The 72,089-nt window shown below is 43.9% G+C and overlaps 1 protein-coding gene and 1 pseudogene across 1 annotated transcript; one reads left to right on the forward strand and one right to left on the reverse strand.

The window, feature by feature from the left end:
- The first annotated feature begins 38,290 nt into the window (after window positions 1–38,290).
- Window positions 38,291–40,027, forward strand: LOC126988289 (putative nuclease HARBI1; annotated as a pseudogene).
- A 452-nt stretch (window positions 40,028–40,479) lies between these two features.
- LOC126988290 (uncharacterized) lies at window positions 40,480–48,414 on the reverse strand. Its single transcript, XM_050846350.1, has 5 exons — window positions 48,126–48,414; window positions 46,930–47,046; window positions 41,975–42,089; window positions 41,592–41,791; window positions 40,480–41,397 (listed from the first exon to the last, which is right to left on the reverse strand). Exons 1-5 carry the CDS (start codon window positions 48,412–48,414, stop codon window positions 41,144–41,146), a joined length of 975 nt encoding a protein of 324 aa, XP_050702307.1. The 3' UTR covers window positions 40,480–41,143.
- Between the last annotated feature and the right edge of the window lie 23,675 nt (window positions 48,415–72,089).

The following is a 72,089-nucleotide window of genomic DNA, read 5'->3' on the forward strand; positions in this document are numbered from 1 at the left end:
ATCTATATATATCTATATATATATATCTATCTATATATATATATATATTTTTTTCCCTCAGATTTACCAAAATATTAGGGTAAAGTTCTACTTTCCTACACTTCTCATCGGTTAGATCTCATTATTCTACGTATTTTGAGCCCCATTTATGTGTGCCGCAAAATGCTAGAAAAGCCGCTATCAATTTCTGAAAAGTTGCGAGTTTTTTGCGGCCGCCTGGGATAACAATGGAGGGGAGCAGATTTAAACAACTACAACCGAACTTGACGATCTGACAGCTAACATGGGGGAGGAGGGGGGCCTCGCTCCCCTCGACCCGACCCCCATATGTGTGACTTGTTTCTGTGAGGAGGCATTTCTCCCAACACCGGCTGGACCCCCGCCGCATATGGGTGTACTTCTTCGTGGTTTACATGAAGCTTTTGTCAATATTATCCAACTTTTCAAAAATCGCTATCTCCGTTTCTGGCAGTCTGCGGTGCACATATATGGGGTTCAAAATGCATAGAATGACGACATCTAACTGATGAGAAGTGTGAAAAGAGACGGGGAACAAAGTATCCCAGTCTCCCAGTGATACCCCGGGGCGGCTGCAAAAAACTCACTAACTTTTTAAAAATCGCTAGCGGCGATTCTAGCAGTTTGCGGTGCACATAAATGGGGTTCAAGATGCGTAGAATAATGAGATCTAACCGATGAGAAGTGTGAAAAGTACCGCTGTGAGACAGGGAAGAAAGTAGAATAATACCAATAGAAGTAGGGCTTATTATTTGCTATCTTAGAAGAGGTACTTACGTAAAGGCTGGCCCTCACTGTCAGGATAGGGTGCCCCTGTTGCCGCAATGGGTGCCTGCATGCGCAGAAGCACTAGCTCAGCCTCGCTGTACTCCACAGTAGCAGGAGGCCCACCACCGATAGGGAAATGCCAAGTTGTTTCAAATTATTGTAATATGCTTTAGGAATTTTTTATTTGAACACTTTGCCAGAACACAACTAATCATCAGCAGGAATTTCTTGACGTGCTGAAAATCATTTTTTGCCATTAAATTCACTAACAAATCACTGCTGCCTCATTTAACCTAAACAAATATAACATAACATCCTGCTGAGGGAGGTACCCTCCTTGATAAGCACCTAGTACCACTCCTTGTGGCTTTACCCATAATCTTTGGGGTACAGCAAGTCTTTTTAGCACACTGTACCCTAATGATTACTGAGGAATGTGAGCACCAAAAATATATGACTAACCTGTGGCACCCATATCCTTCATTTCTGCTGCAGATTTACTCTTCACTTGAGCTTTCAAGTCTCTGAACTTTCTCTTAAGTTCTTCAACACTTCTTTTAACGTGGGACACAGCATTTACACAATCACACACTTCCTCCCACTTGGTTGACTCTGTCACCCCAGCCCTCATATCATGCTTGCCCAGTATGACGTGTTCCCTCCTCTCCACCTCCTCCACCAGGGCTAAGATTTCAGCCTCAGTGAAACGAGGCCGCCTTTGAATTTTTCTTGGGGGAGAGGACATTGCAGTGGCGACAAAATACAAGGTGATACTGAGTGTGGAGAGGGAAAACATCGTCCATCCCTATCACCCTTCCCCCTCGACCGCCGATAACATCGCCCCTTTTACTGATAATTCTTGTTTTCGTAGTTTGGATCTCTAACTTCCAGCCATGTGCTCACAACATTTATTTGACTAACCTGTGTCTTGAATAGGCCTCATTTACGCAGCCAGTTTTGTTTTTCGCCCTGCTGGGGCTTCAGGCAGCTTCAGGCTGAACTTTCGTTGAAGTTCATCCACGCTCCATTGGACACCGTTCCTCCCACGCCTGCCTCTTGCTTGCTGTCACCACACCCTTCACATCATCATGCTCCTCAGAAATGATGTTTTCCCTCCTCTCCACCTCTTCCACCAAGGCTAGTAGTTGCTGGTGAATGACGGAGTGTGAGGCGACAGTGAAGGACTGAGAGGGAGAGAGGGGTGGATAGCGACATATCATTCTACCCCCCTTGACCGTGTAATCTGAGCCTTGATAACTTTTCCCTTCTACTGTAACGCCTTGTTATGGTCATCTGGGTTTACTGTTGTAGTGTTCAGCAGCCTGTTTCTGCAATTTGACTTTATTAAGTATCTTCGGCACTTACCTATGTAAACACAGCTGATACCGTTGCGGGACCTGTGATTCGCCGTGAGTCAGATGACGTCATCGATGACGCTTATCCAATCAGCGGCCTCGCTGACTTAGCGCGCCTCTGACTACCATCTAAAGTTTGCTTTGTGAATCTGACGCTAACGTCGGTAGCTAAATCAATAGTGCGTAGTTATGTTAATTCGTAGTTATTGAGTATGTTTGTGAATTCGGGCCCTGGTGCCACATGTTCGCCAAGCATATTGTGCTGCTGATGTGCCATCCGAGTAGAAAGTCTTTTCACCACAAAAGACTACACGCTCCCAAAACTTTGCTGGCATGTCAGCATACTCGAGCGCATATTCCATGCGCTGCTCCATGTTACGCTTGCTTAGTTTCTGCTTTGTGGCTGGTCTGCGAACTCGGCAATCCCTGCTGTGAAGCCTGTCGCGTATGGTTTGCGTGCTGCATTGCAGACCCGGTCACGGCGAATGTCGACAGCAGGTGTGAATGGGTCATCATCGATGGCGTTATTTATGGCCTAGATATAAAACCACAAACACACAATTCTTATGGTATGGTATTTGGTGAACAGTAACACGGGATATCATTGTATTACAACATATATTACCGTATCCAGTTATAGTCCACCTGTTATTATCCACATTATCTAATATTACAGACTGTAGTATTATACTACAGACTGTAATATTCTATTTCAGACTGTATTATATCACCAAAAACAAGCAATTAACCTGGTCTTCGGCTGCGGTGGTGCAACGTGGGCGCCCGACTCGCGGCATGTCGTCTGTAGCACCTGTGTCTGCGTGCCGCCGAATCCACCGTGCTGCTGTGTTCCGGTGAATATGAAGCTGACGGGCAATATCATGCAGTAATGGTGACACCCCTAGCATGGAGGGCTACGACAGCCCCTCGTGTCGCCTGTGATGTTTCCATGTTGATTGGCATGACCATGATACGAAGATAACCACGTAAACTTCCTGTCAGTTTTTGAAATGTTTCTGGATCTAAGTTATGAAACACCGAAACACAGGTTTTTGAGGCTACGGACAGCAATCTTTACTCTGTTCCCTCCTACTATCTCTATCCTAATTTTCAATCCAAAGCTGGATTTTGCGCCTACGTGCGCAACGACATCACTTGCTCTCGTGCCCACGACCTTGACTCTTCTGAATTTTCCACCATCTGGCTAAGACTTCATTGTAATTCTATTACTAAATACATATGTGCTGTTTATCTCTCACCTAACTCTACTAATTATGTAAAATTCTTTCACTATTTGAACTCTAAAGTGGAGCGCATCTTGACCCACTCTCCCGTCGCTGAAATCTCCATCTTGGGAGATTTCAATGTTCACCACCAGCTTTGGCTTTCATCCTCTTTCACTGACCAGCCTGGTGAACAAGCCTAAAACTTTGCTCTCCTCAACGACCTAGAGCAGTTGGTTCAACACCCTACTCGTATTCCCGACCGTCTTGGAGACAGGCCCAACATTCTAGACCTCTTCCTTACCTCTAATCCTTCTGCTTACTCTGTCAAACTGTTATCTCCGTTGGGCTCCTCCGATCATAACCTTATTTCTGTATCCTGTCCTATCGCTCCTGTACATCCTCTGGACCCACCGAGGAGGCGATGCTTCTGGCATTTTGCTTCAGCTCGGTGGGACGACCTGAGGATGTACTTTTCCGATTTCCCGTGGAATGATTACTGCTTCCAGGAGACAGACCCCTCTGTGTGTGCTCTGCGCATCACAGAGGTGATTGTCTCTGAAATGGATGCATACATTCCACGTACTTTCTCTACTCCTCATGCTAAAAAGCCTTGGTTTAATCACGCTTGTTCTCGTGCTATTAAAGATAGAGAGGCAGCTCACAAAAGGTTCCAGAACCTTCGAACTCCCACTAACTTTGATCTATACACTTCAGCCCGGAATCGTGCCAAATCTATTCTCCGACTTACAAAAACTTCTTTCATAAATAGAAAATGTCAACACCTTGCTTCTTCTAATTCTTCCCGTGACTTCTGGCATCTAGCCAAAAATATCTCCTCCAATTTCACTTCTTCCTCTTTCCCTCCTCTCCTTAACCCTGACGGCAGCACTGCTGTCTCATCTGTCTCTTCGCTCAAACTTTCTGTAAGAACTCCACTTTGGACGATTCTGGGCATATTCCTCCTACTCATCCCCCCTCTGACTCCTTTATACCTGTTACTAAGATTCTTCCTAATGATGTTTTCTATGCCCTCTCTGGCCTCAACTCTCAGAAGGCTTATGGACCTGATGGAGTGCCTCCTATTGTCCTTAAAAACCGTATTTCTGTGCTGACACCCTGCCTGGTCAAACTCTTTCGTCTCTGCCTATCATCATCTATCTTTCCTTCCTGCTGGAAGTATGCCTTTGTACAGCCTGTGCCCAAGAAGGGTGACCGCTCCAGTCCCTCAAACTACCGCCCAATAGCTTTACTTTCATGTCTATCTAAAGCTTTTGAATCAATCCTTAACCGGAAGATTCAAAAGCACCTTTCCACTTCTAATCTTCTATCTGATCGCCAGTATGGGTTCCGTAAGGGGCGTTCTACTGGCGATCTTCTTGCTCTCTTAACTGACTCTTGGTCATCCTCTCTTAGCAGTTTCGGTGAAACTTTCTCTGTTGCGCTAGACATATCGAAAGCCTTCGATAGAGTCTGGCACCAGTCTTTGCTTTCTAAACTGCCACCTTTCGGATTCTATCCCTCTCTCTGTTCCTTTATCTCCAGTTTCCTTTCCGGCCGTTCTATCTCTGCGGTGGTAGACGGTCACTGTTCTTCCCCTAAACCTATCAACAGTGGTGTTCCACAGGGCTCTGTTCTATCACCCACTCTCTTCCTGTTATTCATCAATGATCTTCTTTCTACAACAAACTGTCCTGTCCACTCGTACGCCGACGACTCCACTCTGCATTATTCAACTTCTTTCAATAGAAGACCATCAAAACAGGAAGTACACGACTCCAGACTGGAGGCTGCAGAACGCTTAACCTCAGACCTTGCTATCATTTCCGATTGGGGCAGAAGGAACCTTGTGTCCTTCAATGCCTCAAAAACTCAATATCTCCACCTATCAACTCGACACAATCTTCCAAACACCTATCCCCTATTCTTCGACAACACTCAGCTGTCACCTTCTTCAACACTAAACATCCTCGGTCTATCCTTAACTCAAAATCTCAACTGGAAACTTCATATCTCCTCTCTCGCTAAATCAGCTTCCTCGAGGTTGGGCGTTCTGTATCGTCTCCGCCAGTTCTTCTTCCCCGCGCAGTTGCTATCCATATACAGGAGCCTTGTCCGCCCTCGTATGGAGTATGCATCTCACGTGTGGGGGGGCTCCACCCACACAGCTCTTCTGGACAGAGTGGAGGCTAAGGCTCTTCGTCTCATCAGCTCTCTTCCTCCTACTGATAGTCTTCTACCTCTTAAATTCCGCCGCGATGTTGCCTCTCTTTCTATCTTCTATCGATATTTCCACGCTGACTGCTCTTCTGAACTTGCTAACTGCATGCCTCCCCCCCTCCCACGGCCCCGCTGCACACGACTTTCTACTCATGCTCATCCCTATACTGTCCAAACCCCTTATGCAAGGGTTAACCAACATCTTCACTCTTTCATCCCTCACGCTGGTAAACTCTGGAAGAATCTTCCTTCATCTGTATTTCCTCCTGCCTACGACTTGAACTCTTTCAAGAGGAGGGTATCAGGACACCTCTCCTCCCGAATTTGACCTTGCTTTTGGCCACCTCTTCTGGTTCTTTTATGGGAGCAGCGATTAGCGGGCTTTTTTTATTATTGTTTTTTTTTCTGTGCCCTTGAGCTGCCTCCTTTGTTGTAAAAAAAAAAAAGAATCGCTGTGTGGTTCGAATCTTACGAATAAGCCACGGTCAGGCATGCCAACCCTCCCACAATATCAGCGGATGCTCGAATGTTTGCTGTAGGCATCGCACCCCCTGTGCACCGATACTTTTTTTGACGTCTATACATATAGGTTAACTATGTGCTTAGGTAAGAAAAATAAAATACTGTCCTTATTTCCACAGAGTAACATCTTCAACTATCATACATGTAGAATGGGTGTACATGTAAATCAATTTTGCCTGGTAAAAAAAAAATAGTGGCCTTATTTCCACTGAGTATCATCCTCAACTGTCATAGAACAGTCCTGCCTCAGCCTTGGTTGGGTACGGACGCTCCGCTCCTCCTGCATATCTGCAGTGTTCAGAGGCTTCAAGACTGCTTACTCGGCTAACGTCTGCTGGAGTCGGGGCCTGTACAAGCAAGCCCTTGTTGCTGTGCGTGTTTGCCTTCCTCGATGGAGTACTCTGGGTCGGGGTCTGGTTCTTTCCTGGAGGATGACCTGGTCATGTCTGACGACGACGACTCGCCTACGGTGAACCACTGGTCCGAGCTGCCGAAGCACGACTCCCCTCTGCCGTCGTCCGCTCGTCAACCTGGGAAACTTCCCGCCCCCAAACGGCCTGCTGATGATGATTCACTCGACCCAGCCACTGGGCTGCCTGCGTCCAGCGGCCAAAACTGCCAAGAGTGCTTCCCCGGCGGGTGACGAGACTGTTTCTGTGGCTCCTCTGCCGCCTCCCGGCCTTCCGCTAACCTCCCAGCTTTTGTCCCCAGACACACCTACGTCAAGCTCTCCTTCACCGGGAACCCGTCTATCGACACCCGTCTATCGACACGAAGCTGCGATGGTTGTCCGAAGTTAACAAGGCCTTCCAATTTCAGCGGGATATGGCCGAGGTCAAGATGGCTGCCGTCACCTCAAGGTTCGTCTACATCTCGAGGCAGCGAACGGACATCATCGAGCGAGCCAAGGCTGGTGAGTTTCTGTCTTTGCCACTCATTCCTCAGGACTCACCCGAGAGGCCTCGTAAATACCCGAGCTACATCCTCACCCGTGTTCCGGTTGACGTGGACCCGCGTCTTGCTGAAGGTTACCTTGGCGTGTACTCTGCCAGACGCTCCTTCCAGAATGGCTCACCCATTAACCGGATTGTAGTCGTGTGGAGCCTGCCTGACTCGCCTCCACCCACTATCGCCTTCGATTTCCTTCCATGCCTTCCTCCCTATGAAGTGCGTAAACTCCACAATGACCAGCCTTGGTGTTACAGGTGCTGGGGTGTTGGTCACATCTCCAGGTATTGCTCTGCCTCACCGAAGTGTGCCTGGTGTACTGCCGATCACGATTCAAGGACGTGCCCCGTCAGGAGTGAGTATTCTCTCCCAGCTGCTTCCACTTCCTCCGAGCTCCTACCTCCTAAGGACGTGTCTCGCTGGAAGTGCCCACGCTGCCTTCAGCCGGGGGTTAACGTGTGGCACGGCTGTGCTCGACGCCTGGTCCCGTCTCGTGCCTCCTCGACAGCGGCACCACCTCCTCCGCCGCCGCCATCTAACCAGTCTGTTCTTCCCACTGACTCTGCCTCTCCACAGAACCTGGCACTTGGTAAGACCGTTGCTTCCCTCCTGGCGCGATGCACTGTTCTTGAGGATCGTTTCACCGCCCTTGACGCCAGGATTGACGGATTGGTTACCGCCCATACAGCTACTGCCTCCCAGCTCTCGACCGTGGTTGAAGTGTAGTGCCCCCAAAACGAGCAAATAACGTCTAGACATTAATTTTCCTCTACAAACCTATAAAGGTTCGAACCGTCGTCGAAGGATATAGAAATAAAACCTTCCCTGCATAATTATTAGTTAGGGTAACTGGCGATCAGCGGCACGCACTCCCCCTCTCACTCTATCCGTTGCTCTCTCTTACCCCCTCCTTCACCCCTGCTCACAGGTAGGCGCTGTTCTCCCTGGATATAACTTCCCAGTTAAAATTACAGTGTTCAGATGATTTATGAGTGTTACAAGGGTAGTCATCTGATACCCTTCGCCCTGCTCACAGCTAACAGTGGGTGTCCACTGCACCTTCGCCGTCCCAGCGAATGGAGCAGCCAGCCCAGGAGCCATGAGACATCACCTCGCCGGCAGATAAGCCATCCCTCAATGCCTGTAACCACCTCCTCCTCAGTCATATTGGGAAGCACCTTTTAATTTCTTTCCCCAACACACACACTAGTTAGGATGAGTGTCAAATCGTTGTGTTTGTGAGGGCTTTAGCGATCTTCCCCCCGTTCGTGGCCTCTGTGACGCATCAAGATACGTATGGAAAAGTGCTGATGTGAGTGTCGCTAGGCGAGTTTCGTGACTGGTAGGAGGAAGGGGAGTGTTGCCGTCGCCTATATATTTATAAATGTTTTTTCCCCCCTTTTTTTGTATGTATTGCGTTATCTTGTAATATTGGTAATAACAGAATAATGACAGGGTTGTGACTATAGAGGCCTCCGTCGCCCTTGGTCCTTTTACGACTCGCTGTCCCGTCGCCGTTACAGGATAGGTTGAGAGTTAAATCGTCTTCCTTCCCCCACCCCCCCCCTTCAAGGGGTGGCAGATTATTTATAAATACCCAGCGTCCTAATAAACCGAGACCATATAATGCAACACTGCTTGTTTCCTCCCTTCCCTAAACCAAACTCCACGTTAATCACTTGTAGGAGTCACCCTTACTTCCTCCTCCTTCGTGTCATACTTAACACACTACCAAAATTCTTTTTTTTCTCTCTTCATTAACACAGACACGAGGATTTATCGAAAATAAATATTCACTTCATTCAGAGAGAGAGAGAGAGAGAGAGAGAGAGAGAGAGAGAGAGAGAGATCACCACTCAGTGAGTGGATATCTCGGTGATATGGGGATGGACCATGGGGTCTGTGTGGTCTGATTTTCTATGTAAATCTATGTAAATCTCTCTCTCTCTCTCTCTCTCTCTCTCTCTCTGAATGAAGTGAATATTTATTTTTTCGATAAAAAAATAGCATGTATAGTTATTATGGATGTACTCGATCATAGTCTATTAACAATAACAATATTTATTAGCAACCTAAAAAGAAAAAGAATCGGACATGAAGAATTATCCAGTAACTCCAATAAATAAATAAAATAATAAAATAATGGAAACGGGAGCTGTGATGGAAACGGAAAGCAGGACAAAATGGTGGGAACTTGGGGAGACGGTCAGCGGGGCAGTGACTCAGCGTCTACACACAGGGCCCATACCACATGGAGGCGGGCGAGCGCCGAGCGTCACTAAGATCCAAACGGTACCGGTACTAGCGGCAATGCGCAGTGCTGAGTGATCATTAAGCTTCCCGGAACCCAAGTGATCATGAGGCTTCGCGGTACCAGGTACCGATACCAGGTACCGGTACTTGAGTTTTCGGTACCGGTACTACCAGTACTATTAACGGGTCTTGCCCATCCCTACCTATCAGGCTAGTCGTCACTACAAATGTGCAAAACTTTGTTGCCTTGGCCCACAAAGGGATAACCACGCCCTCAGAGCTGTTATTTTCGCTGCAAGTCCTAATTTATGTTTTTTTGCATCTCGTATGTAATATTGTCATGGTGTATCGTAAGCTCTCGCTCCAAAAACGTGCCGATTAGCGAGATGTAAGTTATTTCGGTGACGCAGCGATGCTCGGCGAAGGTGTTGCCGTATAACACGATCACCACCGAGGGTCTTGTGCTTGAAAAGGAGTGTGACCACACATTTTTAATTTGGTTGATTTATATTCAGATATTATGCTTGTGAGAAGAGAAGGAAGCCATAATACCAAAAGTTTTGAGATATTTCTTATAGTTCTCCTTTTATTTTTTTTCCCCTTTAAATATTGAGAGGATACTTTGTCCTTATATAAATGTTTTGTAGAAGATATAATCTTGTTTATTAGCCAATCAAACTTAAGTTATATTAATATTATGGCGAGTTTTATGAGTGTCCGTACCATATCCCACCTCCCTGGCCGAACCATCAGCACGGGTGGGGATGATTCGGACGATTTAGAAACTTGTCTTTCACCACCTACATCTGAAAACTGGAAATAGCTACGAGTGTCATATTAGCAGCCGAGAGAGCCAAAGGATGGAGGAACATTTTGAGATCAACAAAATTACACTACTACTTAAACTTTTTCTAAAAATATTTTTCTAACAAGTATCTGAATCATACCGGCTCTCCCCTACTCCCACCCACTCCAGTCCGGCCTGAACCGAAACACCTCTGCAATGAGATGGGAGAGAAAACACTGTAATGGCATCCCCCGGCAATAGTTGATACATTGTGACCTTATTTGTGATGGTGTCGTGTCCTGCCAGTGATCCTTTGTGGTTTACCTTTCTTGCCCCAACATTCCTGATTGTGATTGGTTATTTTTAATTCGTTCTTATGTTTCTTAGTCGGCACATTGTACCTCCCCGCAGCTCATTTTTTTTATCCTCATTTAGAGAATCTGGAGTTCAGGTGGTCTTTAGGACAGCATGTGGGTAGTCAGCTTGATTGATTCATTGATAGTATATTGTTGCAAGTAAACAACAAAGGAGAAGGGAGGAGCATGCCATCCCAACCCCTAGGCAGTACAGCTTGTTTGTATGCATTTTAAGAGTTCAATTTCTTCATATTCCTTTGATTTATCCCATTTTGTATTATCGTTTTGTATCCATTCTCAGTTTTTAGTAGTTTCACGGGGGGGGGGGGGGGGGGGGGCTAGTGATATTTGTTTTTTATGGTTGTGGGGTGAATAATTGATTGATTGATTGATAGTTTATTGTTGCAAGTAAACAACAAAGGAGAAGGGAGGAAGTAGTTTGTGTATGTATGGTGGTTCGCTCCCGCTCATGTGTTTCGTTCCCTCTGGATGGCTCGTTTCGGATTCGCTTAGCATGTCTCGGTTTATTTCCCTCAGAAGGTGACGTTAGGTAGCTGATTCAGAGCTTTAAGCTTTCGCTGTCTGTCTTTTCTCTTGACACCACCTCCAACCTCTTTCCTTCCGTGTGTCTGGGTAGAAATTGCTGTGTGGGTGGGTGTGTTAGTGCCCCGTCTATTAGTGTGTGGGTGTGGGTGTTAGAGGCCCTTCTATTACTGTGTTGGTGAGTGTGTTAGTGGCCCATCTATTACTATGTTGGTGTGTGTGTTCGTGTCCATCTATTACTGTGTTAGTGCCCCGTCTATTAGTGTGTGGGTGTGGGTGTTAGAGGCCCTTCTATTACTGTGTTGGTGTGTGTGTTCGTGTCCATCTATTACTGTGTTAGTGGCCCATCTATTACTGTGGGTGGGTGTGTTATTGGCCCATCTATACTGTGAGGGTGTGGGTGATAGTGGCCCATCTATGCTATGTGGATGTGGTGGGCCCTGGTGTTTTTTTTTTGGGTGGGGCATGGTGTTTTTTTTTTGGTGGGCCATGTTTTTTTTTTTTTTGGTGAGCCCTGGTGGGTTTTTCTGGTGGGACCTGGTGTTTTTTTTGGTGGGGCCTGGTGTTTTTTTTGGTGGGGCCTGCCTGGTGTTTTTTTTTTGTGGGGCCTTGTGTGTTTTTTTGTGGGGCCTGGTGTTTTTTTGGTGGGGCCTGGTGTTTTTTTTTGGTGGGGCCTGGTGTTTTTTTTTTGGTGGGGCCTGGTGTTTTTTTTTGGTGGGGCCTGGTGTTTTTTTTTTTTGGGGCCGTGTGTTTTTTTTTTTGGTGGGGCCTGGTGTTTTTGTGGTGGGGCCTGGTGTTTTTTTGTGGGGCCTGGTGTTTTTTTGGTGGGGCCTGGTGTTTTTTTGTGTGGGGCCTGGTGTTTTTTTTTTGGTGGGGCCTGGTGTTTTTTTTGTGGGGCCTGGTGTTTTTTTTGTGGGGCCTGGTGTTTTTTTTGGTGGGGCCTGGTGTTTTTTGTGGGGCCTGGTGGGTTTTTTTGGTAGGGCCTGGTGTTTTTTTGTGGGGCCTGGTGTTTTTTTTGGTGGGGCCTGGTGTTTTTTTGTGGGGCCTGGTGTTTTTTTTTGGTGGGGCCTGGTGGGTTTTTTTGGTGGGGCCTGGTGTTTTTTTTTGGTGGGGCCTGGTGTTTTTTTGTGGGGCCTGGTGTTTTTTTTGGTGGGGCCCGGTGTTTTTTTTTGGTGGGGCCTGGTGTGTTTTTTTGGTGGGGCCTGGTGTGTTTTTTGTAGGACCTGGTGGTTTTTTTTTGGTGGGGCCTGGTGTTTTTTTGTGGGGCCTGGTGTTATTTTTTGTGGGGCCTGGTGTTATTTTTGGTGGGGCCTGGTGTGTTTTTTTGTGGGACCTGGTGTGTTTTTTTGTGGGACCTGGTGTGTTTTTTTGTGGGACCTGGTGTGTTTTTTTATGGGACCTGGTGGTTTTTTTTTTGTGGGACCTTTTTTTTTTTGGGCGGGGCCTGGTGTGGTTAATGTTTATAATGATGCCATCTTAGTTGGCACATTCTACCTCCCCGCAGCTCATTTTTTTATCCTTATATAGAGAGAATCTGGAGTCTGGGTTGATAGGTGGTTTTTAGGACAACATGTGGGTGGTCTTTGGCCATGCGCCGATGACTTATGGTGGTGGTACGTGATAGTGATGGTGGTACATGATAGTGGTGATGGTGGTGGTGGTACGTGATAGTGATGGTGGTACATGATAGTGGTGATGGTGGAGAGCTATACGTACTGAAATTTATAAAATCAATTATACATAAAAGGAAAATCATGAATATTCATCAAGAAGTTAGTATAGGGTCAAAAGGGCTGATTATCGACGATGCATGTCTGTATTGCTTTCTTTTATACGCTTCTTGCTTGTAGGAAGGGCTATACGCACTGAAATTTATACACGAGCAATTATACTTATATTTGTAAGTATATGTACGATGCGACATTTTAAGCGTACGTTACTGGGTTATATTTGTAAGTATATGTATGAAGCGATATATTTACGTATGTTTAGGTGGTATAGTTTAAGCAAAAGGTACTGGTTTTTATATTTCTAAGTGTGTGTACTAAACTATATATTTACATGTCTACCAGTGGGAGTGGGATATATCTTAAGTACGTGCTATGGGAAAATACATATGGGGAGCGTATTAATCTGGCATAATGGTAGTATCGTAACAGCCTTGGTGCTGCTATCAATAACAACTATGGCTTTTGAATGCCAAACCTAACTTCCTCTTCGACTATTCACATTAACCTTTTTGCTGCTGCTGCTGGTATTAACAACTATATATGGTTTCTGCATGACAATATTTGCTACTACGGCTATTTACAATTTCTACGGATTTTGGGTATTGCAACAAACCCATACACTGTTGATCGAAACAACCCCGCAAGCTTTTGTTACAACACCGCGCACTTTCGTTACAACCACGTATGCTTTCAAAACAATTCTGTACCCTTTTGTTACAACCCCATGTGCTTTTATAACAACGTGCACTCTTTCGTAACAATTAATTTCCTGACCAAATAAAAGAGGATTAGGCCTACGGGGGACACCTCTTAAAAAAAAACGCACCAAGACTTTTACCTCAAATCAAGGTGGTGTGGAAATAAAGTCAACACACGAACACACACAGTACCATACACCCGTTATACAGTGTCTCCGCCATACGAAGACACACATATACGGTTGAGAGGGCTGATCCTTGATGATGTATGGTTGAATGTCTGCAGTAAGGGTTATACGTGATTTCTAAACGCAAGTAAATATACGTAACGAAAAATGGTTGATTAAAATGCCTTCTGTTTCCTTAGGGATGATTCTTGATGACATATGATTGTATGTCTGCAGGAAGGGTTATACGTGATGATTTCTATACACAAACTAATATATATTACAGGAAAATGAATACGGTTAGTATATAAGGTCGAAAGGGCTGGTTCTCTGCGATGCATGTCTGTATTGCATTCTTTTATACACCCCATGCTTGCAGGAAGGGCTATACGTACTGAAATTTATACACAAGTAATTATACGCAGCAGGAAATGAAGAATGGAATGTTTGTATAAGGTCAAAAGGGATGGTTCTTGATGATGTGTCTGTGTTGCATTCTTTCATACTCCATGCTTGCAGGAAGGGTTATACCTTATACCTACTGAAATTTATGTAAAAGCAATTATACGTAACAGGAAAATGATAAATGAGATGGTTGTATAAGGTCAAAAGGGCTGAATCTCGATGATGTGTCTGTGTTGCATTCGTTAATACACTCTATGCTTGCAGGAAGGGTTATACGTAATGACTTATATACACAAACTAATATACATAACAGGGAAATGATGAATAAGATGTTTGTATGAGGTCAAAAGGGTTGAGTCTCGATGATGTATGTCTGTATTGCATTATCCCATACACCATGCTTGCAGGAAGGGTTATACGCATAGCTGGGCACGATGACAGAAAACCTTATTCCCGATAACTGATAAATGAAAAACCCTAACAAGATCAAGAAAATAGACCAGGTCTTTTCACGCATAGGTTTTGACGTCATCAAAAGAGATAGAGGGCAGAGAGGGATAGTGAGCAGGCGGAGAATAATAAGGAAAAAGAAAGATATTTCATGGGATACTGAAACCGTTTCAGTTTTCGTGTGTGTGTGTGTGTGTGTGTGTGTGTGTGTGTGTGTGTGTGTGTGTGTGTGTTGTGTTCATCCTCTATTGAACAGTTCTCCTGTCCACCCTGACACCCTCTGTAACACCTTAACCTCTTCTACCCAGTCTTTTCTTACCCCTGCCCCATTAATTGTGACTGCTTTAGTTCCTTAATCCTAAATACTTAAGTCACCCATCGAAATAAAGAAAATGGAGCACACAGGATGCGTCTACACCTGTGGTCAGGTGAAGACTGGTGGTGGGTAGGTTTTAGTCGAAGCAGTCTGAGGGGCTGCTGGTGACGTTAATGTGCAGAAGAGGAGAAATCTGGTACGAGGTAGAGAAGACCTGTTATATTCTATTGATCTTGGTCACAGAAACCATTCAGCTACATAGGCGCAGGGGCTGGGGAAGAGAAAATTCACAAAATAAGCTTTAGAACATTCCTGACAGCTGATCCATAGTGGCCCACATTGCCCATATGGGTCCCACATCAGACCCATGCTCATAAACATTTGCCCACATATAGCCCACGAAGGGCCCACATGGGCCCAACTCCACCCACTCACAAACCCATATGGGGCCCATATTTTTTGCTGGCTGGGAATGTATTAGTGCGAGGAATAGGGCTAACAGGGTATTTATTTATTAACAGGACGGTAACCAACAAAAGTGCAGAGGTCATCCTCAGACTAGCGTTAGTTAGGCCACACTTAGATTATGCTGTCCAGTTTTGGTGCCCACACTACAGAATGGACATCAACTTGCCAGAATCAGTTCAGAGGAGGATGACCAAGATGATTCAGGGGCTGAGGAACCTCCCATATCCAGATAGGCTGAAACATCTCAACTTATACACTCACTAGGAAGACGAAGAGTGCGGGGAGATCTGATAGATGTATTCAAATGGGTCAAGGGTTACAACAAAGGCGATATAAGTAAAGTGCTGAAAATTAGCCAGCAGGAATATAGAACACGCAGTAATGGATTTAAATTAGAAAAGTATAGATTTAGGAGGGAAATAGGCAAGCATTGTTTTAGTAATAGGGTGGTGGGGGAATGGAATAGACTCAGCAATCACATAGTGAGTCGCTGGGACGATAGCTTGTTTTAATTAAGAGTAGACTGGATAGCTACATGGACGAGGATGACAGGTGGTAGTGGGGGGAATCTAGAGCTGCCGTGTGTAGGCCATTAGGCCTCTTGCAGTCTCCCTATGTTCTTATGTTCTTCTTATGTTCACTCACCCGCCGTCTTTACTCCCGATTGATGTTTCCCCCCCTATAGCAATTAAGTAAAGGCTCCACGCAGTTATATTATCCTTAATTGTCATTCTATGCTCCTCTCGGCAGGATCGACCATGCAATTTGCCCCATTCACGAGTTAGGTGGGCGTCCCCTAGCTTGATGGTCTCCTCCACACAGGGTTGTCTCGCACAGAAACAACCCTGTGAGCAGGATTGACGTCCGGGGTGTCGAACCTTGTCGAACCAGCGAACATTTATAGTTGACGGAAATTAATCAAGATCGAGTTACCATTTATTTTTTTAGTCCTTGCACGCCATATGGGCACGTGGCACGCTTCCCGGACGTCGACCTGGGACACGACAATTATCAGGACAAAAAAATAAGGATTGTTCACCGAGCATTAATAATTATTTTACCTACAGCTAGTGCAATGCTTGTCGTCTGTGACTCATGCATTTGTGAAATGTAAGCGTTGAGTGGTATCCTGCTAGTTCAAGTCACTAATTTGCATGACATAACTTGTAATTTGGTCTTCGTGCACTACCAAACGTTTTGGTACCCTTCCATCCTGTGTGGGCCCGGGGTCACAGATGACACTGCCTCGAAATCCTGCGTCTCACATCCTGTTGCTTACAGTAGTGAGCAAGCCGCTGTGTGATAATTTCACTTCTATGACTAGTAGCTGTAAGAGCTGGCTTTGACGAGTTTGGTGATAAGTTAACGGAAGTTGGCGATGGTAGTAAAAGAGGCGTACGTGAGTGAGGATCCGGCAACAATATCACTCTCGACACCTAACTCCTTAATTTGAGGACAGTTTTATATCACTTCTAACGTACGATTCAATTAGAATTCTTATTATTTCTGCCAAGAATAGGAGAAAGTTTTTTTTTATGCTGGTAGGATGGGTTAGGATGAAAGTGTTCGAACGGGATCGTGCCATAAAATGAATGTGTCCTACTTATATCCTGCAATTCATACCTTTCGGAGCCTTGGCGTATTATGAATTATTTTGAGAGAAAGCTAAGAAGTGAACGCAAATAATGAAAGAAAATATGCTAGGTATAACAATGGGAGACAAGAAGCGACTAAAGCGGTGTAAACTAGCATCAAACCGAGAGGTGGAAGACGTTAGGAAAGACCGTTTTTCTGCAGTGGGCAAATGGCTAAAGATAAGCTGTGACCTGCCAGGCTGTGCGAGAGGATCCATGGGAGGTTAGCGATGTGAGTGATGCCTATTACTTATAGCAAATCACTTTTTTGTTGTTGTTGTTGTTGTTTCTTATGGGGAGAGGACGTTGAACTTTTCTTTGAACTGTCTTCCAAATTGACTCCAATGAAAGTTCAGAAAAGGACTGAATTCATATTCACTCAGTGCGATTATTGCTTTAACAGAACTGTTCAGAAGAGTTGACGCAGACGTTCGATCTTATGAGCTGCAGCTAGAAATGATGAAATAAATGGGTTTCATGACAGCATAGCCATTACTGAACACTACATATACGCCTGCTTAATATATTTGTATTTCCTTATAAGTGGATAATTACTTATTAAATTCAGCGAATCTCTTAATTGGTGGTGGGGCGCCGCCGCGAGTTTCGGCAGGAGATATTATACGTGTTGCCGTCTCAAGAAGGCATTTGATGCAATGCATTACGAGGCACTCTGGGATCTCTATCGACTCCACAGGCTTCCTCCGAGTGTGTGTGTGTGGGGGGGGGGGGGGGGGGGGTCCAGCTACTTTCTCGTGAACGCAGTCCTTGCCCCATTACTTTTCAACACTTAAATGAATTGCTTATTAGGCAGAGTTGTGGATCAGTAGGCCTAATTGTGGAGCATCTGTTTGCGGTATCACACTTCTGTGGAGTCACTGGAGGTCTAGGTACGTGATGGCTCTCAAGGCACTGCACGAGGAGGCGAGACTCTTGAGAAGGGGCTCCTGGGCCAAGATCAAGATACAGGTGAGGAGGCTTACTAGATGAAACTAAAGTCTGTTCATTCTTATGGTGAGGACATTGTGGTCTTGGAAAGGTTCACATACCTTGGTAGAACAGTGCAGAACTACGGCAGGTCTCGTCAAATCTTACGACGGATTCTTTGCCACGTATTGCCTCTTTCAGCACGGGTGTATGGCGTTATCGATAGTTAACTGTGCATAAGGACAAAGATCCAAATCTCTTAGAAACCATCAATGTCTTACTGTATGGCTGTGAGACATGGGCATTGAATAGTGACTTGAAGAGGCGGACTGATATGCTTTTGATAACAAGTGCCTATTCAGAAGCATGGGATATCGCTTGAATGACAATGTGTCGAAGCGGTGATAACTCCGTGAAACTGATTCGAAGCTTATTACCTGCATACTCCGTGAACACCAGCTCCGGCTTTACGGGCATGTAGCACCCTACCCAGAACTCGACACTGCTAAGGGGACGTCCACAGAGTTCGTGGATTGAGCAAGTCGATAGATTCTGCCCTGCATGGAGACCTATCCGGAAGAACTCCCGGTTTGGAGTAGGGGTGGGCAGGTACCGGTACCAGTACCGGTACCTGGTACCGATATCAGGTACCGGTACCTGGTACCGCGAACCCTCATGATCACTTGGGTTCCGGGAAGCTTAATGATCACTCAGCACTGCGCATTGCCGCTAGTACCGGTACCGTTTGGATCTTAGTGACGCTCGGCGCTCGCCCGCCTCCATGTGGTATGGGCCCTGTGTGTAGACGCTGAGTCACTGCCCCGCTGACCGTCCCCCCAAGTTCCCACCATTTTGTCCTGCTTTCCGTTTCCATCACAGCTCCCGTTTCCATTATTTTATTATTTGATTTATTTATTGGAGTTACTGGATAATTCTTCATGTCCGATTCTTTTTCTTTTTTAGGTTGCTAATAAATATTTTTATTGTTATTAGACTATGATCGAGTAGTCGAGTACCCTTATCACCGAGATATTCACTTACTAAGTGGTGATATCTCTCTCTCTCCTCCTACTACACCTCCAATATTTAATCATCTTATATAATCCATCATACAATTTTTATAGCCAAAACTCTCGCCAAGGATTCAAACTCTTTTTCGTTAATGCTTTATTGATAATTATTATCTCTCTCTCTCTCTCTCTCTCTCTCTCTCTCTCTCTCTCTCTCTCTCTCTCTCTAAAAGTTAACGAGTCATACGAATTTAACAGTGGCAAGTAAAAAGAAAACGAAGTCTTGGGTTAAAAGTTAGTGAGTCCCACGAGTCTTCGCTAATATATATTGTTATTGTTATTAGACTATGATCGAGTACATCCATAATAACTATACATGCTATTTTTTTATCGAAAAAATAAATATTCACTTCATTCAGAGAGAGAGAGAGAGAGAGAGAGAGAGAGAGAGAGAGAGAGAGAGAGAGAGAGAGAGAGAGAGATAGATTTACATAGAAAATCAGACCACACAGACCCCATGGTCCAGACTAGGTGGTCTGTCCTTAAACCTAAGTGATTTTACATTAATCAGAAGGCTCCTAAACGTTGCATTTCTGCTCTAGTTGATATTAAGTTGAAGGAAGAGAGAGTTTTCTTTACAGGAAATTTATTTATGAATTTCATCAGAAGTCATTAAGAAAAAAAAACTCCTTCGGGTACCGGTACCGGTACTAACGGTACTTGAGTTTTCGGTACCGGTACTACCGGTACTCAAATTAACGGTACTTGCCCATCCCTACCATGTGGCGCCTCATACGTCGGGTGATTAAGAAGACGCCCTCAATTACCCGTCACCACACTCCCGCCGCCTACGCGCAGCAACTTGTCGACGCATGGTCGGAGCAGTCTACCCCTGCCAGCCTTCCCGCCCACATACAAGATGGTCTCTCCTCCCGTTCTCCTGTCCGACGGCTCCGTCTCATGTCAGCTCTACTGCAACCGGATGACGAAGAGTCCGTGCCGATTACCGCGGGTGAACTGCGCCGTGCTCTGTCTAGAGGTAAGGCTTCGTCTCCTGGTGATGATGGTATTACTTACTCTGTACTACGCCTGCTGCAACAAGTTCTCGGGAACCCACTGCTACTACTCCACAATCTTTGCCTTCGCGATGGTTGTGTACCACAAGCCTGGACCAGCAGCACCATCATACCCATCCCAAAGCCAGGTACGGCAAAGTTCAGACCCATTTCCCTCACTTCTTGTTTCTGCAAAGTTATGGAAAGAATCTTGCTTAACCGTCTTATGTATCGGCTCCAGGACCGCCTGTCGCGCCGACTATTTGGCTTCCTCGGTTGCCGGTCAACTGAACCAGTGCCACTTGCACCAGTACCACATGCACCAGTGCCAACTGAACCAGTGGTCAACTGAACCAGTGGTCAACTGAACCAGTTGTCAAGTGAACCAGTGGTCATTTGAACCAGTGGTCATTTGAACCAGTAACCATCTGAACCAGTGTAAACTGAACCAGTACTACTTGAACCAGTACTATTTCAACCAGTGACCATCTGAACCAGTGGTCATCTGAACCAGTGCTACTTGAACCAGTGCAAACTGAACCAGTACTACTACTTGAACCAGTACTAATTCAAATAGTGACCATCTGAACCAGTGGTCATCTGAACCAGTGCAACTTGAACCAGTGCAAACTGAACCAGTAGTACTTGAACCAGTACTATTTCAGCCAGTGACCGTGTAATACAATTTAACCCTTTTTCGAAGGCCGATGGTACTGTACTCCGTTGTGTAACCCTTTCATTACAGGTGTAACTCGTTTATGTTAGCATCCTCCCTGCACCAGCTTAAACCACGCATACTGACTTAAAACAACAAATTATCCTAGGCTTTGCATTGAATTAAAACAAGAAATAACCCTAGGCTTTGTACTGAATTAAAGCAAAAAATAACCCTAGGCTTTGTACTGAATTAAAGCAAAAAATAATCCTAGGCTTTGTATTGAATTAAAACAAGAAATAAGCCTAGGCTTTGTACTGAATTAAAACAAGAAATAACCCTAGGTTTGTACTTAATTAAAGCAGGAAATAATCCTAGGATTTGTACTGAATTTGTACTATTTCAGCCAGTGACCGTGTAATACAATTTAACCCTTTTTCGAAGGCCGATGGTACTGTGCTCCGTTGTGTAACCCTTTCATTACAGGTGTAACTCGTTTATGTTAGCATCCTCCCTGCACCAGCTTAAACCACGCGCTTATGCAAAGCCATTTTTATTTTGAGCTGGTCCCAGTCCTGCGACACGTGGAGTCGGGATGCTGTCGCGGACCTTTTTTTTTTTTTTAGTTTTATATTATATATTTTTTTTTTTTTTTTTTAATTTTTTATTTTATTTTTTTTTTTTATTTTCATAGCTTATAACAGTTTTTATATTTCCTTTTCTTGTTTTATTTATTTTTATTTATTACTTTTTGTGAAATTTTTTCACTTTGTGTTTGTAAATGAAGTGTGACCATTTTAATGTAGGTTTCCGAAGGAAATAAAAATACAGTTGAGTCACAACAAATTCTGCTGAACTCGCACATATTTTATGGAATAAAAAATACTCTGAATTGTAAGTAAACTAATTATATTCAGATCTTGAAGAAAAATAAAGTTGAAGAAATATAAATAAAATGCAGTACCAGCTTAAACCACGCATACTGAATTAAAACAACAAATTATCCTAGGCTTTGCATTGAATTAAAACAAGAAATAACCCTAGGCTTTGTACTGAATTAAAGCAAAAAATAATCCTAGGCTTTGTACTGAATTAAAGCAAAAAATAATCCTAGGCTTTGTACTGAATTAAAGCAAAAAATAATCCTAGGCTTTGTACTGAATTAAAGCAAAAAATAATCCTAGGCTTTGTACTGAATTAAAGCAAAAAATAATCCTAGGCTTTGTACTGAATTAAAGCAAAAAATAACCCTAGGCTTTGCATTGAATTAAAACAAGAAATAACCCTAGGCTTTGTACTGAATTAAAGCAAAAAATAACCCTAGGCTTTGCATTGAATTAAAACAAGAAATAACCCTAGGCTTTGTACTGAATTAAAGCAAAAAATAACCCTAGGCTTTGTACTGAATTAAAGCAAAAAATAACCCTAGGCTTTGTACTGAATTAAAACAAGAAATAAGCCTAGGCTTTGTACTGAATTAAAACAAGAAATAAGCCTAGGCTTTGTACTGAATTAAAGCAAAAAATAATCCTAGGCTTTGTATTGAATTAAAACAAGAAATAAGCCTAGGCTTTGTACTGAATTAAAGCAAAAAATAATCCTAGGCTTTGTATTGAATTAAAACAAGAAATAAGCCTAGGCTTTGTACTGAATTAAAGCAAAAAATAATCCTAGGCTTTGTATTGAATTAAAACAAGAAATAACCCTAGGCTTTGTACTGAATTAAAGCAAAAAATAATCCTAGGCTTTGCATTGAATTAAAACAAGAAATAAGCCTAGGCTTTGTACTGAATTAAAGCAAAAAATAATCCTAGGCTTTGCATTGAATTAAAACAAGAAATAAGCCTAGGCTTTGTACTGAATTAAAACAAGAAATAACCCTAGGTTAGTACTTATTTAAAGTAACTTGTCGGCTTCTTCACCATAAGATCTAACTTTAACTGCTAGTCTGTTTGCTAAAAGTACATATGTATTTCTTGGCCTCTCAAGATTGACAGCTTGGGCATTTTGCATTGTTAACCTATGAACTGCAATGTCTTTTCTGATACCATTCATGAAAGACCACATTGTTGGATGAGAGCACATAAAAAGTGACTTGAGCGAATTATGAAACCCTTCCGTGCAATCATACATTATATTTTTATTTATTTATTTTTTTTAACTTTTTTATTTTAGTTTTTTTTTCTTTTTCTAGCTTATAACAGTTTTTATATTTCCTTTTCTTGTTTTATTTATTTTTATTTATTACTTTTTGTGAAATATTTTTCACTTTGTGTTTGTAAATGAAGTGTGACCATTTTAATGTAGGTTTCCGAAGGAAATAAAAATACAGTTGAGTCACAACAAATTCTGCTGAACTCGCACATATTTTATGGAATAAAAAATACTCTGAATTGTGAGTAAACTAATTATATTCAGATCTTGAAGAAAAATAAAGTTGAAGAAATATAAATAAAATGCAGTATAACGTTTGGTTACTCTATGGTAACAAGGTAAGTACTGTATATAGTTGCACAGCACTAAATCTTATTTTCTACCCAACAACTTGCATGTGGGCAATTGCTCTCAAATATCGTAACTTGTCGGCTTCTTCACCATAAGATCTAACTTTAACTGCTAGTCTGTTTGCTAAAAGTACATATCTATTTCTTGGCCTCTCAAAATTGACAGCTTGGGCATTTTGCATTGTTAGCCTATGAACTGCAATGTCTTTTCTGATACCATTCATGAAAGACCACATTGTTGGATGAGAGCACATAAAAAGTGACTTGAGCGAATTATGAAACCCTTCCGTGCAATTAGTGGTTTTTGGTGCACATATTTGGGCATCCTCGTAATGATTCCATAGCTGTGGTTCAAATCTTGGGTTTCTTGCCCTTCCTCCTACTCGAGGTCCACGTACGTATGTAGATTCAAAATATGCAATTAGGTCATTGCATTCAGCCTCATCTGGAAAAGCAGCTCCCAACTCTTCAAAGACCTCAGGTACTTCATCAATTGGTACAGAAGCAAGTGCTGGAAGGGACTTGACAGTCATTGCAAAATCACGGTCTGTTTCATACCTGACCTTCAATCCCAATTCATTTACCTTTCTTATCACAGACTGATTTAAATGAAAGAAACATCCAGATACTCTTGCTAGAGGAAACTCATGTTTGAAAGCATTTATTGCCGCCAACTCAAAATCAAGTAAGATAGTAGAAGGGTTGAGACCTGGATGCAACATTTTTAAATTTCAATCATACGGGTGTATGTTTCAGCTGTTTTGTTTGGCAAGAGAAAATATACAAGGGGATAGGAGTTTCCTATCTTGGCGTGAATAGTATACAACTGAAAGAAAATCAATGGGGTAGTCTCAAATGTTCCATCCCCAATCCATAACTCACTCTGAAGGCAATTTACCAAATCATGTCTCCCAAAGGCTAACATTCTTTGAGGATCATCGACTCCAGAATCATACATGACAATGTCTGCATAATCATTAGGTATCTCAAAGTTTCGAGACTGAGGAGGTGGTTGGATGTTCTCCTCTTTTTGGCGTGTTCGTCTAATACGTCGTTCAATGGCAGATTTAACTGGCATTCTTGCCAAGACATCATCGTTTAAGGTAACGAGATGGTCGGCGAGAATTGTCCTTGTGGTGGCACGAGTGTTTTTTGCATCTTGTTTCATTTTTGCAAGGGCAACATGAACGTCAGTTTGAATAGTCTCCAGAATGGGTGTGGTCAGAGGGTTCTTTTATAATATTTGAGCCCTTCGTTATTATTGATGATTTACATTTGAAAGTCTTATATTTCCTGCACCTCCAATACTTTTTTTCAGCATCCATCCAAGGCTCTTTTGTCCGAAGAATATACTCAAAACCATGATGCACTAGCAATTCTCCACCTCTCAAGGACTGTGAAATATCTAGAGCCATTTCACATAAAATTATTTGAAGATATACAGTATTATAACTACAAAAAAAAGTACGGTTAACTGAGTAGGTGCAACGTGAGAAAGCACCCACTCTCAGTGAAGTCTAACCCCCTACTGGGCCTGGTGGGCGGCGCCCAGTGTTGCCAACTCAAAATTTATAAATCCGCTAGGATGGCCTAAAAAATCCGCCAGATGATAGGTGAAGCTATAGAAATTTGCCGCCAGATTGGTCTTGAAAATCCGCCAGTTACTCTTGTCAATTCTAAGATTTTTCCCGCTAGATTAACTGCAATTCCGCCAGATCTAGCGGAAAATCCGCTAAAATGGCATCACTGGCGGCGCCGCGGCGGGCCACTGGCGGCGCCCTGGGGCCACAGGCAGGATTGCCAGACGCGTGTGTTAAAAAAATTGGCACACTCTTCCCGAAAAAAAGGTTCAGATGGTCCCTTAAACGATGATGTCTTGGCAAGAATGCCAGTTAAATCTGCCATTGAACGACGTATTAGACGAACACGCCAAAAAGAGGAGAACATCCAACCACCACCTCAGTCTCGAAACTTTGAGATACCTAATGATTATGCAGACATTGTCATGTATGTTCAGATTTTCCAGATTTAGCCAATCCTTCCTTTGTATGTAGTAGTCCTACAACACTCTCTCTTCAGACTATTTCTAAAATCAGTCTTAATCATCTTGAGAGCACTGAACAGTCTCTCAACAGGAGCATTGTGTTACAAGTTTTTAAGTGTTTTTACTTTTTAACGTTAGTGGTAACACTAAGTGTTATTTTTAAATTAAGGCGCGAACTGTTATCTCATGTCAGGTCCGGTGTACCGTTGCCTGCTTGCTCCAGTCGATTGAAGTGGTTGAGATAACACAACAGTCTTTTAGTTAAGTGATGTGTGGCCGAGCGGTAGCCGTTATAAGTTCACTTTAGTTCTCTCTCTCACAGGGTAAGTACAAATACAAATGTATTTTAGCTATATTAACAGTTGTACACAAGGTTTACAGTTCAAGTGAGCGAGTCGCACGAAATGAGAGACAGCCACACCACGGGGCGTTGGGCGGCGGAGCACCGCTCGCCTGCCCGTCACCCGTCTTCTTTCCTCGTCTTCGCGTTGTTCGCCCGTTTTATTTGCTTGTAGTTCGTCCGGAAGGGTGTGGGTTCCGGTTGATGACTGTTGATGAAAGTCATCATTTGCTGATCCTAGTGTCAGTTCATCACAGCTTCCCACGGCCAAAAGCACGACGTCTTGTTGAACATCCTGTTGTGCGACACCGACCGGGTGTCGCCACACGTACAGTCATACAAACACATGTACATTATAATATACACATTACATCGCTCGGTTCCCTAAAAGTCGCGACCTTGCGACTCACCGGACCTTTAAAAGCAGTGTACCTACCCATGTTACAGTCGCACAATGTGTACTAGTTAAACGAGGTCCTGTTATGGTTGCATTAAAAAAATATATATACAAGTCAGAGCCCGCCTAACGATACAGCATCGGGAAATGCCAATGATAATAAAAATAATCATGGAAGTAACAAGAAATGGGCAAAGTACATACAGGGCGAGGTAAACAGGGCTAGAGTCGTGGACATGGAAGCTCAGTACTATTCCGAGAAAACAAAATAATAGCTCGAAAAATTATTTACATGATACATCCTAGTAAAATTAAATTAACTAAACTGTCATTAGGATACATGGTAATGGAGCTATTTGGAATAGCAAAAAGAAAAAGGAACAATCCTTGAAGAAGATCTGCTACACACTGAACCTTCGAGTCACACCTGGTCACAAAACTGTCGCAGAGAAACACTCATCCGTTGCGTGACAATTAATTGCCAGTGTCGTTACCCTCGGAACGCCTTCGAGACGGGTGGGGTTTACAACAATAGATGAGGTTGTGTGAAAATAGGTAATGTTATCCGTAGAGTCTCCTAAAAGTTACAATGTGATAACAAGGACAAGTCTGGAGAACCTTAGAAGCATCGGCAGTCAGCACCACTAACTCCTAATACTCTGTTTTTCAGGTCTACAGTACTATAAAAGAAAATCCTGTCACCAAGTTGTGAAATCACTGTTGTAACAAATCTCACTGAAATATATAATTCCAGCATAATTGATTAAAGTAATTCCAGCATTAATAAACATCAAATTAAAAAGACAAATTTCCACCTATCCCCCGATCGTAACGAACGTGGATGGCTGACATCTGTGACGCCAAAAATAATTCCCGTAACGGGTAACAGTGGTGTGTCAAGCAAAGGGTAAGTAAGGCTTGTCTGCTTACTTCTTAAGCTTACAGGTATTCACATGCTGGTTACAATAAAAGTTAGGGACAGCATCTGCTCAAGTTCAGTTAAGTCTGTCATTGCAGAGAAAAAATTATGTTTTAAGCAGAAGCACATGAGGTTCATGGTTAAAAAGTTCCTATCCCTATGACTGTGCCCCCGTGTGGGCACGGTCCTGCCATGCAACAACTGTGGACCCAGAATTAAACCGGGCTTGCCGAATAATACCAGGCAACCTGAAGTCGACCCCACTACCGGCCCTATATAGCCTTGCAAGCATTGCGCCACCCTCCATCAGACGTGACGCCATCACCAAGCAGGAGCGGGACAAGCAATTAACCGACAACCGACACCCACTGTATGGTCACCAAGAAATGCGGCGAAGGCTTGTCTCACGCTTCGCCACTGTTATAGGGCTACAAGGACGCACACCAACTCAATATCGGCATGAGCAGTGGATGGAGATTAGTAGGACCCCACCACATGGGCCACTCCCCCAACCATCTGAAAACCTCCCGAACGGAACATCGTTTGACAGGAAAGAGTGGGTAACCCTAAACCGTGCCAGGGCTGGAGTTGGCAAGACAAACGGCAACCTTCAGAGGTGGGGACTGGCGGCTAGCGCAGCCTGCCCCTGTGGTGAGCCCAATCAAACAATGGAACATATTCTCCGAGGCTGCGTGTTGGGCCCAAGCTGCTCCAACCAAGATCTCCTGGAAGCAAACGAAAGATCCCTCCAGTGGTGCCAGTGGTGGAGTGACAAGATATGATGATCCCTATGTTATTCTACACTCTCGGTTATTACGGCTCAAAAAAAAAAAAAAAAAAAAAAAAACTTTAGAAGACTGGCTGCCTTGCATCAACTCAGCAATAAAATAAAATAGTGGGTAAGAGTAAAAAGTGTTACTGAAGCACTCCCCTCTCGCATGAAAAAAGATGCAGGCAAAAGCTCAGGAACCAAACATTAGTAAATGCGAGGATGCAGGTTATAGTCTTTTGGTGGAAAGATACACAAAGCAGCGTCAGGCTGAACCTCAAGCCGGCGCTAGTCTTTGGAGACGATCATTATGCACGTTCTGTATTAAAAATAATAGATCGTAAAGTTCAAATTTCCGTCCACCTATTTATCTGACTATTTCTGCCTAAACCACGGGTAAAAGAACACACCAAGGATTTTTTTTTTTTTTTGATTACCGATGGTGACACCCAAAAAGGTTTAGGTCAGAGGGTCGAAGGCCCCCCTCCCCGACGAACGTGTCGGCGGCAAAAGAAGCTTCAAAAAGGACCCAAAATTACTTTGTGCCATTAAAGTTGGCTAATAAAACCGTGTAGGTTGCCAGTGGGGCTGTAGTCAAGGGATACTGCACTCCGTCGAAGAGGAACTTTAAGGACAATCATGTACACAAGGAACTCTGGTAATAATCTAGCATTAGCTACAGAAATGGTTTCTCCATCTGTCCAGTTTCCTTGTTTTAAAACACGAGATCAAATCAGTAGATAGCCTATAGGCGTCTACTGGCCTGTTAAAAAGGCCACTCGTTTGCACAGTTTCCACAGCAAAATTTACACCCTTTACGAGGCTGTGTTGCCCATCTTCCCCAAATGTTTCAAGAAAAAGTGACCGAAACGCATCATAATCCTTCCGTCCTGTGAACGCGCTCCTGTTTATGAGGGCCCTGCGCCCGTTCCCGGGATTGACCTTCGAGCGGCTGAGAGATATTTTATCTCCCGGATTTGACACGAATGAAATGTCCATGACAATCTCACTTTGAAACAAGAAGTCCCTGGCCGAATAATCTGCCTCCCTTGCTACCTGCGAAAGGCCTAACTGCTGTTGTTGTTAGCGGGTGATTAGGGGCAGAAGCCATTGTGGGATTAGTAAGGTAAGTAAATACCTCTTGGTTGCTCATGCAGCATAGAAGAAGGAGGAGGCACCCTTTGAACACTGCTACAACTCTTTTCATGACAGTTACCGTTATCCGTGACGTCACTGTTCTTTTTCCTTTACCCACTCCTGCTAGTACTCAGTGAAAGCTTGTAACTTCGGGGCAGGTTTCTCTGCCATTGAAAAGAGTTACTAGTAAAATGAGGAGTAAAATGGTAAAATAAACAAAAATATCGCTGCAAAAATAATTAAAGTAATAATCATTCACCGCTAAGTATGTGCTCACTCCTCCCCGATGCTTCTAAAATGCATAACAAGAGGAAAAAGAATAATGAGTGAGGCTTAGCAAGACAAAACTTCTCCACTGTGCAATAAAATACATAAAAGAAAGGAGAAAATAAAATTAATGACTATAATAAAATGCGTAACAATGTTACTCAAGAAAAATATCAAACATCCACACGCCTGAAAAATCAACAGCTGAAAAATCTAATATATTAGATACGCCCCCACACGCCTAAACACGTGAACATAATAATAGTAATTCACCTGAAATCATGTTACAAGTGGTGTAATTACTTAAACCCTATCAATGTAGTGTCAGCTAAAATGTGTTAAAAACTTCGAAGACAGCAACTCAATACCCCACTACTCAGCACGCCCGCGTTCTTCGCCTCGCCGGTGGCTGGGCAGGGCTGCAGGGGTGGCAGGGTCTGCCGTTCCCCGTCTGGTAGCGGGGAGGGTTTGGCGGCGGGCAGACTATATACGCCCACCAGTCACCCTCAAGGTCCGAGTTGCCTGGCGAAGATAAGTGCGCACCTACGACTAGTTGTGTCGTAGGAAGAAAACAAGTGCCGAGACACCTCCGAGGAAACTTGGTTGTGCGAGGCGGGGCGCGCGGGCTGTGTGGGTTGTGCGGGGCGGGGCGCGCGGGCTGTGTGGGTTGTGCGGGGCGGGGCGGAGCGTTGCCCTCGGGTGTGGCTGGGTGCTGACTTGACGCTCACGGAGCAGGAAAGGCCGCGCGCTGCGGCAGCAGAACGCTAGGTACACACTTCTCTGTCTCTGCCCTCACACACGTCACTGAAGTTACGGTTGAGAGAGAGATATAACAATTCGGAGTAGTTCGTAACCACGCTGCACACCATTTTATGTTATGGCTTTTTAAGGTGTTACTTTTTTAACGTGGTTAACGACGAGGCGGCCACCAGCCACCATTTTATGTTATGTTATATTAGAGAGAGATAACACCTATATAACACTTCGGAGAGGTCCGTAAACCGCTGTTCACCACTTTTGTAATGACATCAGGCATCAACCACACTAAGTAGGTTTTTGTACTTAAGCTACCCACTGTAGTTTTTTTAGGCTGAGGCGTTCGTTCCAAGTCAAAATCTGTTTGTTTACATATTATCTCGGGAGCTTCTTCGATTGCCTGTTTCCTCCATTCTACATCCACAAGCTGCAGGGGAGCAACATCTTTCAGAAATTTGAATGACTCATACACTTCAAGTAATGAGGCATGATTGCATTTGACTGCATTTGATGGGATTAAAAACTTCAGATCACCAAGCCATTTGCTTCTTACTTCTGAAAATCTCATTCTGATTTGCTCAACTAGTTCCACCATGAATGACTGACAAGTAAGTTTAACATGCCTTACCCCCTCAGGACCGTGACTATCCTTAAGACATTCAGACAAAGTGGCAGTTGCAGCTACTCCTACATACACATTTTCAATATTAAGTCTGTTCTGAGGAGCATGGATGTCAAGGCTGAAGGGATCTTGATTTCTATCAACATCCATCTTGATGAAATCACATAACACTTCCTTTAGGATCTTGTTAATCTCTTCTTGTAGCCTGTGCAATAGTGGAACTGAACCTTGGAACATGGTGTTGACACCATTAATCCTATGCAGTTGAAAACTCATGAACTCAAGCTGAGCTTTGCAATATTTGTAGTTTAATGTTTGCAGGATTGTTTTCACTGTATTAGAGGGATATGTTTTATCTGCTACTTTGTCTGTGAAATAGAGCTGAAGAGGAGCCCATTGCTCAAGCACTCTATTTACAACATTTTCTAAAGCTAACCAACGAGTCTGTGATAGACTGAGGAGGTTGTGAATAGGTACTTGGCAAAATGCCTGAAATTCTTGTTGCTCTTTTTTTCTCTGACTAGACCTGCTGAAATGAGAGTAAGTGTTTCTGAGCATATCTTCAAGAGATGTGGACATTTTTTGTACATGCATAAGAGGCACAAAGATGGATTAGATGACAACTGCATCTGACTGTTATTACATGGGGAAGATCCTTTTTAAGCATTGATACTACACTTACTTTGTCACCAAACATGACATTTGCTGTATCAGATGAATAGCCAGTTATGTTATGAAGAGGTATACCTTTTTTCCAACAAACTTTTCTTTATTGCAGCATACAATTATGCAGCTGTACTACTCTTAACATATATCAGATCTAAGAAACATGTTGCAATATCCATTTTCTCTGAATCAAAGTACCTTACAACAATTCCAAGTTGTTTCTCTGTTGCTACATCAGTGGTTTCATCAGGGATTATGCTAAATGTTGTCTCCCTCAGTGCTGTCACTAACTCTTTTGCAAAATACAAACCTAAACCTTGTCTTATAATGTTGGAACACTTTGTATCACTGACTTTAATCTGTTGCAAGGTAGCCTGTTCACCTGAATTCTTTGGTGCACGAGACTGAATAAGGCGCACTAAAGGACTAGCCAACGTAAAAGGGAGGTTATGCTCAGCTAAAAATGCAGCTACCTGTACTTCACTGGCTTCTTTGTAAATATTTTGCTGTGTCTGTTTCTAGAACACTTCTTTTACACTCATATTTTCTGCCTTGCTTTTCACATTCTTAATGTGGGCTTCACTAGACCTATGTTTCAGCAAAGTTGAACGATGACAAGAAACGTTTTTCATACATACAGAACATTTTGGGTGTTTGGAGTCTCTTGAGGGTGGCAAAAGCCAGTCTTTGAATTCTTTCTGGGTTGACCATTCTGGACGAAACTTCTGTGCATAGGTTTTAATTTTCTTTCTAGTAGACTGAACCTCATCTTCATCGCTGGATAAAGTCCGTTGGTCAGAAATACCGCAAAACTGAGACGGTATGATCACTTTTAAATTTCTTCACACTCTCCAGGCATTGCAACAAGGATCTGTAAAAACAGTATGTACTGGATAGTAAAAAATGCGTGTCTGGACCATTCAAGTAAATGCATTTTCGAGCTGAGGACCATCTTGTGTCACTTTTAGTGAAATAAATGTTTGATATGAATACTAATTGTGAGCATTTACCTAATAGTAGGGTATAGGAAAAAATAAGACAAGCCAAAAAAATTATCAAATATATCAAATAGAAGGCAATATTTTTTTTTTAATGGGTGACTAGCATAACCCACTTCAAGAGAGTTCATTCACACCAACAAAAATTATTGTAACAGCAAATACGTAGAATAATATTATATGCAGTCTGTGTTATCAATAATGATAAGAATCACATGAAGAAGGTCGAAAGACCGTGTATTCGTCAAAATACAACTTGGTCCCTAAAACCCGTAAGTGGTCAAAACAAGTACGTGAAATCAGAGGTTACTTCCTGTGGTCAATCACGTACAAGTATGTTCATCCCTTTCTCGCCTTCTACTTGAAAATGCCTTCTAGCTACATGAATTACTTTTCTGGAAGTGTTTAGCATAATATAAGCACAGCTTCCCGTCATTTGAACAGACGCGTAAGCCCTCCCCTCTCTCACTGCCCAAGCGCTGCTGCTTACCCCGCCCCCGGCCATCACCTGTCTCTGAGTCACAATGGCAGGGAGGCGTCACAACTCTCTAATTCTCGCTGATATTGATGAGCAATTAAGGATACTTGTGTTAGAAAATAAAGAATAACACTATTCTGTGATAAAACTGCTTTATTTTGATAAAACGGAATCAATTATATATGAAAACATGCATCTGTTTTAGAGAATAGGCACCCATTATACACATACTTATTGTAGATTATCATTTATACCTATAAAAAGATCGGTAAACGACAAAAAAATCGTACGTCTAAGAGCACCGCCCAGCGAGCCAAGTTTAAAGGCCCAGCGGGACATTTGAAAATAGAGACTTTGAACTTTAAATAACTTTTTTTTTTTTTTTAGTTCTGGGATCATTTTGAGTCATAGGGAAAATATATAAAATATGATTTCTGGTGACCAGGATGAGTATATGGGATGTAAAGGTATGCTGACCTCTTAGGGATTAACAACCCCAAAATTTGACAAGTTGATGCCATAATACTTGACTTTACCAAAGCCTTCCACAAAGTACCCCACCAAAGAGTGTTAGCTAAAACAGAATACTATGGCATACGAGGACAACTTTCTAACTGGATTACCACGTTTTTGACTACCCACACGCAAAGAGTTGTTCTTGATGGTAGTCAATCATCATCTATTCCTGTAACTTCTGGGGTACATCAACACACCGTCTTGGGCCCCTTCTTTTCCTTTCTTACATTAATGATTTCCCACTATCATTTACCTGTACTACTAGACTGTCTGCAGATGACAGCTTAGTTTATCGACCCTTTTTACATAGGGATGACTCTCTTCGCTACAGGACGATTTAGCTGCACTTAAAGACTGGGAAGCCAAGTGGCAGATGACGTTTAGACCAGACAAATGCCATCACATCCGTTTCACCTGTACTAACAAACCTATTCCTTCATTTACAAACTCAATGACACAAACCTAAACAATATCTCTTCACACAAATACCTGGGAGTACACATCTCCACAGACATGCAATGGAACACACATGTGAGCAGCACCAGGGCCAAAGCTCATAGAGCCCTGGGGTTCCTGCGTAGGAACCGTAGCAGGTGTAGCATAAACATCAAAATTCTTGCATACAAGACACTCGTTCGTCCACACATAGAATATCGTGACACCGTATGGAACACACACACTAACAATAATATAAATAAATTAGAGGCCTTACAAAACAAAGCTGCAAGATGGGCCAGACGTGATTACAGACACACCACATCAGTTACTTTGCTTAAACAAGATAATTAGACCCATTAGCAACACGAAGACAAATACACAGACAACAAATGCTATATAAAATCACAAACATTTAGTAGACATAAACATACACTTATTTACACCCGACAACTACACGATCCACTAGTGGCAGCCACAACCTTAAATACCACACTTACCAGACTAACACTAGTATATTCAAATATTCATTCTCTCCCCGCAGCATCCAAGAGTGGAATTATCTCCCATCTAAGGTAGTTAATAGTCCCACTCTTGACACATTTAGGAATAGGATCATCAATCATTATCTCCCTAATCTTGGCCCTTTAACATATCACAATACCTTTCCTCATCCTAACCCTTATCCTAATCCTGTCCTGGCCCCTTGAATCCTCCGCACAACCCCCGCATATCATGCCACCCGAGTGGCCCTCGGCAGGTCGCCTAGAAATGAAATGAAATGAAATGGTGTTTTTTCATTCCTCTCATTCATCTATAATTTCCAAACACTGCAGCCTACCAGTACCTAATCATCGCCTGCTCAAGCTCATTTCACCTTGAGGCTATGATTGTAGCCAAAGTAACTAACACATACCCAAATTTGCTATCATTTAATTACTTAACTACAGCTTATCACTACCTGCCAGGGCAAGCTGAGAGGACTCCATCAGCTGTGAGTGTTGTTGTTGTTGTTTTGGGCCGCGGCGATCTAGTCGCTCACATGAGCCTTGGTATCGTCCTGTGACGGCTTCACAGGCGCGTCAGCTGCCCCGTCATCCTGAGGAAGGCGCAGGTGAGGCGGATGACTGAGTCCTGCCGTGAGGGGTGGACGCCTGCCGCCGCCAGCAGCGTGGGCAGGTCAAAGGTTGGCACGTCCAGGACGCGGAATTGGTGTCGGAGCAGCACTCGCTGGGAGTGGTGGCGGGGGCAGTGCAGCAGGAGGTGCTCAATGGCCTCCTCGACGGTCCTGCACCAGGGGCAGTGAGGGTCGGGCAGGCGGTGGAGGTGAGCGCTGAGTCGTGTGTCCAGCTGTGAGTGTGAGCGCTGAGTCGTGTGTCCAGCTGTGAGTGTGAGCGCTGAGTCGTGTGTCCAGCTGTGAGTGTGAGCGCTGTTGTTTGTTTACATCACTTCAACTGCTCCCAGTAGATGGCGTTGGTGGTCAAAGTATTCGAGGGTTTGAAAATATTTTCTTCATCATGAAATATTACGAGTTGCAGTAGTATATTGGGGAGGCGGTGGCTGGAAGGATAGCAAGACGGCCCCGCGTCCAGGAGGACGCGAGTTCAATCCCCGACCGGTGCCACCAAGCTGGGATTTTTCAGCCGCCGCCGAGTGGCTTAAAACTACCCACATGCTGTCCAGAAGACCACCTATCAACCCGGACTCTAGATTCTAGGATTAAAGATGAGCTCCGGGAGGGCAGCATGAGCCAATGCAAGATGGCGCCACTATAAACACTCGCCTGCGCCAGAACGGGCTGGGCCGACCATCAGGACCCACCGGAAAGAAGCCTTGGACCGACCATCAGGATCCACCGGGAACAAGCCTACCGGCGCAATAGGCCGCGACGTAAAAAAAAAAAAATATATATATATATATAAAATTAATGTAAAAAAATCATGGACTCCACCAATAGACTTTTTCTAATACTGAACCAATGCATGACTTAGGGAGGGGGGTGAAAATTATCATTATTATTATCATTACCATTATTATTACCATTATTATTATTATTATTATTATTACCATTATTATTATTATTATTATTATTATTATTACCATTATTATTATTATTATTATTACCATTATTATTATATTCATTATTATTATTATTATTATTATTATTATTATTATTATTATTATATCACTGAAAACAAATAACATTGTAATTGTTATTAAACAAATATTATTTATTAATAAAATCATTATTATTATTATTATTATTATTATTATTATGATTTTTTTTTTTTTTTACATCAGAGAACACGGCTCACGGGCAACAAAAAGAGTACAAAAAAAGCCCGCTACTCGCCGCTCCTATAAAAGGTAAAAGTAAAGAGTAGCCAAAATAGAGCTCAATTTCGGGTGGAGAGGTGTCTTGATACACTCTTCTTGAAAGAGGTCAAGTCATAGGCAGGAGGAAATACAGACGAAGGAAGGCTTTTCCAGAGTTTACAAGTGAAGGGGAAGAAAGAATGGAGATGCTGGTTAACTCTTGCATAAGGGGTTTGGACAGTATAGGGATGAGCATGAGTAGAACGTCGTGTGCAGCGGGGCCGCAGGAGGGGGGGAGGCATGCAGTTAGCATATTCAGAAGAGCATTCATCATGAAAATATCGATAGAAGATAGAAAGAGAGGCAACATGGCGGCGGAATTTAAGAGGTAGAAGACTATCAGTAAGAGGAGGAGAGCTGATGAGACGAAAAGCCTTAGCCTCCACTCTGTCTAGGAGAGCTGTGTGAGTGGAGCCCCCCCACACGTGAGTTGCATACTCCATGCGAGGGCGGACAAGGCCCCTGTAAATGGAATGCATCTGTGCGGGGGAGAAGATCTAGCGGGGACGGTACAGAACGCCTTGCCTCGAGGAAGCTGATTTAGTAAGATATACGAAGTTTCCAGTTGAGATTTTGAGTTAAGGATAGACCGAGGATGTTTAGTATTGAAGAAGGTGATATATGAGTGTTGTCGAAGAATAGGGGATAGATATGTGGAAGATTGTGTCGAGTGGATAGGTGGAGAAACTGTGTTTTTGAGGCGTTGAAGGACACCGGGGAGCGAATCCACAAAGCGTCAGTGGGATGGGGAGGCGTTAATAGCGCCGTTTTCTTCCACATCGGCATGCTGGAACGCTCCAAATGGGTAAGCGGTGAGTGTATTTTGCGCCGATTTCTGTCGTTAGTTACACCTAGGTCCGAGGTGGTATAAAACACATATATAATTATTTTTGTGCACAATTTGACCTTTTTATTAACTGTTTATAAGCTTTACCACCATAGATGCATGTATATGCCATGCAAAAAGTGAAATTTTAAATGGAACACCCCAAAATATGCCTGAAAACGAGGCGGCTGACAGTCTGCCCTTAGTACCCCTTACCCTAGCGTCACGCATACACACAGCAGCTTACGAAATGAATATTATCCTCGCATATTTTCACGCCCGTGCTCTGAGGAGGGAAAGACGGTTTCGGGATCGTCTTGACCCCTTAGAATTAAGTGACAGTGAACTTATTCAAAAGTATCGCTTCCCTCGGCAAGAACTAACCCTCCTCTTTCAGGAGCTGCAGCCTCAGCTTGAGAGGAGGACAAGGCGTAGCCAGGCCTTACCAACCCACACACAGGTTTTGCTGGCCCTGAGATTTTTGGCAAGTGGCTCCTTTCAACATGTCATTGGAGACACTGCAGGTAACATTTATATAGTTTATTGGTGTTGCATGCTTCCGCCGCTCAGTGCATCTGCCATCACTTATTAATGTCTGTTGCCCTACATTGTTTTGCACCTAAATCTTAATGGTCAGGGAGAATTGTGGGTGCTACTATAGCGTGAGGTCTACCACACTATAGCGTGAGGTCTACCACACTACTACACTATAGCGTGAGGTCTACCACATTGTAGCGTGAGATCGACCTACCGTTAGTACTATACCACACAGAAATGTAAAAATAAACATGCTATCATATATTTAGACAAATTTATACTACCCAACCTAACCTAACCAAACCTATACTAACCCAACCCAACCTAACCTAATCTAAACTAACCCAACGTAACCTAACATAACCTAATCTAAAATAACCCAACGTAACCTAACATAACCTAATCTAAAATAACCCAACGTAACCTGAAGTAACCTAAAATAACCCAACCTAACCTAACGTAACCTAAACTAACCCAACCTAACCTAACCTAACCCAACTTAACCTAACATAACCTAAACTAACCCAACCTAACCTAACCTAACTTAACCTAACCTGACCTAACCTAACCGGATGTTCTTTACCCTACATAACCTAACCTAATATAACAACCCAACCTAACCTAACCTAACCTAACTTAACCTAACCTCTTATTTGCCTGATAATCCTTTCCTGGATGCCTACCTTAATCCCCACACACACACCTGGCTGCAGAGCTAATCTGGCTGACTATTTTTATTGCTCTATGATCTAGTATGGCGGTAGACCTCACCCCTGCTCCTGCTGGGTAGGCCACATATGGCGGTAGACCTCACGCTATAGTAGCACCGAATTGTGCCTTCCCTTCAAGGGATTGAGTGGGGGCCTAAATCCTCAATAGGTTAGTTTATTTTCTTAAAGGGGGGTTGAAGGGGAGTGTAAACCCCCACATGCTTATGTTAAGTTACAGTAGTTTCCATATATACACTTTCATGTGTTACACAAGCCAGCATCAGCAGGCTTTGGTGTGGGCAAAGTTCCCAATAGGTTAGTTTGTCTTCTTAAAGGGGGGTTGAAGGGGAGTCTGAACCCCCACATGCTTAGGTGAAGTTACAGTAGTTTCCATATATACACTTTCAGGTGTTACACAAGCCAGCATTAGCCGGGTCTTGACGGATTTGCACCGTCTTGAGGACAAGTCGGTGCAAGAAATCAAGATGCCTCCTACAAATATTGAGCGGAGGAGAATTGCTCGGAAGTTTTTAAGGATTCAAAACTTCCCAAGGGTTATTGGAGCCATTGATGGTAAGATTATCCTTTTTTTTTTATTTAGTGATGCTATTATAATTACACATTCCATTGAGATTCCCTTTGGGTGAAAGGTACCAGATTACCCCTTGCTCCTTTTAAGCATTTAAAAATTTGTAGTATTTAATTTCAGATGTTTCCATATCAAATTTATCAGTTTAATATATATATATATATATATATATATATATATATATATATATAGAGAGATAGAGAGATAGATATATAGATAGATAGATAGATATATATATATATATAGATAGATAGATAGATAGATAGATAGATAGATAGATAGATAGATATAGATATATAGATAGATAGATAGATAGATACAGTGACTGTAATATGATAATTTAGTACTTTTATTTGTTTGCACAGGCACCCATGTTGCCATCAAGGCCCCATCTGTAGACGAGGCCCTGTATTTCAACAGGAAAAGGTATCACTCCCTGAACATCCAACTTGTTTGTGATGCTGATGGAGTGATACTCAGTTACTGCTCCAGATTCCCAGGTATATTATTTTGGAATTGCATAAAAATTTCACCTATCCATGTACTGTATTAATTATCATGCGACTGAACAAGATTAGTGTTACTGCAAAAGAAAACGGTGTGATAAGCCTTGACATTAGATATAAATGTGCAAGATCTGATATATTACTATGATATAGGGCTTAACTCTGCCACACCTATTTTAAATATACTTTACTGTGTTTGTCTAAGTTCATGTATATTAAATTCTAGGTTCTACACATGACGCCTTCGTGTGGGCCAACTCTGAGCTGAAACAGCGGTTTCAGGAAGGGGAGTTTGGGGACTTCCTGCTTGTTGGTGAGTATCTACATAAAAAGTGCATGAGTGTACCAGTATTTCAGAGCCATGTCTTATATAAAATAGTAATATTAACTGGCAGACCATCCATCACCTTAGTGACAGCAAACTTACACCTACTGCCGTATGTACCAATGCAGTCTTAATAGGTTGTACAATCTTTATGGCCATTTTTATGTTATCTGAAAAAGAAATTGCTTCATACTTAACTTAGAAGATAACTTTTTCACAATACCATTTCATGCATGATAAGCACGCCTGCTACATGAGAAAACAATAAGAAATCTTATTTTGGATCATATTATTGCAGGTGACAGTGGGTATCCCCTTGAGCCCCATCTCATGGTGCCAGTGAGCAACCCCTCCACTGAAGCGGAGAACCGCTACAACAGGGGTCAGGGGGCATGCCCAAACGAGGGTGATTGTTGAGCAGACGATTGGGATGTTGAAGAGTCGCTTTAGGTAATGAAGTGAAATAATGCTGTGTAGAGTAGTGCTTGCTATAGATATAATTGTTAAGTATTACAAACATTTTATTTGTGTCTCTATAGTATACTTTGTAGAGACACTTGTTATGAAGGAATCCTCTCTTTTAATATGAAATCTTGCTTCTCACAGGTGTCTGCACTCTTCTGGGGGAACACTGCAATATGCACCCATCAAGTGTGCAAAAATTGCAAATTCATGCATGCTACTGCACAATCGCTGCATCAAGCGTCGTATTCCTATTCCTTCTGATGTATGTACTAACCACATATTTTCATGTACTTTAAAGGAGATATCAATATCAAGGTCATTAGATTTGGCACAGTAGAGGCATGATCGGTCTTTCAATTGTTGTTTGAGTAATAGAAAATGGTCTGATGCATATTCATGGTATGAAAATATATATTTTTTCACACATAATATTGTCTTGAGAATTCCCAGGTTTAGGTAAAATTTTCATTGTCACATTAAAGACTACTCTTCTTATATCAACTTTTAAAGAAATGGAAAGTTCATCTTCAAACCCAAAGATATATCAGGCTCTCACAAATGTCATTAACTTATTTCCAGCTTCCACCAGTAGACAACGAGGAAGTGCCCCAGGCTGCCGTCATCCGTGCTGTGCAGAGGGCAGCGAGGACTTGGCAGAGCTGTGCAGCAGGAGATTATACAGCATTTTTACCAGCCATGAAGTAAGACAGGCAGACAGCACTGGCATGTGTTATTGAGTATATAAGGATTGAAAGAATGCCTTTCCATGTCTCAGTACATGTAAAATTATATAAGTGCAGGATTTTAATATCAAGAAGAATTCGCTGGCAAATGTTAGGTTAGAGTAATACAAATCTATACCAAAAAGGAGTGTATATATTATGGTAACAGTATCACTTAAATATTACACTGACACAATACTATAACTACCAAATTAACAATATCCTGAATCACAGCACCAAGAAAATGCACAATATGGCATTACCCTGTAAATATCACAGTAACACTGTCATGAATCACAGCACGCAAAAAATTAATAAATATTTGAACATTATATTGTACATACACTCTTGAATCACAGCACCAAAAAATACTAAACATTTTAGAATTATAATGTACTTAACATAGGTGCCTCAATACTCCCTTCTTGAAGGCACTAAGTAATAGGCTGAAGGAAATACAGGTTCAGATAGGCTGTTCCAGAGTTAACCAGTGAAAGGGAAGAATTAATACAGGTACATAAGTGGTTTTATACAGTATAGGGGTGAGCTTGAGTAGAAAGACATGGTGTGAAGATTAAGGAATAAGGGAGGCATGCAGTTAGCAAGTTCAGAAGAGCAGTAAGCATGAAAATAATTAGAAAATGGAGAGCGAAGCAACAATGCAAAGAGATTTTAATGGTTGAAGACAGTTACAGAGAAAAGGTGATTGTAGAAGACAACTGACAGGAAACTTATTTTTTTTTCAGGAGTTCCATAGCAAGAGCTACAAACTCCTGCAGAGAGGCCATCATGCCTCTCTGTGCTGCTGCCATGTTCTCCAGAACCTGCTGCTGCGTTGCAGCCATCTGCTCAATGGCCTGCACCAACCTCTGCAGTGCCTCCCCTTGCTCCCTCTGGATCATGACGAGAGCATCCAGGCTGCACTGCATATCCACTTGTGTGACCTGAGCTTGGGCGAGAACCTCCAGGTCTTTGGAGTGAGCAACTGCATTTAAAAAGGAAAACATTAATTATTTTATTTTTTTACTACAACTTACAAAATATATTTTTAATAAAGTTATGTCTTTTTCCTGAATTACTCCTTATACCTATATATAATACCCACAACTAAACACACATTTGCCAGAAACATGTATACCTAAAAACTTAGACCAAAGCAGCTGGAACAAAAACTGTTACCTGCAGGAGTTCTGCGCCTTCTTCTCTGGGCACCTGGTAGTGGTGGTTGGGAAGCAACAGGCCGGTGGGTAGCGGCAGGCTGGGAAGGGACAGGCCGGGGGGAAGTGAAGGGCTGAGGAGTTGCAGCAGGCTGGGAAGCGACAGGGTGGAGGGTAGAGGCAGGCCGGGCAGCAACCTCACCAGCAGCTGCATCCGTGAAGCTGAAGATATATAAATGAGGGTAGAAGTAAATGTTTTCCTATGTACTGTACAAATAAAATACATTTAATAACTACATTGCTTGACTGTAATAAATAAATTATTGGAAAAGGTTACACATGACATGTGCATACACTGTTCATAGGTATGTAGTGAAGAATAAATCTTAAGTCATACTTATTCACCTTATAGTGGTGTTCTCTTCTAAGTTGAAAATTTCAATAAATTGGGAGTCCCCCAATGAGACACCAACACCACTGCTGGTGGAAGGCTGCGGTTCCTCCACAGAACCTGACAACCCTGTAGAAAGAAAATGCTTGCATTAATTGAGGTGATATTCTGGCAGATATATATTCTTTTAATGCTCTGTTGCTCCTCTGTTTTTTATTAATACTACATATAGTCTGGGAGCTAGCATACATTTAATTCACATCTCGAGTACAAAAGGTTTGAGGTATGGAGTTGTTAGGATGATGGCTGGGGACCAAAAAAATGCAACTCTTAAGTGACACTTTTGGGGACACCACCAGGGGGAGCTGTTAACAAAACCCCCAGATATTGGTTTCAAACACATCTTTGAGTACATTCATCAAACCTGTGCTAAATGACTCTCTGATAGAGTAGGAACCACATGAAATAACTCTTAAGCGGCCGCCATGGGGATAAGTCCATTTCTGAGTGACCAGTAGGGGGCGCCCCTGCAACATTTAAATCACATCTGGAGTACATCCACAAAACCTATTGGAAAATGTTCCTTGGGTCTTACTGCATCTATAACAACTCATCTGAGTTGTCACCTTTGGGGATTAACCCTTTTCTGAGGGGGTCGAATGTGATCATGAAATGACCACGCCCACATATTGATATAAAGCACATATTACGTACATGCTCAAAACAGGTGCTGAACTGTTCTCTAGTGTGTTCTTCATCATTATGTTGACGTCTGAGTTGTCACCTATGGGGATTAACCCATTTCTGAGGGGGTCAAAGGTGATCATGGAATGACCACGCCCACATATTGATATAAAGCACATGTGAGTGAATGACCCTGTGTTTATTATTTATTATTTATATTATCATGTCTTGTGTTTTCATATCATCTTTTGTTCGTTGTGACAATATATTAATTTTCTATTCTTATTAACTCCAAGTACCATCTTTAACTATTGAACCTTTGATTAAACTAACTAGGCCAGGGTGATTGACATAGGAGCGTTCAAAACTGTATTCGGGATTTCGAAGCTTTTGTTCGAAACTGTATTTGGAATTTCGAAGGTTTTGTGGGCTGCCGGTTGGGCGGGTCTCGTCAGTTAGCAGAGACCTGCCTCACCGACGACACACCTACTCTGTGAGTAACCTATATGACTGTGTTAGTGAATCATAAGTGTTATTGTGTCTTCTCACTGTTATTTTAGTGAAACATAGGTGTTATTGTGCCTTGTTACTTTATTTTGTTTGCATGTAATTACGATACGTACAACCCTACAGCTTTTTATATTGAGTGGGGCTTGCTGTGACGTGGAGATAGAGATTATTGTGGTGTGAGGGCAGCAGTGTGAGTGTTCTTAACCAAAATGCAGCAATCAACTTTAAACATAGAGGGTGTCCTACGGTTAAACTTCACATAACTTTAGATAATACGTAGGTTGCTCGTGGTCATGGTGATCTCTTGGGCCAAAATTTACCAACCCATTATCATAGACATAAAACAAGCTCCACCCGTTTAATTTTTGCAATAAACAACTTGTGGCAGAAATCTTTAACATCATGTTTCTTTCAGGTGATATTCCTGCACCCATGATGGAGCCCCCTACAAGCAGCAATATGGTTACATCAAACAGAGCATGTATACTGCATGTGGATGAGGGAAGCCACCTGAGAAGAAGGCCTGCCAAGATGTCAATGTGTTCAATGAGAAAGTTGGGCATCCATGCTTAAAGCGGCACAGACGAGGCAGTCGAAACCCAATTTCAAGGATTCAAAATATTTTGCTATTGTTGTGAAGTTGCAAAACTGCCTGGTGAAACTGACGGATTTCACCTGAAGTGTTACCAAAAATTCACTGCAGTGAAAGTGACCCCTGATGTCAGTGAGACTCCAACTGTGAAACTGCGATCCGTTGGCAATCGTGACAAGAATCCATCTTCCTTTGGTATATTCCCTGCAGTTTGTCTATTTTGTGGACTTAAACGAAAAAAGAAGAAGGGTGTAGTTGAAGTTGTAGGAGCTTGTGAAGCTTTTGATGCAGCAGAAAGCATTCAAGAGGCTGCTAGGAAACTTGGTGATGAAGAACTTTTGGGTAAGATTAGTGGGGTGGACTTAATTGCGAAGGCAGCAAAGTATCACCATTCCTGCAAGAGTGCTTATGTACTGAAAGCAAAAAGAATATCTACAAATACATGTAGTAAGGACAGTTCTGCAACAGGTGGAGTGAAAGAAACTGGGACTGCCATAAAGAATTTGCGTGCCTATGTAGAAAATTCAATTATTGTTGACAAACGTGCATCTAGTATTTGATGACTACCCAAAACCATCGTTGAAGGATGCCGAGAGGGACAGGCGTGGCATTGTCGAGAAGGAATACCGTATAACTGGGCCTGAGCAGAGGAGAGTACCAAAAGACCTTAGTGATGCACTGAAATCCAGATCTTTCAAGAGACAACTACCTCTGTTCCTGGCAGATGAGTGGCAAGATCCTTCATATGGACAAATACTTGGAACTCGGCACTTATACATGGATGTCCCTGGTAAATGTTACCATTTCTGGGTATCGGAAGGTGTCATGATGCGGGAGGTCGAAGAATCACTGACATCAAATCACCAAGAGGCGGACACCAAGATGATAATTCACGCAAAAGCAGCTGATCTTGATTGTGGAAATACTGTCATTCGAGCATCTGACACAGACATTGCTGTTATTCTGATATACCATTCAACACAGTTGCAAGCTACTTTGTGGATGGATGTTGGCACAGTTTCAAAGAACAATAGGCGTTACATCAACATCACTAGAATCGCAAACCAACTAGGACCCCAGCTGTGTTCATCTCTTCCTGGTTTTCATGCCTTCACAGGCTGTGATTACACCTCTACTTTCTTTCGGAAGGGCAAAGTACGTCCATTTCAACTGATGTCCAAAATGCCAGATGTCCAAAATGCTTTTGCACAGATCGCAAGGGATGAGACAACTGAAACCAGCAGGGCAACCTTGCAACACTTCACAGCCAGTATCTATGGTGCGAAAGCTGGTACAGCATTGAATAAACACAGATACCAGAAATTTGAGAATAGCTATGGACCTAAAATGAAGGGAAACAACCCTCTTGCCAAACTTAAAGGCATTGATGCAAGTGGGATACCTCCTTGCGAATCGGAGTGCAACATGCACATCAACCGTGTGGCATTTGTATCAAAAATGTGGGCAAATGCAGATCAGCTGGAAATCATGCAGGATCCGAAAGAAAGGGATGGCTGGCAGTTGGTAGATGGCAACTATATGCCAATATGGTTTGAAGGGGAACAAATACCGGCAGGTTTGGTCCCTGAGGAAGGGCGAGATTTGGGAGAGGAGGAGGACCCTGATAACAGCATGGAAATCGCATCATCAGATGAAGAAGGCGCCGAAAGCTCTGATGACGATGAAAGAAGTTAGTCCAAGGTCATTTTCATTTATCATTATGTTCCCACAGATGTCACATAATAATTGTAAACACTGACATGAAAAGTGTTATTTTGAATATGGTTGGATAATTTAGCGGGATTAGTTGGCAACAGATGTGATTTTGTTTTTATGAAGTTGTAGGCATGATCAAGAAATTATTCTTGGCATAATGGACTATGCTACTTGGCTTTGATTTAGAACGAAATATAGAAGAGGCACAATTGATGGCAGGAGTTTTCTGGGTGAAGGTCTTTTGCAGAATTATTTACTCATGAATTTCATTTGCTTTGTACATAGTTTGTAATGTTGATTCCTTTGCTTCAGCAATGGCGAATTTTGTAACACAATAAAGTTGTTTCCTAAAGTAGTTCCCTGTATACCTCAATATCAAGCCCGGTACAGAGTTGAATTTACATACTATGCATGCGCTTGGTTGAGATGATAATTTTCCAGTGGGACATTTTCTTTGAATTGATAATGTCAGAAAATTATTAACCCCCATAGGTGACAACTCAGAAGTGTACATAATTTGGTAAAGAACATACTAGAGAACACTTGAGCACCTGTTTTGAGCATATACGTGATATGTGCTTTATATCAAGATGTGGGCGTGGTCATTCCATGATCACCTTTGACCCCCTCAGAAATGGGTTAATCCCCATAGGTGACAACTCAGACGTCAACATAATGATGAAGAACACACTAGAGAACAGTTCAGCACCTGTTTTGAGCATGTACGTAATATGTGCTTTATATCAATATGTGGGCGTGGTCATTTCATGATCACATTCGACCCCCTCAGAAAAGGGTTAATCCCCAAAGGTGACAACTCAGATGAGTTGTTATAGATGCAGTAAGACCCAAGGAACATTTTCCAATAGGTTTTGTGGATGTACTCCAGATGTGATTTAAATGTTGCAGGGGCGCCCCCTACTGGTCACTCAGAAATGGACTTATCCCCATGGCGGCCGCTTAAGAGTTATTTCATGTGGTTCCTACTCTATCAGAGAGTCATTTAGCACAGGTTTGATGAATGTACTCAAAGATGTGTTTGAAACCAATATCTGGGGGTTTTGTTAACAGCTCCCCCTGGTGGTGTCCCCAAAAGTGTCACTTAAGAGTTGCATTTTTTTGGTCCCCAGCCATCATCCTAACAACTCCATACCTCAAACCTTTTGTACTCGAGATGTGAATTAAATGTTTGCTAGCTCCCAGACTAATATGATTAATTCCTATTTTCCATGCAGCTCAAAATTATCCCTGGACTGTTGCCTCTCCTCTGGCTAATTTCAGCAATAACTTAGGAAATATAAAAAGAAACTACTATAGAAACAGATTAAGGAAGTGAAATGGGATTGGTGGACTGATCTGTGGAGATGTGGAACTAGTGGGGGAATCCCCACCTGTGGAGATACCACAGTCCAGGGATCAATTTGTGCTGCATGGACCATAATTGTAATTTGTCTTTGTTTCCCTTACTCATTGTGGCACCCTGACTGTCGGGGAGTGGTAGTCCTGTGACTGCCACAGGGGACATCATCCTTAACACCACCTCCTCTACAGCTGTGTAGCTGGTGGTGTCTGAAGGTCCCCCACCTGCAGACATACAAAAGTTGCAGGTAGTTACATCTGCAAAACTACTTGGAGTCACCCTGGACAACAAGCTCACATGGAAGGAGCACGTCTCCCAGCTCACCAGATCTGCCACCTATAAACTGTACCTGCTGAGGAGACTCAAAACGCTGGGGGCCCCTGAGTGTGCGCTGGCGAGCGTGTACTCCTCGTTCATCCTCCCCAAACTGACATACGCGTCCCCAGCGTGGTCTTCCTCCATCAACATCACGCAGCGCCGCCAACTTGAACGCGTCCAGAAGCGAGCCTGCAAAATCATCCTGGGCCCTCACTACACCAGCTACCAGGACGCCCTCGACTCCCTCCATCTCACCAGCCTACAACACCGTCACGAGACCCTCCTACACCGGTTCGCAACCAAGCTTCTCAACCAGCCCAGACACAGACACATCCTCCCACCCGCAGTGAACCGCCCTCAGCACTCAGTGCGACACCACAACATTATTGCCCCGATACGGGCACGGACTGACCGCTATAAGAACAGCGCAGTGCCCGTGATGGTCAAATATATCAACAATGCAAATTAAGAGCAGCACAATTTGTATGTTTTGTAAATATTTTTCATTAGGACTTATTGTTGTTGTTATTATGATTATTATTATTATTATTATGATTACTATTATTATTATCATTATTATTATCGTGATTATTATGATTATTATTATTATCTTTACTATGATTATTGCTATTATTGTTATTTCTATTTTCCTTTTTATTTTCGATCATACTACTTTGTTCATTTGTCTCATTCATTTCATTTCATCTTCCATTGATGTATATTTTCAGCTCTAGGGCTGCCTGGTACTTCATGAAATAAACCGTTTATTATTATTATTATTATTATTATCAACCACTTAAAAGCTCTCATGTTAAGCTAAATTCATCTGTTAAATTTTGGCTTTAATACTTATTATGAGGGTAAATTTTGAGAATCATATACCTTTATTAAAGAAGAGAGGGTCTTTGCCCCCCTTAGTCAGCCGCACAAACTAGGTTTACAACTAAGCTACCGATAACGTTTTGAGCAAAAACGTTGGACTCACCGGTGCCTGCGAGGTGCCTCTGCTCTTTGCCCGCCTTAACCTTCACCAGGCTTCGTAAGTCTTTGAACTTGCGGCGGCACTCCTCTTCTGTCCTCCCGACACGGCTGACCTCGTTGACGAGAGCTGTCACCTCCTCCCACGCTCGCTGTTTTTTCACCCCCGTCACTTTTGATCCCTCCAGCCTTCCTAGAATTATGTGGCGACGCCGCTCCACCTCCTCCACCAAGGTCAATGCCTCAGTTTCAGAGAATTTTGGCCTCCGCTGATGTTTTACGTATGGAAGCGCCATGGTTAGAAACGCGACTGTGGCGCCACAGTATGTAAACAATGCCCTCATGACTCACTCGGCGATAAGAGAGTCTTCTTGTGATTGGTTGCCTTGCGTGTGACGTCGAGTCAGTGACGTATCACCCCCGGCAGCCAATGAGCACAATTTGAGGCGTCTGCGCCAATCCCAGCAAACTTTGAGGTATGGCTTTGTTATGCTGGCGCACAGAAAACTGGCGTTCGCAAAGAGTAGAGTAAAATACTCCGCGTTACCTTAATGTTTTCCAGTATCGGGCCCCAGGTTCTTCTTGCCCCAATCGGAAATAATAGTAAGGTCTGAGGCTAAGCGTTATGCAGCCTCCAGCCTGGAATCGTTTAGTTCTTGTTGAGTGGGTCTTCGGTTAAAAGAAGTTGAGTAATGCAGAGTGGAGTCATCGGCGTAAGAATGGATAGGACAGTTCGTTTTGGAAAGAAGATCATTAATGAACAACAGACAGATTCTGGAGTAAGAGGTTGGACAGAACCCTGCGGGACACCACTGTTAATAGGTTTGAGGGAAGAACAGTGACCGTCTACCACAGCAGAAATAGAACGCTCAGAGAGGAAACTGGAGATAAAAGTACAGAGAGAAGGATATAAACCGTAGGAGGGTAGTTTCCAAAGCAAAGATTTGTGCCAGACCCTATGTCCAGCGCAATAGCAAAGGTTTCACCGAAACGGCTAACGGCCATATTCTCAATGAAGCTCTTCCCTCTTCGTCGAAGCGTCGCTTAGTGTGTTTCCGCTAAAGGGTATGCGCAGTTCCTAATTATCTTCCCCCTTCGAAGCTATCTTTCCGTGTAGCGTTGGTACTACCGTAAATCAAACAAACGTTGAAAACCGAAACCTTAATGCAATTTAGGTACATTTCTATAATGGATTATATAGTGTGGCTAATATTTATGTAAACAGTGCTTGATACAGTGACATACATTAAATATAGCAGAAATTGAAGCGATTGGCAGTCAGCCATAACCAAGACCGAGCCCCGGAGGCCGCAGCACCGCCAGTCGCCAGTTTCATCCCAGAACTTATAGCAGCAACATTAACAGCAAGCAATGGCCTCCATTCAACAGGCAGCCTCCATGCTGGCGTTTCGAAGGGCCAGCCCTTTAAACGCTCCCGAACGAGAACTATTATTATAACTCGTGAATAGTGAACCTATTATCAGTAATAGGAGCACTGCTGGGAGAGTTGTAGGGCTTAAAAAAATCGGCGTGGGAGAGGATAGCCCTCCAGCTCAATGTTGCTGGCTATGGGGAGCAGAAGACGGAGGTTAGGTCTAACTCGGACCAGTCTGAAATACCAACTCGGACCGTCATCTCAACCAACTCGGACCATTCTGAACCACCAGCTTTCGCCATTTTTATTACAAACTTAAACCATCGTTTATTCCAATTCGAACTCAAGATCCAAACCTTAGGTGAATCATCCGAATCATCTTCTCACCCTCACTCATGTCCAGCCCAGGTTTCATCTCTAGACCGTAGTAAGCACATCATGGACAAGTGTTTGGTTTGTCTAAACATAGTGCGTCCCCGACAGGTGAGATTACAGCTTCCTGTGCAGTTTTCCTGATTTATTATTATATTAAGGAAACTAAACATATAAGTGTAAATTACTGAACTCTATACAAATTGTTCTAGCGTCCGGCGATTTCATCACATAAACCTTTTGCATACCCTAGTCTATATTTAGTAGTATATACTATTCCTGAAGGCAAAGGATGCAGTACAATAAATCAAACAAAATATTAGGAAAAGTTTAAATAGTGATAAGTGGTCTAATTGCCTTTATTATAAATTAATTTAATAATTTTGCAGGAGGCATTGCTGTGTGATGGATGCAGTTTTTGGCAACATAGAGCTTGTGAGACCGAAATGAGAAATCCTGGGAGAACAATTAAAAGTTCAAGAAGTAATACTTGATTTTGAGCAAGTGTTTGGCGGGCTATCCCAGACGTTTTTCCAGATGTGGTTATGCGTGGTTGTGTCTGTCACTCTGGAGGAAACTCCATGAACTCGGCCTTCAGTCTGCCTACACAAACGACAATGAAACATACAGTTTTTTGAGACAATTGCTTTCGTTACCATATGTGCCTGCTGCTTACAGAAAAGCAAATGTGTCACAACCACTATTAAATCTTTTAGAGTACGTAAACACTACGTAGATGAGGTCTAAGGTATGGCTTCCCACCGCTTGTTGTGTGTTTGCAAGGAGTGTCAGAACAAATAATGATGATGAAGGTTGGCACTATACTTAATTTGAAAGGACGTAAAGGCCAATCTAATTTATGTTCACTCATAACACCATTGTATAATGAGGCAAGGCTCGTAACACTACAAATGCATTTATTAAACGCTGGCAAGGTATTGCAACACCAAAAAACAAAATATGCCAAGCATCATGACAACTTGTAAAACTTTGGGACCAATTTTCTAACGGCCATTGATCAGCTAAAAAACTTACTAAAGGCAGTTTCTCATTACATTGCCGTGAATGTTATTGTCTTAATGTTGTTATGCGTGAATTTTGATGTTTCAAGGTTTTTATACTTTGTTTTTCAACTAATACATTTTAATTTTTAATTTCTTAACCTTGTTGTTTTATTTTTTTTTGTAATTTTAAGTTTGTTAATAATGAATTGCAAACAAAATCCTTGGATGCGTGAGTTTTATTGCTTTAAAGTTCTTGTTTTTACCTTTTGTTCTATTTATTGATATCTAGATATGGTCCGAGTTGGTCCACTAGTATGGTCCGAGTTAGTATCTTGTGGTCCGAGTTGGTGCCGGTCCGGTCCGAGTTGGGGGGTGAACCGAAGACGGTGTACCAGGTGCAAAAAATCTGGGAGCGACTCAAAGCCAAGTAAGTGTATGGATGCATAGGTCTGTGTTGATGTAGCAAGATAACTTACGAGGCTAGGGTATCTTGCATTTGCAGTGGGTTTCAGTTGAATATTCTTGCTGTGTAGATTATTTCTAAGCAACCAAGACAGCCGAGTTTATTTATTTATTTATTTTTTACTTCTCTGCCTATTGCGCCGGTAGGCTTGCTTGAGGGGCCTGGATGGTATTCGGCCCCAGCCCGTCATGGCACAGGCAAGTGTTTATAGTGGCGCCATCTTCTCTGACGGTCAATTCGCCCACAAGACTTTTCACCCATATGTAAGAGTCAGTTCACCCACATGTAAGAGTCAATTCGGCCACATGTTCCATGTCATGTCCACATTGTTGAAGTAGTCAAGTACCATGTAAACAGTGTACTTCGAGAGGCTAGCACCAGAAGTCCAGAACAGTGCAGCAGAAGGAGGCTTGTTGGGGCTTTTATCGAGTGGTAAGTAGAAAATTAAAAATAAAAGCTATATGTAAGTTTATTAAATCCATGTACCGAATATTAACAGAGAATTAAAACCTTTGAAACCTACTTAAATAACCTTTACGAAAAATACGTATACATGCAAGATTCAGCTGCACACTGGGCCCTTGGGATGAGCGCAACCTTTCAGCAGTTGATATGATGACCTCTCGCCCTGTACATGTTCATCCCAGTAAGTGAATATTCTACACTGCATTATTTTCTCTCATTTATAAATAAATAAAACAACGAGAATGATCAGCTACATTTTTATTAACAGTGTTACTCATTGTATCGCAGGGTAACCGATATCCACAAGTCCCAGAGAAACACGGGTACTTTCCGGTAACTGAAAGAATAGTTTAAGCTGTTTGGGCACAATAGCCTATTCACTGGTGACGCATGCTGAGAATGAATATACCCCATTGAAACGCGCGGTAAACAAGTGAGAGGTAAATGAACCACCGGTAACCTTGGGCGAAATGACTCCATGGTGTGGGTGAATTGACTTGTGGGCGAAATGACTCCATGGTGTGGGTGAATTGACTTGTGGGCGAAATGACTCCATGGTGTGGGTGAATTGACTTGTGGGCGAAATGACTCCATGGTGTGGGCGAATTGACTTGTGGGCGAAATGACTCCATGGTGTGGGCGAATTGACTTGTGGTCGAAATGACTCCATGGTGTGGGTGAATTGACTTGTGGGCGAAATGACTCCATGGTGTGGGCGAATTGACTTGTGGTCGAAATGACTCCATGGTGTGGGCGAATTGACTTGTGGGCGAAATGACTCCATCGTGTGGGCAGATTGACTTGTGGCGAAATGACTCCATGGTGTGGGCGAATTGACTTGTGGTCGAAATGACTCCATGGTGTGGGCGAATTGACTTGTGGGCGAAATGACTCCATGGTGTGGGCGAATTGACTTGTGGGCGAAATGACTCCATAGTGTGGGCGAATTGACTTGTGGGCGAAATGACTCCATAGTGTGGGCGAATTGACTTGTGGGCGAAATGACTCCATATGGTGTGGCGAAATGGCATGTGGGTGAAATACCGGATACCTGTTTGAATAATAGCAAAGACTATAAATATACTTACATACAATATATTATTTAGGTTAGGTTAGTTGTTGTTTGAATTAGATATAGGGAACAGGGAAGTAGGGCAAAATCTTTAAAAAAATCAGTTGCGGATATCATCCAAATTCTCAATATTATGACCTTTTGTCTCATCAACACCAGAGAGCAGTTCAGTATGCTCTCTAAAGACATTTCCTCTCTCTTTCTACACCACACTACATTCACACAACACACACACTTTCTACCAAAATTCAAAATTCAAAATGGCTAACGAAAACACCGCCTCGGAGTCCCCGCCTGGGGGGGGACCATAAATTCACCCAGGGAGGACTCCCCTTCTGGCTGCCGACTTGAGAGGTGTTCTGATAACTCCTCGAACATCCTCCTTATCAATTTCTGCAACATTCGCGGTCTTCGTTCTAATTTTCATTCTGTGGAACACCATCTCTCCTCCTCTAAACTCCACCTTCTCTTCCTCACCGAAACACAGGTTTCTGAGGCTACTGACAGCAACCTCTACTCTGTTCCCTCCTACTATCTCTATCCTAAATTTCAATCCAAAGCTGGATGTTGCGCCTACGTGCGCAACGACATCACTTGCTCTCGTGCCCACGACCTTGACTCTTCTGAATTTTCCACCATCTGGCTAAGACTTCATTGTCATTCTGTTACTAAATACATGTGCTGTTTATCTCTCACCTAACTCTACTAACTATGTAAAATTCTTTGACTATTTGAACTCTAAAGTGGAGCACATCTTGACTCACTCTCCCTTTGCTGAAATCTCCATCTTGGGAGATTTCAATGTTCACCACCAGCTTTGGCTTTCATCCTCTTTCACTGACCAGCCTGGTGAACAAGCCTACAACTTTGCTCTCCTCAACGACCTAGAGCAGTTGCTTCAGCACCCTACTCGTATTCCCGACCGTCTTGGAGACAGGCCCAACATTCTAGACCTCTTCTTTATTTCTAATCCTTCTGCTTACTCTGTCAAACTGTTCTCTCCGTTGGGCTCCTCCGATCATAACCTTATTTCTGTATCCTGTCCAATCGCTCCTGTACATCCTCTGGACCCACCGAGGAGGTGATGCCTCTGGCATTTTGCTTCAGCTCGGTGTGACGACCTGAGGAAGTACTTTTCCGATTTCATGTGGAATGATTACTACTTCCAGGAGAGAGACCCCTCTGTGTGTGCTCTGCGCATCACAGAGGTGATTGTCTCTGGAATGGAGGCATACATTCCACGTACTTTCTTTACTCCTCATGCTAAAAAGCCTTGGTTTAATCACGCTTGTTCTCGTGCTATTAAAGATAGATTTACATAGATTTACATAGAAAATCAGACCACACAGACCCCATGGTCCAGACTTGGTGGTCTGTCCTTAAACCTAAGTGATTTTACATTAATCAGAAGACTCCAAAACGTTGCATTTCTACTCTAGTTGATATTAAGTTGAAGGAAGTGACGGTCGAGCTTATTTTTGAAGGAGTCAATCGTGTTACACTGGACCACTGACGGTGGAAGCTTATTCCATTCTCGCACTACAACGTTGGTGAAGAAAAATTTGGTGCAGTCTGAATTTACTTGTCTACATCTGAGTTTTACGCCATTGTTCCTCGTGCGCAAAGTGTCATCGATCATAAACAATGTTGATCTGTCTACATTCGTGAAACCATTAAGTATTTTAAAACATTCGATCAGTTTTCCTCGGAGGCGACGTTTCTCAAGAGAGAACATGTTAAGGGTAGAAAGCCTTTCTTCGTAGGATTTGTTGCGCAAGGAAGGGATCATTTTCGTTGCCCGACGCTGAACACCTTCTAATTTAGCAATATCCTTTGCATGGTGGGGAGACCAAAACTGTACCGCATATTCCAAGTGGGGTCTGACTAAACTGTTGTAGAGCGGAGTATTACATCTTTATTCTTGAATACAAAGTTTCTTTTAATGAAGCCCAACATTCTGTTCGCTTTATTTGCTGCATCGATGCATTGCTGTGAGAATTTGAGGTTTGACGCGATTTTGACCCCAAGTCTTTGACGCATTGAACGCTTTTGAGTTTAACGCCGCGCATTTCGTATTCGAACTTCTTATTCCTCGTTCCAACTTGAAGGACCTGGCACTTGTCTACGTTAAAGGGCATCTCCCATCTATCCGACCAAGCTGAAATTTTGTGCAAATCCTCTTGGAGGCTTTGCCTGTCTTCGTCAGTGAGAACCGAGTTGCCAATCTTTGTGTCGTCTGCAAATTTACTAATGCGGTTATTGAGTCCAACATCCACGTCGTTGATGTAAATAATGAAGAGCACTGGGCCAAGGACCGAGCCCTGAGGGACGCCACTAGTGACAGGCGCCCACTCTGAGTTAAATCCGTCAATCACTACTCTTAGTTGTCTGTTGCTCAACCAATTCGCGATCCATTGGTTTACTTGACCGTCAATACCTATTTGCTTTAATTTGTAAAGTAATTTATGATGCGGGACTTTATCAAACGCTTTCTGGAAATCAAGACAGACTACGTCCAGTGATTTGGTTACGTCATAAACAGTGAAGAGGTCGTTATAAAAGGTTAATAGGTTTGATAGGCAGGATCTTTTGTTTCGGAAGCCATGTTGTGAGTCCCCAATCAATGAGTGGCTTTCAAGGTAATTCACAATTTTGTCTCTAATTATGCCCTCAAATAGCTTACCTACAACCGAAGTTAGACTAATGGGCCTGTAATTACCTGGTACTTTTTTGTCTCCTTTCTTGAAAATCGGTGTCACGTTAGCCTTTTTCCAATCTGAAGGGACGATGCCTTGTCGCAAGGACATATTGAATACGGTTGTGAGGGAGGAGAGTATTTCGCTCTTTGTTTCTTTCAGCAGAGTTGGATATACTTTATCAGGTCCAGGACTTTTATTTGTTTTAAGTGAATGGAGAGCTTTAAGGACTTCATCGGTTGTTATTTCAAAATTAGGCAATGCATGCTCGAGATTTACAATAGTACTGGTGTTGGTGGTAGCGAGAGGAAGACTGTTAGTATTAAACACCGAGGAAAAGTAATTGTTTAAGAGGTTTGCAATGTGTTGGTTGTCAGTCACTAGTGCACCGTCGCTGTTTGTTAAAGGTCCAATACCACTTTTGATCGCCTTTCTGTTGTTTATGTAACTGAAGAAAGATTTCGGATTATTTTTATAGTTGGCTGCAATATTTTCTTCGTATCTACGCTTTGCCTGACCTACTAGTCTTTTTACTCGTCGCTTGGCATCATTATAAAGTCTAATGTTTTCGGGCGTGCTTTGTTCTTTCTTTAACCTGTAAAACACTTTTCTCTCATTGACTGATTGTTTAATTTCGCTATTAAACCACGGTGGGCTTTTATTAGTGTTAATTCGCTTCTCGCAGAAGGGGACGAATGTGTTCTGCTGAGTGAGTAAGTGATTTTTAAGGCTTAGCCAGGCTTCCTCTACGTTGCCGTTATCTGATAGTTGTATTTCTGTTAGTTTTTGTCGGATTTCTACGAAGTTAGCTCTTTTGAAATTGGGCACCTTTACTTTATTTTCAGTCACTGATGATTGAGCTTTAATGTCGACGCGCACTAATTTATGATCGCAAGAACCGAGGTGTTCTCCTACCGTGACACTACTGATTAGGTTATCTTGGGTCGTTATAACAAGGTCGAGTATATTATTTTGTCGAGTTGGCTCAGAAACCATTTGGCTTAGAAAATTTTCTTCTAGAAATTCGATCATTCTATGTGACTCGCCTTCTGTACCTGACAGTGTCGCCCAGTCGATATGGGGGAGGTTAAAGTCTCCTAATATCAGTGAGTCGCTGTTATTAAGTGACTGCCTTAAGACGCTGTACATTTCAAGGTCGTCATCGAGTGATTGCCCGGGAGGTCTGTAGGTGACAGATATATTTAAGTTGACTTTTGCAATGTTTACTCGCACGCACAAATGTTCAACGTTCCTGATTCCCGGTGTTTTGTCAGTGGGTTGCAAATAGCTTTTGACATAAAGGGCGACGCCACCGCCTCTACGGTTTACACGATCTTTGTTGAATAACACGATCTTTGTTGAATAACACGATCTTTGTTGAAATAGAGAGGCAGCTCACAAAAGGTTCCAGAGCCTTCGAACTCCCACTAACTTTGATCTTTACACTTCAGCCCGGAATCGTGCATAATCTATTCTCCGACTTACCAAAACTTCTTTTATTAACAGAAAATGTCAACACCTTGCTTCTTCTAATTCTTCCCGTGACTTCTGGCATCTAGCCAAAAATATCTCCTCCAATTTCACTTCTTCCTCTTTCCCTCCTCTCCTTAACCCTGACGGCAGCACTGCCGTCTCATCTGTCTCTAAGGCTGAACTCTTCGCTCAAACGTTTTGTAAGAACTCCACCCTGGACGATTCTGGGCATATTCCTCCTACTCATCCCCCCTCTGACTCTCTTATGCCTGTTATTAAGATTCTTCCAAATGATGTTTTCTATGCCCTCTCTGGTCTCAACTCTCAGAAGGCTTATGGACCTGATGTAGTGCCTCCTATTGTCCTTAAAAACTGTGCTTCTGTGCTAAACTGTGCTTCTGTGCTGACACCCTGCCTGGTCAAACTCTTTCGTCTCTGCCTATCAACATCTATCTTTCCTTCTTGCAGGAAGTATGCCTTCATACAGCTTGTGCATAAGAAGGGTGACCGTTCCAATCCCTCAAACTACCGCCATATAGCTTTCCTTTCCTGTCTATCTAAAGCTTTTGAATCAATCCTTAACCGGATGATTCAAAAGCACCTTTCCACTTCTAACCTTCTATCTGATCGCCAGTATGGATTCCGCAAGCGGCGTTCTACTGGCGATCTTCTTGCTCTCTTAACTGACTCTTGGTCATCCTGTCTTAGCCGCTTCGGTGAAACTTTCTCTGTTGCGCTAGACATATCAAAAGCTTTCGATAGAGTCTGGCACCAGTCTTTGCTTTCTAAACTGCCCTCTTTCGGATTCTATCCCTCTCTCTGTTCCTTTATCTCCAGTTTCCTTTCCGGCCGTTCTATCTCTGCGGTGGTAGACGGTCACTGCTCTTCCCCTAAACCTTTCAACAGTGGCGTTCCACAGGGCTCTGTCCTATCACCCACTCTCTTCCTGTTATTCATCAATGATCTTCTTTCCATAACAAACTGTCCTTTCCACTCATACGCCGACGACTCCACTCTGCATTATTCAACTTCTTTCAATAGAAGACCATCACAACAGGAAGTACACGACTCCAGACTGGAGGCTGCAGAACGCTTAACCTCAGACCTTGCTATCATTTCCGACTGGGGTAGAAGGAACCTTGTGTCCTTCAATACCTCCCCGCTGAGGGGAGTTACTTGCCGTGGTAGCGGGGCTTGAAGCCTGGTCGGCAGCACCACCTACTTAGGTGGTCAGTCCACCTCTGTAGGGCTTGCTGTTTGTCGGCCAGAGTGGACTAAACACTCCCCCGTCACTACTGGTACTGGAGGCTTACCAGTGGTGACGTATGTGCCTGCCCGACTACCATCAAGGGCATGGCTGAGCCTCCCCACGTGTTTGCCGTGCGTGGCGTCCCGTACACTCCCCGCGCCCTCTCGTCTGGGAGTTGAGTCCACCGCGGGGCAGGGTGTAGTTCCCTTCGGTGGACAACACGCTCCTTTGGCGGGAGGGTTGGGGTGAGACGGGTGGTCTTGTGTGGCCCCGCTCTATCAATCGGCTGGTCATGCGTTGGCTAGGGTCAAGTGGCTGTTGTCTGGTGGGCACCGCAATGGTCCCGCGGCTGCCGCCTCACACCAGGCAGCTGCCACGTATACTTCCCCCACTACCCCTGAGGCTGCTGTGAGCTGTTGCTCCAGCATTAGCCTCCCATGTTGGGCTCCGTGGTGGGTGGGGGGTGGGAAGTGAAATAATTGTCACCTTTATGGCATCTAAATCCCCGAATTTACCTCGGCCTACATCCCTACCTGACCTCCGACCGTCCCCGAAACCTCGTCTCGGCCTTCCCTCATCGCCACCCTGGAGCCGTTTCAGGCTCCGAGTGGCACTAACGGGGCATCTGCCTCTTCTTTCTTAATCCCCAGACCCGGTGGCTCCCGGACCAAGAGCCGGAAGCAGGGACCAAAGAATGTGCCAGTCTCGCAGAGTTCTCAAGTTGAGGTCCTGCCCGGTCTATTTGAATCTGTATCCTATGACAAATACATCACCGTAAAGTCCCTAGATGGTCGATCTGTTAATGATCTCGACATTTTCGAAGTCCACCGTGAACTTGTCAAGACTTGCGGCAGAGAGCCGAAGATGCTTCCGCAGGGAGATGGCAGCCTTCTTGTGGAAGTCTCTTCTCCTGAAGAGAGTGAAAGACTCCGTGCCCTCACCTCAGTTCCCGGGGCTGCAGGATCATGTGCCCCCCATGCTACCATGAACCAATCGCGCGGCGTGGTATTTTCAAGAGACCTCCTTCGTTACTCGGAGGAGCGCCTGGTTAAGGAACTCGAGGAGTATGACGTTGTTGCGGTGAGGCGTGTCCACAAGAAAGAAGGAGCACTGACACCCACACCCACACTATTCATAACTTTTAATCGGCTAGAGCTCCCTAGAACTGTAAAATTGGCATGGTTAAACCTCCACGTGAAACCATATGTCCCAAACCCCAGACGTTGTTTCCATTGCCAGTTATATGGACATGTGACTCGGACATGCCGCCGCCTGCAGATTCTGCAGGCGGCGGCATGTCCGCAGAATGGTCTCCCTAAAGTATGCGTCACCTGCGGTAGGGATGACCATGGTGAGGAGTGCCCGGGCCCTGTTCGGTGCTACCACTGTGCCGAGCCCCATCCAGCTTCCTCGAAAGAGTGTGATCGCCTTAGATTTGAGAGAGAGGTGCTTACCATTCGAAATAAAGAGAAATTGTCTTTTGTAGAGGCAAAGCGACTCGCCCTTACCAGGCTGTCTAGTCCTGGTAGAACCTATGCCTCAGTTCTCCAGTCACACGCTCAACGCCGTCTCAAAACCTCCCAGGATATGTCGTGCCCTGCAGCTCCCGTCGTTTCTGTGTCGACGCCTTTACCTGAAATCACACCAAATCGTGTCCCGCTCCGAACAGAGCCACAACAACAGAAACGTTCACGCAGTGAGAGTCTCTCGATGAGACTCCCCTACCAAGCTGCAAACTCCGGCGCCAGTTGTGGGATCGCCGGAGGTACCCCGGGCGTCGGCTGCTGCCCCTGCGCCAGCTGCTCCGGCTGTCTGTGGGCCGGAGTCTGCTGGTGCTCAGGCTTGCGGTGTGTCGCTGCCGGCGCCCGTGGCCTCAACCTCCGGAGAGTCTTCTCCGGGGACCTCCTCTGCTTCCTCCTCCTCTGCTGCTACCTCAGAGTGGCTGACGGCTGGGAGAGGCGGGAGAGGGAAGACGCCGGCAGCAGTCGCGGGCAGGAGGGTAGTTGAATGCCCCCAGCCTGCCAATCGGTCTGCGGTACATATGGTATCGCAACCAGCTACTGCTCGGACCAAGGGTCCTTTAATGAAGGGTGATGGCCCCTTTAAAAGGAACCCAGTAGGTGCAGGGCGATTCCTCTCCGGAAGAGCCCCAAAGCACCTCACTAAGTAATCATCTTCAATATCGTGCAGTGGAACTGCCGTGGTCTGCGTGCCAATTGGGAAGAGTTGCTCAGTCTTATAGCCCGTTATTCCCCAGTATGCATTTGCATTCAGGAGACCATGGTAGGAGAAAGTACTCCTTTTGGGCCTCCTGGTTACCATATTTTATATTCTTATCCTCTACAAGACCAAGGGAATCGTGGCGGCAGTGCCATACTGGTCCGCCGTGATATCCCTTTCTCACGCGTAAGGTTGTCAGCTCCCTTCCAGGCGGTCAGCATCCAGCTCTTTCTCCCACGACAGTACACAGTTTGCAGCTTATACCTTCCTCCAAGCGCTCATGTAGAGAGGAGGGATCTTGATAACTTGATCGCTGATCTTCCTGCCCCTTTCCTCTTACTAGGCGATGTGAATGGCCGTCATCCACTGTGGGGAGACTGCACCACTAACCCTCGAGGCGTGATGCTGGCATCTGTGGTAGAAGATGAGGAACTGGGAGTTCTTAATTCTGGAGATATGACGCACTTCCATAGCCAAACGGGTATTTTTACGGCTATCGATGTGTCTTTGTGTTCTTTTAATATTATTTTAGATTTCAACTGGAAGGTTTTACCGAACTTGCATGGAAGTGACCACTTCCCTATTGTTTTATCGTCAGCCAAGGGCGAACCACGCACTCGCCTCCCACGCTGGCGTATAGATAAAGCAGACTGGCAACTCTTCAAACAGCTAAGTTCCACTGCACAGTCTTTAGATGACTTCAGCAGCACTGGCGAAGCGGTGGCATATTTTACTACCTTACTACACTCGGCAGCCAAATTAGCAGTTCCAAAGACGTCTGGTCACTTTCCCAGACGTCCCATGCCTTGCTGGACCCCTGAGTGCGCCGCTTCTGTGAAGGCAAAACGCGCCGCTTTCTCACTCCTCTGCCGACATCGTGGAGATCCACATTACTTAGAAGCCTTCAAACGGGCGCGTGCCCATGCCCGACGGGTCCTTAAAGAGGCCCGTCGTGCTTCGTGGAAGGCATACGTATCCACCCTAAACAAAGAGACGTCCCTAGCGCAGGTATGGAAACGAGTGAGGAAAATCTCTGGGAAATATACCGTCCCTTCCCCTCCTGTCCTGTCAGAAGCAGGCAGGAACGTGGCCGAACCTATTGCAGTTGCTCAAGTCCTTGCCCAACATTTTACAAATGTATCTAGGAAAGACACTACATCTCCTTCGGGACGCCATCGTCGGCGCTTGGAGTCTGCTGGCCTCAGTTTTGCTTCTAATAACGGCGAGTCGTATAATGCCCCTTTTTCTAGTCTTGAACTCCGTTCAGCTCTAAACCAGTGCCATGACTCGTCACCAGGTCCCGATGACATCCCATACTCCTTTTTACGTCATATTCCTGACGAATCACTTATGTTTTTATTGTCTCTTTTTAATAGAATTTGGTATACCGGTGATTATCCGTCTTCCTGGAGCGTTGCCGTTATTATTGCAATCCCTAAGCCTGGAAAGGACCACCGGCAGGCAACAAATTACCGTCCCATATCACTCACTTCATGCCTTTGCAAGGTTATGGAGAAGATGGTGAATGGGCGGCTCATGTGGTACTTAGAGAAAGGGAATATTTTATCACAAGTACAATATGGTTTTCGCAAAATGCGATCCACCTCAGACGCCCTTCTATCTTTGGAGTCATCTATATGTGAGGCCTTCGCCTCCAACCAACACCAAGTTAGTGTTCTTTGATTTGGAAAAAGCGTATGACACTGCCTGGCGTCATGGCATCTTACTTTCCCTCCATGAGTTTGGTCTTCGTGGCCGGCTCCCGATTTTTATCAAACAGTTTTTATCGAATCGTTTCTTGAGGGTGAGGGTTGGAGACATGCACTCTGATGTTCTTCTTTTAGAAGATGGTGTGCCGCAAGGGAGTATTCTCAGTGTTACTCTCTTCGCCGTGGCCATCAACAGCGTTATTAGTGTACTACCAGAAGGAGTCCGAGGGAGTTTGTATGTCGATGACCTGTCCATCTCAGTCTCTGGATCCAGGATGTCACTGATAGAACGAAAATTACAGCTGGCACTTAACAGGATATCCACGTGGGCTGAAACTCAAGGTTTTCGGTTCTCCCAAACTAAGACTGTGGCCATGCACTTCTGCCGTATTCATGGAGTCCACCCGGACCCAGACCTATACTTCTACGGTCGCAGAATCTCATGTGTGGAGGAGACCCGATTTCTTGGGCTGATATTCGATGCAAGGCTGACCTGGGTCCCTCACCTCCGGTATATCAAGGCAACTTGTTTGAAGGCAATTAACCTCCTTAGAGTTTTAGCCCATACCTCTTGGGGTGCGGATCGCCAGACCCTCCTCATGTTGCACAGATCACTTATACTTCCGAAACTGGAGTATGGGTACGAGATATATTCATCTGCGTCGGATGCTCGTCTCCGTATGTTGGACTCTGTGCATCATGCTGGGGTCCGTCTTGCAACAGGAGCCTTTAGGTCATGTCCGATTGCTAGTATGTTAGTGGATGCCGGCATGCATTCCTTGGACCTGCGCCGGAGGTCTTTAATGCTGAGATGCTGGTATCGGACTCACCGCCTTCCAGATTCTGTGCCTTGTGTTACCGCCTCCCAAGATTCTCGCTCTCGCGTGTATGACGCCCGGCCGAGTTTCCCTAAACCTTTTGGATATAGGGTGCAGTCACTTATGGCAGCCTGGGCAGTTCCTCCATTCACTGTTTGTCCCCACCGCATCCCGAGGGTGGGCTATTGGCAGTTTCCCAGCGTAGAAGTGTGTAGACCTATAACGGACCAAAAGAGCTCCCTCCCCTGTTACGCAGCACAGTCCTTGTTTTTAGAGCACTTCTCTTCTAACGAGGGCTCTGTTACCGTCTATACGGATGGGTCTAAGTCGGACACTGGAGCAGGCTTCAGTGTCGTCTTTCCCACCTTCTGCCGGGGCGTTAGCCTTCCTAGAGTGGCGTCAGTCTTTACGGCTGAAACTTCCGCTATCTTACTAGCTCTCAAAATTATGTTTAGTCTCCCCCAGAACTCCTTTACTGTTTATAGCGACTCTCGTAGCGCACTGGCTGCTATAGCGGCCCGTGATTACTGTCATCCCTTATTTTATCGATTTTAGAATGGCTTTACTTATTAAACCGTCGAGGTAGTCGGGTGGCCTTTGCTGGGTCCCGGCCCATGTAGGGGTTCAGGGGAACGAGCAGGCCGATCGGCTGGCCAAGGCGGCGGCTACCCGGCCTGTCCCTGCTGCTGCACCTCACCTTCGCCCACTTCCCTGCAAAGACTTGTACCCTAACATCCGAGCCACCGCTGATAGCGTGTGCCAGGCCAGATGGGAGGATATGACTGCCACCACCAAGATGGGGGAAGTCACGACCAGGGCAAGACGTCCGTGGTCTTACTCCCACATAAAGTTTCGCAAAACGGAAACTGTTCTGGCCCGCCTGAGGACGGGTCACACGCTAAACACAAGGCTTCCTCATGTCTCGGGGTGTGCAGCCTTACTGCGACGACTGCTTGGTCCCCATGACTGTCCGGCACTTGCTGGTCGAGTGCCCCAGTCTGCAGGACCTGCGTGAGCAGTACCTCTCCCGGTGTCATGTAGATGGAAATTTTTCCCTCTCCCTAATGCTGGGGGAAAAGGTGCTCACCCCGGGATATGACGTCATGGGGTATTTGCGGGAGGTGGGCGTTCTCCATCTCCTGTAGTCTTTTAAACGCTGAAGTTATTCTAATGGACCATTTTAGAACACTTTTTAATACCCCTCAACATACTTTGGTCCATGGATAGATTTTTCTAAACTAAGATTATTTTACTAATTTGCTTTCCATTTTATTACGCACTCCGGCGCCATATGACCCAAGATGTTGCGGCGCCACGAAGGAAATCCCAAATCAATCAATCAATCAATCCTTCAATACCTCAAAAACTCAATTTCTCCAATCAACTCGACATAATCTTCCAAACACTTATCCCCTATTCTTCGACAACACTCAGCTGTCACCTTCAACACTAAACATCCTCGGTCTATCCTTAACTCAAAATCTCAACTGGAAAATTCATATCTAATCTCTTGCTAAATCAGCTTCCTCGAGGTTGGGCGTTCTGTATCGTCTCCGCCAGTTCTTCTCCCCCGCGCAGTTGCTGTCCGCCCTCGTATGGAGTATGCATCTCACGTGTGGGGGGGCTCCACTCACACAGCTCTTCTGGACAGAGTGGAGTCTAAGGCTCTTCGTCTCATCAGCTCTCCTCCTCCTACTGATAGCCTTCTACCTCTTAAATTCCGCCGCGATGTTGCCTCTCTTTACATCTTCTATCGATATTTCCACGCTGACTGCTCTTCTGAACTTGCTAACTGCATGCCTGCCCCCCTCCCGCGGCCCCGCTGCACACGACTTTCTACTCATGTTCATTCCTACACTGTCCAAACCCCTTATGCAAGAGTTAACCACCATCTTCACTCTTTCATCCCTCACGCTGGTAAACTCTGGAACAATCTTCCTTCATCTGTATTTCCTCCTGCCTACGACTTGAATTCTTTCAAGAGGAGAGTATCAGGACACCTCTCTTCCTGAAATTGATCTTTCTTTCGGCCACCTCTTTTAATTCTTTTTTGGGAGCAGCGAGTAGCGGGCTTTTTTTATTATTTTTTTCTTTTTTTGTGCCCTTGAGCTGCCTCCTTTGTTGTAAAAAAATAAATAAATAAAAAATAAAAAGTACACCTTGAAGAACTCGAGTCACCCGTACATTGTCCGAAACTGCAGTTAAAACCCACTCCCATAACATTAAAACTCCTTATTTACTGCAGGGCTAAACGGGACCATGCCGTTGTGAAGAGAGAATATAGAAAAACTGGCGGTGGTGTACCTCCTCCCACCCTGGACGACAACTCCAAGAAGGTGATCAACATCATCGGAAGTGAAATAGATGACCTTGGCTGCGAGTTTGACAGCGATGCCACCAGAGGTAGGCTTAAGCTGCTTCCTTACCTGAATGACTTATTGCTTGTGGTGAATATTATGTATATGCTTCTGAGTTCATAGGTAATATTTTTTACTGCGCTTCAGTGGAATAAACACTATGTCCGACCCTGTATCTTTATGCCTACCGAAGGTTCAACAATGATCTCCACATCTGTCATGAAAGTGCAAATGTCATCATCTATGGTGCTTATGCACCATAGATGGGTAAGAACCCATAGCCATAAGTGTATCCTTATGCTACTTTTAATGTTAACTTTGAACGTTTGCTTCACATGAAAAAAATGCACTGATTGACCTGTGGTGCGGCAGTCAAGGCCAATCAAAAATCTTTGGAGGGCAAAGTGCTCACCTTTGTTCATCCAGTTACGATACATGCACGTGAAGTTTTTCTCTCATATACATTTTTACATGCTACAAAACAGCTTGTGCAGCCCTGTCCAGTCGTAGGCGTGGGATTGTCTTTGTAACGGCTCCCACTTATGGTCCTTATTCTTGATTGGCGTTGTTGAGTCTTTTAGTTTTGGTGAAACTTTGTTTCTTCTGATCCAGATTTTTCTGATATAATTTTTTTTCTCTTCAGTTCCTTCCAGTGGTAATGGTTGAAACACTAGTATATTGGCTATTCAGTAATCTCTGCTTTGGTTTTCTGTGTTCTGTATAAAGTTTTGGTTTTGTCTTATTTCTGCATATTCTTCACAGTCCAGCAGAAAATGTTCTAAAGTTTATATTTCTGCACCTCAGCACGGACACTTCATTTTTCTTTTGAAACCTGTTCCTCCAGTTTAAGTGAGGGTATTAGTTCTTCCTTTTAATATTGATTTTGTTCCCAGTGTGTTGTCTGCCCAAGTTTCTTCTTTTAAGACCTTTTTGTATAATACATATATCATTAACGTCGATTTTCTCCGTATTTCGTTTTTCCATTTCGTTGAGTCCCATTTCCTTACTTTTTATATTAGTATTTTATTCTTTGTCAGGCTATCAAGTTGTGCCATATTTATATTTAGTTCATTCATATATTTCTTTAAGGTTTTAGTTCACTTTGTGTTAGTGTTTTCTATTTCTCTAAGGAGTATATTTCTGGCCAAGTTATTTCAGTTTTCTTTCAGCAAGCGCTTAGCCATTCTCACAAGAAATGTGTAGCTAACTTAGCAACGTCCGTTTGTTTCCGCCGACTCTCCTCTTTCAACCTGTTGTTGATGTGTCATTAAGACATTTAGCACCCAGACTTGGTTACATTACTGTCACCTAAGAATACTTAGAGGTACCTCTCCAGCTACTAATATCTTATTAACAATTTGGGTCTCATTGCAGCGGACGACATGGTCATCCTACAGGAGGAGGAGGCGCAGCATATGGGGGCAGTACCAACTACAAGTGCCACTATCACCAAGTCTTTGGAGACAATTTTACCCAAAGTCAGTGCATGAATACCTGTGTTATAACTTTACTGATAAAATGTTATTGTTTACATACATAGATAAGAGGAGTCCTGACATGAGTGCTGCAATGGATCTGTATATGGCACATTCAGTCTTAGTAGTCCTAATTTCCTTCGTTTTCCTTGCCAGAATGTAACGGAGGACTCACCAGTGCTGCTGGAGACATCGATGCCCAAACGACATGTCTCCAGTGGAGCAGAGGGTGTTAGAGCAAGTCATGAGTATTAAGGTTTTTGAACCATGATTTCTTTTTTATTAAATTCATTGGCTGAGTCAACCGGCAAACACAGTGGGCGCTAATGACATAACACCTCAACGTCATGTCTCCAAGGGAGCAGAAAGTGCTGCCACAGTAAGTTATGAATTTATTTTTTATTTATAACCATGACGAAATGAGTCTTTCAAATTGTATACTTTAATTGTGTGTACATGGTACAAATCCTTTCACAAATTTTAATATTGCTTTGTACAGTGAGGGATCCAGAAAAGGTTGCATTTTCTACTTAAAGGTTTAGGGAACGGCATTTGTGTTTTTTTTCCTAATTGTTTTAGCTCCTGGACAGCCTTCATTATAATGAAACACCACCACTTTGTTATGCTATACCCATAGACATTGACATTTTCACTAATATTCCTGTGTTTAATAAGTAATGCAGTTCTTTCTCTACATAACCTAGACAAAATATGAATCAAGGTGTAACGGTCCGAATGTGAGTGAGTCGGTGAGTGACAGAGTAAGTGTGAGCGAGTGGGAGCGTGAATGAGTGAAAGAGTGAATGGGTGGCTGAGGAATGTAAGTGCGTAAAAGGTTATGAGAAGATAACACGGCGAGCGAATGAGCGAATATATGAACGAGAGTTACTGAAATCCCTCATCTCAAAGCCTCGAACCCCTCCAAGAAACCAATAACTAGTTAATTAGATAGGTAGGGTTTTGATTGTAAAAGAATGTTCCGGAAGGGAGAGAGAGTCAGTAATGCGGGGTTAAAAGATCACGTGATGGAGGGGAGAAGCTGATGAGTAAGCAAGGAGGAGGAGGAAGAGCACCAGAAGCTTGGGAGACGCGAGGAGACGAACACCCCAACAGCAAGGAAAGGCAGCGAGGAAACACCGAGAAGCGGGCTGGTCCGAGAGGTGTCGATCTCTCCACTCAGCCCCCGACCTACACACCACCCACGGCCTGCTGTGTGAGGCGGGCTAGTCAGGAGACGAGCAGCAGGAAGCAAAGAAAGGCAGCGAGTTGGAGTTGAGTGAGAGAGGTGTCCATCTCTCCACTCAGCCCCCCCCGAAAAACCACCCACGGCCTACGGTGTGAGAAGGACTACAGGATGGGAACTTGTATGGCGGGGTAACCTGCCCCTCGACTGCCCTGGGGGCCGAACTACCACTGCCCAAGCTGCTCCCTACATCAAACGGCGCCCGCCTCTTCACACCACCCGAGCCGCTCCATCTCCACATCAAGCGGCGCCCGTCTGTCCATCACCAGGACCGCCCATTCCCATCGTGGACGTCCCCTGCCGAGCCCGACACTCACGCCAGCTCCTCCTTCTCCGCCTCCAGCAACCAGAGCTAAGCATTCTGTGTATTCCCCAAATCACCCTTGTGCCGGTAGCTAGATAGATTAGAGGCCTACAGCCTGTCATTCATTCATTTTTTAATTTTTTTTATTAGTACTCCGCTAACCTTTGCAAAAGGAAACCAAATACATATTTATATACAACCTTACTGAGTGTTATCATTTGGAGCCTGTTTTGCTGCTCATTTGAGATTACTGAACCATACACACATCCCTCCCCCATAGTACATTATCACCATCCAGTTTCTTAAGGCTGTCTCACAAGTGGTTCCCACGGAAATCCTCCCACCTTCCATAATTAATCACACAAGCAGCAGCCCTAGCAAAAAAAGGGATGTAGCGACACCTATAAACAAGAAGATAATAGAAAGAGAACGCTACATATGGTGGCTTTTGCGGTGGGATTTCCCTGTGAACCATCCCCCCCCCCCCTTTGTTAAAGCGGAAGTTAGGAGTGAAGTGGCTAGGTCAGTACAAGGTTAAAGAAATAATTAGGGATGGGGAGTGCCTATACATTAGAAAATGTCTTTAACGGAACTAAGATACAACAAGCGGCAGATAAAGTAACACCATATGGAGGACAAGAACAAATCCTCATAGAACAGGAGGAAGTAATAGTGCCACCGGTGGACAGTAGCGATGAAGATAGTCGAACAACGTCCAACCAGAGAGAGAAGTCCTCCACGAAGGCTAAGTGAAGAAGTTTAGGTTGGCTCCTGGAACAGATCTGTGCGGTGCAGGATAGTTGGTAAATAGACCCTCCTTTTGTTGCAGTGCAATACGGCACTGGTAAATCTCTCCCGTATCCGGGGGTGGCGAAGCCCGATGAAACGTGGAGACCCAGAAGAGCATCGTCAACCTCACCAGTAATCTCTGGGACGACCTGGGCTCCCCGCGGAAGGTGTGGTAGTGGCTAGGAAGGCCATACCACGCCACCCCGGATGCCAGGGGAGGTGGGGAAGGTACCAACCTGACACCCCGCCAGGATGCCGGGTCCTGATGAGACCCCAGGGCACTCGTGCCCATACCAGTGGACAGCCATGATATTTTTTTTTGTTGTTGTTGTTGTTGGCCGCTGTTAAAGACAATTCTGTTGTAAGTTCTTGACTTAATCAAGGGATGGAGTGTTTTACATTTAGAAGTTTTATTGTTTTTTATCTAATGTTTTATATATGAGGTAACTTTTATATGGAGTGAGTAGTAATATGATTGTTTTTTTAGACATGTTACCCAGGGGTTTAAGACTTTGAGAAAGGGATTTCGATCTCAGGAAGGAGGGAGCCGTGTAACGGTCCGAATGTGAGTGAGTCGGTGAGTGACAGAGTAAGTGGGAGCGAGTGGGAGCGTGAATGAGTGAAAGAGTGAATGGGTGGCTGAGGAATGTAAGTGCGTAAAAGGTTATGAGAAGATAACACGGCGAGCGAATGAGCGAATATATGAACGAGAGTTACTGAAATCCCTCATCTCAAAGCCTCGAACCCCTCCAAGAAACCAATAACTAGTTAATTAGATAGGTAGGGTTTTGATTGTAAAAGAATGTTCCGGAAGGGAGAGAGAGTCAGTAATGCGGGGTTAAAAGATCACGTGATGGAGGGGAGAAGCTGATGAGTAAGCAAGGAGGAGGAGGAAGAGCACCAGAAGCTTGGGAGACGCGAGGAGACGAACACCCCAACAGCAAGGAAAGGCAGCGAGAAAACACAGAAGCGGGCTGGTCCGAGAGGTGTCCATCTCTCCACTCAGCCCCCGACCTACACACCACCCACGGCCTGCTGTGTGAGGCGGGCTAGTCAGGAGACGAGCAGCAGGAAGCAAAGAAAGGCAGCGAGTTGGAGTTGAGTGAGAGAGGTGTCCATCTCTCCACTCAGCCCCCCCCCCCGAAAAACCACCCACGGCCTGCGGTGTGAGAAGGACTACAGGATGGGAACTTGTATGGCGGGGTAACCTGCCCCTCGACTGCCCTGGGGGCCGAACTACCACTGCCCAAGCTGCTCCCTACATCAAACGGCGCCCGCCTCTTCACACCACCCGAGCCGCTCCATCTCCACATCAAGCGGCGCCCGTCTGTCCATCACCAGGACCGCCCATTCCCATCGTGGACGTCCCCTGCCTAGCCCGACACTCACGCCAGCTCCTGCTTCTCCGCCTCCAGCAACCAGAGCTAAGCATTCTGTGTATTCCCCAAATCTCCCTTGTGCCGGTAGCTAGCTAGATTAGAGGACTACAGCCTGTCATTCATTCATTTTTTTATTTTTTTATTAGTACTCCGCTAACCTTTTTTGCAAAAGGAAACCAAATACATATTTATATACAACCTTACTGAGTGTTATCATTTGGAGCCTGTTTTGCTGCTCATTTGAGATTACTGAACCATACACACATCCCCCCCCCCCCCCACAATAGTACATTTATCACCATCCAGTTTCTTAAGGCTGTCTCACAAGTGGTTCCCACGGAAATCCTCCCACCTTCCATAATTAATCACACAAGCAGCAGCCCTAGCAAAAAAAGGGATGTAGCGACACCCATAAACAAGAAGATAATAGAAAGAGAACGCTACAAAGGTATTCAAGTGCAAAGAAAAGGATAAAATATAGCGCATTTAGTTTTAGTAATTTTCATTATTTCGCTTGGCAGAGTCTCCGCCGCCACAGAAGATTTGAAACGTCATTCCCAGCACTCACGGAGGGAACTCAGTGGCGGAAAGAAGCATTTGCGAGGCAGCACGAATTACTAGAGATGCAAATGGAGACAGAGGTCATGCGGCAGGAGTTGCTGAGTTCACAACTGGCAGAAGCTCAAACTAGAGCAAGAATTGCTCTCCTAGAGGAAGAGGTCCTCAAAAATAAGTTAGGGAAATAAAAATAAACGGGTAGTAATTTGATACTTTCGTTTTGTTTATTCACTGTACATCCATGTGTGTGTGTGTGTGTGTGTGTGTAAGCATTTTGTTTCAATGCGGGACATTGATTTCATAATTTCATGGTCTTCCAAGATAGAATGGGTCCTGCAAATCTAAGTTATGAGCACATTAATGAAATGCAAGAATTTCCTTTTTACTACACGGTCTGCTGAATGGTGCTGAATTCAATCTTATTTTCTGACGACACAGTGCTACTTACAGAAAATGAAAGTGACTTACGAAATTTGGTCAGTGTTTTTAAAAGTGTATGTAAAAGGAGAAAATTTAAAGTAAATGTCAACAAAAGTAAAGTGATGGTTTGTGAGCGGAGTGGAAGTGAGGTTGTGGATATTGTATGCCCATATAGAGTGGGAACTGGATGTCAAAACAAAAATGAAAAATAATTTTGAATAGTGAAGAAATGAAAGAGGTTAATTATAATTAGTTTAAGTACCTTGGATCAGTTATGTGTAAGCATGGTGGTACGGATGGAGAGACAAGAGAAAGACATTGCAAGGAAGAAGGGTGGGTAGGGTCTTTGGGACGTATCATGAACGGCAGAAGTGGGAACATGGAGGTAAAGAGATATCCAAGCGAAACATGGGCCTGGAATGAAAGTCTAGAGTGCAGGCAGTGGAAATGAGTTATTTGAGGAGTGCTTGTGGTGTGAGTAGAATGGATGGAATGAGTAATGATTTTTTTTATTTGTTTTGTCTGTTTAT

This window comes from Eriocheir sinensis, chromosome 68 (genome assembly GCF_024679095.1).
Source record: "Eriocheir sinensis breed Jianghai 21 chromosome 68, ASM2467909v1, whole genome shotgun sequence".
NCBI classification, from domain to species: Eukaryota; Metazoa; Arthropoda; class Malacostraca; order Decapoda; family Varunidae; genus Eriocheir; species Eriocheir sinensis.

Bases quoted from the DNA above. Each gene is read 5' to 3' on its own strand.
- LOC126988290 (XM_050846350.1), bottom strand. From the start codon at position 48,414: ATGGCGCTTCCATACGTAAAACATCAGCGGAGGCCAAAATTCTCTGAA. The intron at 47,047-48,125 runs GTGAGTCCAACG...GTATGTCTGCAG, and splicing joins GAGGCACCTCGCAGGCACCG to GTGGGGGACCTTCAGACACC. The intron at 41,792-41,974 runs GTGAATAAGTAT...ATATATCTTCAG, and splicing joins GAAGAGAACACCACTATAAG to CTTCACGGATGCAGCTGCTG.